This window comes from Apostichopus japonicus, chromosome 8 (assembly GCF_037975245.1).
Source record: "Apostichopus japonicus isolate 1M-3 chromosome 8, ASM3797524v1, whole genome shotgun sequence".
NCBI lineage: Eukaryota > Metazoa > Echinodermata > Holothuroidea > Aspidochirotida > Stichopodidae > Apostichopus > Apostichopus japonicus.
The window spans coordinates 9,177,343-9,249,431 of NC_092568.1; the positions used below are offsets into that span (position 1 = coordinate 9,177,343).

At 38.3% G+C, this 72,089-nt stretch overlaps 4 protein-coding genes and 1 non-coding gene across 13 annotated transcripts in view; 3 read left to right on the forward strand and 2 right to left on the reverse strand.

Annotated features, from left to right (window-relative positions):
* Positions 1–2,922: 2,922 nt before the first annotated feature.
* On the reverse strand, positions 2,923–41,101 carry LOC139970457 (protein sel-1 homolog 1-like). 2 transcript variants are annotated; one of them, XM_071976186.1, is made up of 20 exons: positions 40,953–41,101; positions 39,058–39,138; positions 36,596–37,512; positions 36,130–36,553; positions 35,049–35,096; positions 33,882–33,945; positions 33,218–33,380; positions 30,863–30,976; positions 28,782–28,863; positions 27,617–27,771; positions 26,779–26,835; positions 26,129–26,197; positions 25,259–25,399; positions 24,246–24,333; positions 23,574–23,722; positions 22,506–22,671; positions 21,600–21,674; positions 20,959–21,131; positions 10,235–10,357; positions 2,923–9,505 (listed from the first exon to the last, which is right to left on the reverse strand). In XM_071976186.1, exons 2-20 carry the CDS (start codon positions 39,119–39,121, stop codon positions 9,365–9,367), a joined length of 3,213 nt encoding a protein of 1,070 aa, XP_071832287.1. In that variant the 5' UTR covers positions 39,122–39,138; positions 40,953–41,101; the 3' UTR covers positions 2,923–9,364. The 2 variants fall into 2 exon arrangements, with proteins under 2 accessions (XP_071832287.1, XP_071832286.1); XM_071976185.1 differs by having other exon boundaries at positions 36,130–37,512.
* Positions 41,102–41,269: 168 nt separating this feature from the next.
* On the forward strand, positions 41,270–41,342 carry Trnav-aac (transfer RNA valine (anticodon AAC)). Its single transcript has one exon. It is a non-coding gene; the product is annotated as a tRNA-Val (tRNA).
* Positions 41,343–46,570: 5,228 nt separating this feature from the next.
* LOC139971350 (uncharacterized) lies at positions 46,571–50,676 on the forward strand. Its single transcript, XM_071977711.1, has 3 exons — positions 46,571–46,782; positions 47,576–48,462; positions 48,802–50,676. Exons 2-3 carry the CDS (start codon positions 47,614–47,616, stop codon positions 49,006–49,008), a joined length of 1,056 nt encoding a protein of 351 aa, XP_071833812.1. The 5' UTR covers positions 46,571–46,782; positions 47,576–47,613; the 3' UTR covers positions 49,009–50,676.
* A 4,618-nt stretch (positions 50,677–55,294) lies between these two features.
* LOC139970450 (uncharacterized) lies at positions 55,295–58,736 on the forward strand. The gene is made up of 2 exons (XM_071976177.1): positions 55,295–57,385; positions 58,728–58,736. Exons 1-2 carry the CDS (start codon positions 55,295–55,297, stop codon positions 58,734–58,736), a joined length of 2,100 nt encoding a protein of 699 aa, XP_071832278.1.
* Positions 58,737–61,507: 2,771 nt separating this feature from the next.
* LOC139971276 (uncharacterized) overlaps positions 61,508–72,089 on the reverse strand; it is a 30,703-nt gene continuing 20,121 nt past the window's right edge. For all 8 annotated transcript variants that reach the window (XM_071977591.1, XM_071977589.1, XM_071977590.1 and 5 more), the window contains 6 exons: positions 71,982–72,053; positions 71,073–71,126; positions 68,823–69,016; positions 64,655–66,198; positions 63,565–63,703; positions 61,508–63,038 (listed from right to left, as the gene is read on the reverse strand). In XM_071977591.1, coding sequence (XP_071833692.1) covers positions 62,815–63,038; positions 63,565–63,703; positions 64,655–66,198; positions 68,823–69,016; positions 71,073–71,126; positions 71,982–72,053 — 2,227 coding nt within the window. In that variant the 3' untranslated portion in view covers positions 61,508–62,814. The remainder of the gene's footprint in view (positions 63,039–63,564; positions 63,704–64,654; positions 66,199–68,822; positions 69,017–71,072; positions 71,127–71,981; positions 72,054–72,089) is intronic.

Below are 72,089 nucleotides of genomic sequence, written 5' to 3' on the forward strand. Positions count from 1 at the left end.
TACTTTGTATATTGTCCTTGTTAGAAAGTTACTTGTTACGTTCTCATTATATCCTCTATAGGGATTGAATTTAGTTGGTATATTGTCCTTTGGTTTGTTATTCCTTTCATTCTCCATTTAGCACAGCGTGCTTTTTTCTGTTCGTTTATTTGTCTGTAATTCTGTTTGATTTTGTTAAGCACTTTCAGTTTTTTTTCTTCAATACCGACGGAATGCGTTTGAGCAAAATAAAATGCTTAACTTGAGACATCAGATAAAATCTTGTTAAAACATAATAAAATGATGTTAACGCTCCAAGCCACACATTATAAGTAAATACAGCTGTTGATGCCTGTGAGATTAGCACTGTTGCTGCTCTTGATACCTTATCTTTTTTCCTCCATATTTAGGGGTAATGTTTGACGATCTAGGGCGTTTTGGGAATGAATTCGGAGGAAACAGTGTCTTCTTCTTTTCGAGTCAATGTTACACTGCAACGATAATTAGCGTGTATATTGCTTCTGATCATCTGGCGCAGCGGTGCCAGGGAGCTATGGCCAGAATTCGCGTTCCCCCTTACCCTAAATTTGTGAGAAAAAAAAAACATCAGAAGTGCATATTTTCATAAGTTAGAAGTGCCCCTTTGTAATAAGAAGGACCCACTTTTGTTAAATTAATTTTTTGTTGAAAATTAAAACAAATGTAATTAAAAAGTGGCATATTATTGACAAACTTAAGTAGAAAAAATTGAATTATGAAGTTCCCATTTTGCTGACAATTCATTCGAAGACTTGGAAATTTTTGGTACAACATAGACATGCATGAATTCATTTTGTCGAATAGACTTGGAAGTAAACAAAAGGGGTTTTACCTTTCAAATCAAGTTCACAACCGTTCCACTGCTCCTTCGGTATTGGTGCCACAGACGGAAGCAGGTCACTTCGCCCAACAACCATTTCGCCCAACTGCCATTTCGCCCAACCTTACCATTTCGCCCAACCTTACCATTTCGCCCAACCAGCCTGGTCATTTCGCCCAACCAGCCTGGTCATTTTTCCCAACCAGCCTGGTCATTTCGCTCAACCTTGATTAAATATGATACTTCAAAAGGAAACGTTCGGGAATTGTTAACGTTACAGGATACGAACCGAATATTAAGGAAACTTGAGGATGGATCAGTGTGTTAGGGGTTAGGTTTGACAGTAAACGTTCGAATGTTAATGAATATTAAGGAAACTTGAAGTCCTTTACTTTGTATAACTTTAGTAAGGAAACGATCGGGAATTGTCAAATCAAATTGAACTAGTGAAATAGAAACAGTGATATTATTCCACACCGATTCCCCTTTGTTTGTATGATAATATAACTTCCATTGTATGCGTAACCGCCTAAAGTAGTGTAATACTACAACCCAAAATAAATCAAATTGAACTAGTAAAATAGAAACAGTGATATTATTCCACACCGATTCCCTTTGTTTGTATAATAATATAACTTCCATTGTATGCGTAACCGCCTAAAGTATAGTGTAATACTACAACCCAAAATAAATCAAATTGAACTAGTAAAATAGAAACGGTGATATTATTCCACACCGATTCCCTTTGTTTGTATGATAATATAACTTCCATTGTATGCAGTGGCGTAGGAAGGTACATTTGAGTGGGGGGCTGAAGACTGATGGCCGGCCTGGGGGACACCCCTCCCCTTTGGAAATTTTTTGCATTTCCAGGTGGCCTCAGATGCAATTTGGTGCAATATAGCACACTTCAACACCCACTCCATTTTGTAAATAATTTTGCATTTTCACCTGGCCTTAGATGCAATTTGGTGCTCCAAATGAGATTTTTTTCTCATTTGGAAATGAAAAAGGGGTTTTCTGACTTGCGAAGCGGGGGGGGGGGGGGGGGGGCGGAATGATACTTCCGCCCCCATATTTTTCACTGGGGGGCTGGCGCCCCCCAGCCCCCCGGTTCCTACGCCCTTGATTGTATGCGTAACCGCCTAAAGTAGTGTAATACTACAACCCAAAATAAATCAAATTGAACCAGTAAAATAGAAACGGTGATATTATTCCACACCGATTCCCTTTGTTTGTATAATAATATAACTTCCATTGTATGCGTAACCGCCTAAAGTAGTGTATTCCTCCCATTATACCCGAAATAACTGCTGACTCCGATCGATATCGAGCGGACCTCACTTTATGTACCTACCACGAAGCAACATAACCCAAAATAAATCAAATTGAACTAGTGAAATAGAAAAAGTAATATTATTCTGACTGAATATTAGTAAAAAAAAGGTTGGGCGAAATGACCATGCTGGTTGGGCGAAATGACCAGGCTGGTTGGGCGAAATGACCATGCTGGTTGGGCGAAATGACCAGGCTGGTTGGGCGAAATGACCAGGCTGGTTGGGCGAAATAACCAGGCTGGTTGGGCGATATGGTTGTTCGGCGAAGTGACCAGAAAGCCCACAGACTGACCCCCTTTACCGCCGCCTCTGATGTAAACCTTTTTTTTTAACCTTACAAAACATTCCTCTACGTCAGAGATGATGGTATTATACAAGCTGGCCAGTGAAAGTTTCGTCAAGATTTGTATATGGCTATGAACCAAAAACATCAGACAAATATTATATCATATCCATTTTTGTTTTGTTTTTCATTTTATTTCCAATACATAACTCGATCGACTCCCGGCGTAGTGTGTGTGGGTGAGAGACGTTGATATCAAGATATATATCTCTATATTTAGTTACTAACTTTCGCCTCCAGATGATAATATTCTCTTGATAAAATCAACCTCCCCCCCCTCTCCACCCCCTCGTCCTTCCATCTCAAGCCAGAAAGTCACAGGGAAACTTTCTTGAACGGTCTTTATTTGAAATCTTTCAAACGAACGTAAACGAAAGACAAAAGTAAAGAAAAACACGAGACTATTTGAATGTATTAAATATATTATTAATTTTGTCAATGCATTGAAGAACTTCTTCATGTAAAAACCAACTAATTGAACTTATTCAACAGGAATAAACACATAATCAGCTGGTAATTAAAAATTGCACCACCCGAAGTGAAATAATACAAGAGATAACCAATGGAGACACTCCTGAAATGTTCTCTCTGTACATTATAATGCATTGACCGGTTAGATAGAAGACAAAGAAAAGAATGATTTTATTTCACATTTTCTTGGTAGATATTTATATTAACATATAAGCATCTTTTTACTTCGAATATTTTCTGACATACTTACTACTCATTAAACCATCTCAAGATCAGATAACTTGACACTTCTATTGCCCTCACCCCCCTCCCCTCCCCACCACTCCATTCCCAAAATAAAGAACTTCTTGCAAACTCTTGTCACCATAAACTCTATCTTCCCTCCTCCCTCTCCTTCCTACCCCTTCCCTCCTCCCCCTCTTTCCCACCCCTCCCCTTCCCTCCAACCTATCCTTCCTACCCCTAACCTGCTCTCTCTCCTTCCTACCCCCCACCCACCCTTCTCACAACAGATAAATTGACTATGCATGCAAAAAATAAAACTTGAGTGAATTGCCAGCAAATTATTTATGTATTTTTGACTATTTTGAATTCAGCACCTTTCCCTACCAGAACAAATGTTAAAGCAGTGTTTTTGACTATATGGCTATGTGATGTATTAATGATTTTTCATCCCCAATAAAGATCAATAGAGATCCGATGGCTGGATACGCAGATGTCCATGTACAGTCTTAATCTGTCAGTTTAGACCAGATGAATTTAAAGCGAAGAATGAAAAGGCAAATAAAATAGGTACTGTTGTAAAGAGTGGTACTTTGATAATGACATTATATGAAATAAATATGAGAATACAAAGATTGTTAATCATATCTAATATTGGTTAAAAAAACCCTCAAAACTCATTGACAATCAATGTCCCACATTCTTACTTTACTTTACCATATTTTAATTAAATTTTGTAAAGAAATATTTATAATATCTCACAATTTGTTGCTGCAGAGGAATACCATCAAAGAGAAAGTTTACACATTACCAAGGTTACCACATCACTCTTGTCAAATCAAAGAGAAAGTTTACACATTACCAAGGTAACCACATCACTCTTGTCAAATCAGAGAGAAAGTTTACACATTACCATGGTTACCACATCACTCTTATCAAATCAAAGAGAAAGTTTACACATTACCAAGGTAACCACATCACTCTAGTTAAATCAGAGAGAAAGTTTACACATTACCATGGTTACCACATCACTCTTGTCAAATCAAAGAGAAAGTTTACACATTACCAAGGTAACCACATCATTCTTGTCACTTCAAAGAGAAAGTTTACACATTACCAAGGTTACCACATCACTCTTGTCAAATCAGAGAGAAAGTTTACACATTACCATGGTTACCACATCATTCTTGTCAAATCAAAGAGAAAGTTTACACATTACCAAGGTAACCACATCACTCTTGTCAAATCAGAGAGAAAGTTTACACATTACCAAGGTAACCACATCACTCTTGTCAAATCAGAGAGAGAGTTTACACATTACCATGGTTACCACATCACTCTTGTCAAAAAAAAGAGAAAGTTTACACATTACCAAGGTAACCACATCACTCTTGTCAAATCAGAGAGAGAGTTTACACATTACCATGGTTACCACATCACTCTTGTCAAATCAAAGAGAAAGTTTACACATTACCAAGGTAACCACATCACTCTTGTCAAATCAAAGAGAAAGTTTACACATTACCAAGGTAACCACATCATTCTTGTCAAATCAAAGAGAAAGTTTACACATTACCAAGGTAACCACATCATTCTTGTCAAATCAAAGAGAAAGTTTACACATTACCAAGGTAACCACATCACTCTTGTCAAATCAAAGAGAATGTTTACACATTACCAAGGTAACCACATCACTCTTGTCAAATCAGAGAGTTTACACATTACCATGGTTACCACATCATTCTTGTCAAATCAAAGAGAAAGTTTACACATTACCAAGGTAACCACATCACTCTTGTCAAATCAAAGAGAAAGTTTACACATTACCAATGTTACCACATCATTCTCGTCAAATCAAAGAGAAAGTTTACACATTACCAAGGTAACCACATCACTCTCGTCAAATCAAAGAGAAAGTTTACACATTACCAAGGTAACCACATCATTCTTGTCAAATTCAAACTCAACTGGCAGCTTCATGCAAAACAGATACTAAATTAGTTTCCTATGGGTTACAACACTACTGTACTTCACTTAACATGCCATTGGAAATCTGAATCAATTGTAATGTTGATGTCGATGCAATTTTGATCAGAAAACTATAATCCTGTGATTCAATCATACATGACAGGTTGAAGAGTATGATCACAAATTATTTCTTCCCGTCAGATATTTATTCACAACCTTATTATACTCAGCATGATCGAACCTTTGTCAAATGACTGGTAATATAGAGGACTTTGCTCTTATAGTCAACAAATCATTTATATCATACATAACACATAAAATGATTAGTTGATTAATCAATCCATGGATCAATCAATTGACCAATCAATGGATCAATTATTCCATGTATCTTCAATGGATCAATCTATGGATCAATTAATTAATCAATAGATCAATTAATGCATTTATCTATCAATGCATCAATCAATCAATGGATTAATCAATACTGTTGAATAATCTTCTCAAACTCATTTTGCACCAGTGTCAGAAAGAATAGACCTGTTTGAGTGGCAGCTCTTTGCTTACAGTGGTAGAAGAACAAGACCAAATGTGGCGAGGAAATGAGAAAAATTTATGAGAAAAGCACAGAGAAAAGATAAAAGGTTTAGACGTTTTTCACAAGGGAAAAAACTAAACCATAAAGCATGAAAATTGAGAGATCCAGTTTAGTATTATCAAGTAAACTATGTTTATGTGATTTAAAAAGTTAAAAGAAGAGTGAAAGGGTGAAGCAAAGAAGTCAGCATTCTTACATGTCAACATTTCTTAAGATAATACAAGTCAAATGTGAGTAAAATAGAGATTCCAGCGACACTTGAGGGATACATCAGCGACACTTGAGGGATACATCAGCGACACTTGAGGGATACATCAGCGACACTTGAGGGATACATCAGCGACACTCGAGGGATACATCAGCAACACTTGAGGGATACATCAGCGACACTCGAGGGATACATCAGCGACACTCGAGGGATATATCAGCGACACTTGAAGGATACACCAGCGACACTCGAGGGATATATCAGCGACACTCGAGGGATACACCAGCGACACTCGATGGATACATCAGCGACACTCGATGGATACATCAGCGACACTCGGGGGATACATCAGCGACACTCTAGGGATATATCAGCGACACTCGAGGGATATATCAGCGACACTCGAGGGATACACCAGCAACACTCGATGGATACATCAGCGACACTCGATGGATATATCAGCGACACTCGAGGGATACACCAGCGACACTTGATAGATATATCAGCGACATTTGAGGGATACATCAGGGACACTTGAGGGATACACCAGCGAAACTTGAGGGATACATCAGCAACACTTGATGGATACATCAGCGACACTTGATGGATACACCAGTGACACTTGAGGGATATCTCAGCGACACTTGAGGGATACATCAGCGACACTTGATGGATACGTCAGCGACACTTGATGGATATGTCAGCGACACTCGAGGGATATATCAGCGATGCTTTGAGGGATATATCAGTAAAAGACAAATGTGACAGTTATAAAGGGTATTCCAATAATTCAAGGAATATCCTCTCGACAGGCAATTTGAGAAACTTACAGGGATATCCCGATGACAGAAAATATGTATGACTCAAATGGATATTTCAAAACAAAAATAGTTTTAACTTTGGAGTCCTTCTCCAAATTTGGCTTCAATGTCTTAACTGCAGAAGAAATTTGTCTATAAAATTGAAATACTGCACATACATCTCTCCAACAACATTACAACATTTTAAACAAATTTAATAATCATAAATTATAATGTACCAATTTCTCGTTCTCTTTGTTCTGTTTAAGAACAATTATTTTCCTTCAAGTTTCCTACCATTTAATTCAACATTCTCATGAAACATGCTGCTGAATTGAGTGTTTACTTACATTTAACAAATGATACAACTGTTAATTAAGTTAATCCTTCCTGAACCTGTTACAATAGTAAACACAGATTCTTCTTGTAAACCTTTAAAATGTTAGGAAAAGGTATCTTACCTAATAAATTCCCTTATGTATCATTTGTGGGCAAGTGAGCAATTTAATCAAATATACTTTATCCTTTTCTGATCTCTTTTTACGACATCGATTGTGATTCTAACACGGCACTTATGTGATTTCGATTGACATAGCGAATACACAAAATTCCCCTCTGAGGAGTACAAGAGTCATATTCCTTGAGGACAGTGATTTGAGTACCATAATAATTTCAACTTTCCTTTGCTCCTTCTATTCTTTTATTTCTCTTCACAATTTCCTAATTGGGAATTTTTGTCACATTATTTTACTTATGCAAAACTTTTGACACGGATCTGCGTTTTACTTTTCCAACGTTAAAATGACTTATTGGACCCCCAAGGCTATTGTTTAGCTCCTTCCACATATCACAGTATAATCATAACTTTACACAAGTTTTTACTTTAAACCTTTCTTTCGTTGCTTCAAGTTATAAAAACATAGTGGAAGACTCCCGTAAGTATTTAGAGGAAAGGTAACATTGGAGAACACATTCACCTTTTAATACATAGTGCTAAAAATTGGCTTTGTCAAGTTTGACGAGGAACAAGAAAACCTTCATTAGGGGACAATATCTACAGCAAGAGCACTCAGGCAAACTTTCTATTTGCAGAATTAAAACATTTATGTTGTTGGACAACCAATTTTGCAATATTCAAACAATCTTAACCGTCATGAGGATTGTCTGCCGTTCAAAAGATTATTTCTCTTTACAAATCACACACACACACAAATCTGACCTGTAGCCAGAGGTAGCGAGCAGAAGAGGAGGAGGATATTGTCTGTGAAACACTTGTCCTTTCCAAAATGTTTGCTCCCTTCCGTGCTGCATACATACAGACTGTATGCAGCAACACATTTGTCTATGTGTTCTGTCTGCCTTCTAGATTTATCCCCCCCCCCATGGTGGAGAGATATTTTTAATGGTCTATTTCTGACAGTCCCTGAGGTATTCATATATTCTCCCGATACTCTTAAACAACCATCAGTCAAAACCACTCCAGATTCAATTGACTGGTGAGGCCAGCTTTCTAGTAACCGTACAAGGTCATTTCTCCTTCAAACTCAGACTCTTTTGGAAAGATGGCTGTAGTTTGGCATTTGGTTCTCTATTAAACAAGTGTTATTGACCATGACACAGGCAACAGGCAGCAGTCGTCTCTAATGGTAATATAAGTTAACTCAGGCTGGATTGTTTACTAAAAAGGCCATTAAATGCCAGAATCCATCAAAATTGAATTTTTCTCGCCACCCAAGAGGGACATCTGAATGTCTGAACATGTTCCCTGTACACTATACTAGTATCAAAGAAACTATATATAACTTTTTTTCTGTAAGCAACAAGATCAATTATTACTGTATTTTTTTTCTCCACTTCTGGATTAACTGACGCAGAACGGTTACCAATATTTTTTACGGTGTAATAGTAAATCAGGACAGCCTATGAGGTCAAAAGAAGTCATTAAGTTGGGCAAAAACTGATAAACTTTCAAACTTTAAATTGTAAAATGTAACATCACCATGGGGAACAACATTTAAAATACTGCGCCTCATATTGCCATGGCATTGATTACCTTAAGTAACCAATCAAAGCTGCCTTACTGCAATGCTGTATAATATTACCTTGAACATGATGCTACCTTCAACATCGATGTAAACTTTAAGTGAGATGCCTGCATCCTTGTGACCCTGACTGAAATGTCAAATATGATTCAGATGTCATGAATATGCATATTTTCTAGCTGAACATGTACGATAACGCCCAATAATCTTCGTAAGTCTGAACACGACATGATAGGTTACTGCACAGTTAGTCAGTTTCTTCACAGAAACTTAACATGTTCCATCGCATTTGCCTGTCCTTCACCCGTAACTAGAGGAAATTAAAAACCCACTGACCAATCAAATATTATGATTCAGATGTCATGAATAAATATATTTTCTAGCTGAGATGTACGATACCCCTCCATAAGCTTGGAAAAACTTGTTAAAAAGTGAATCACGTCTGCATGGACGATTTGTGGAAGATACGTGTGGTCCAACTCTACACAACAGAAACCAGAATCATATTGGAACGCCGACCAATCACTGGCTTGCTTCTGTTCAAATGAAGTTCCTTCTGGCTAAGACGTACACACCCAGCATGATGTTGATTCCAATTAGCGCTGTTATGATGTACATGTCCCAAAATTCACCAAAATAAGACTCAAACATCGTTGGAACGTGCCTCCAAAAATCCGAATTCTGTAGAATGAGAAAGTTGAATTTTCAAGCGAATAGGCTTTATTATTGAGGGTGATGGTGGTGGAGAGAGGCAAAGAAGATGGTGCAAGCATGGGGGCATCTCTACTGTTGGAGCAGTCCATCCTAAATACCTTTTATTTTCCATCATATATATATATACAGTGTGGTTTCTTTATATTAGGATTTCCCCTTTGTCTTTCCATCTGGTGGTTCAATTTAATAGCCCAAAATTCCATCACCAATGGTTCATTCTTTTCATATTTTTTATCCATCACGAAAGACTATGAAACAATGCTGTTGTCTGATCTGTTGGTTAATTAGTGAACTCACTGAGGTATAAATGGAATCATGATCAAAAATATCACTACCCACATATGAATCAGAGTGTACTTGACCAACTACCAAACACTGTTTGGTAATGTTTCCATTCTGACATAAAAGGACCAAAATGAGAATAAACAGTAGGTCACAAAAAGTGACTGCATATGTATTTTGCAGAGTTACTTTCCAAGTACAAGAGAAATATATATCTTCTACATATACCTCGGAAAAAGTTGAAAACCCATGTTAGTCAAGAGGAGCCATGTATTTCATTGTGTTTTCAAAGTTTAGCATTTCAGAGATTAAATTAGTAAAAAAAAAAAAAAAACATCTTCGAGATGAAAGTTTATTTTTACGAACGAAGGGCAAACGCCGCATTATGAATCAGTCACATGACGTCGTTCTTACCTCTTGTGCATATTCCATTGCAAAGAAAACGCCCAATTTAGCCAGGGCAAACATGACAGGAATGTAAGCGTCGGGCGATGTTTCCGCTGCCATGTCATAAAATCTCTTGGCAAGATGAATATCCTTGGACGAAGAAATAATAAATACAATATGATCAAATCAATATGGTCAAATAAAAAGAAGCCGTCACAACGTCGGCAATATTTAAAGAGGACGAGCAGAAATGTTTTCTATTAATAAAATCATTGGAAACTATTATTCTACACAAAGAATAAATCATTTCTTGATTATTTTTTACCCCTTCCCTTTCGTTTTTTTGTGGCCTGTCTTCAATGCAAGGGTTTGAATCATCTTTATGAATGACATGAGTTTGAAGTCACTGTCAGCAAGCCTTATATTCATTCACACCCTCACATATTTTAATATCAGAGTGATGTCACTGAGACTAGGATTGTTAATTAATGCCATATCTATGCAGTCAAAGGCCAATCTTTTATATTTTTATTTTACAGGCTGCTTAAGTATCATGATTCTCTGTAGATACAGAAATATGTAGATTAGTGTAAGATTACCTGTGAGCAATTTACTTTCAACAAAATAACATGTCTGTCAGATTATTCCAGTGTTTCACAGATGCTATTAAACAGAATTGCCAAAAGTGGCATGTGCTATAAATTATACAATAGTCTCAACCCTGGCATGTTATTTACAGACTTGTGGATTGTCTCAGAGATAACCACCATTGTCAATGTGCCATACTGTAAAAACAGTCACAAGTCACAACCCTACAGAACATGGATGTTCTATCATCTGGACTAGTGGGGTGTCGTCTCACAATCGTTTATATGCAAACTGCAAAATATGCAGCCGTTAGTCACCTACTATCATATCATTTATCAGACTGGTAAATGGTCTCACAGATACTAGGGGCCTGTTTCACTAAACTCGACTTACGCACACAGGATTAAGTGCTCTGCGGACTCCACTAAGACGTGTCTTAGTAAAGTACTGTTTGGATCTCGGTTTCACAAAACTGTTCTTCACTAAGACGTGTCTTAAGATACGTAAGTATTATAGTTTGTTTACATGAAGGAGGCTGTCACTTTTGACTACGAAAAGTTTTAACAGTTCATCTGATAAATGGTCTTGACAATTGGGATAATGGGAAAGGTAAATACCAAGTAAAATGCTTTATATAATCACAATAGTTGGCCAATAGTTATGTATTTTTTATGCCAAAAAGAATGAGGTACTACGTAAAATATGAAAACAGTCACAATGCTACCTATTGAAATTAACATATTTTAGCAGACTAGGAGGTGTCTAACAGATCCAATGGTTGTCAATAGGCTCACAGACTCAATGTCACCTAAGGAACCTAACATATTTTTGTTATCAGACTAATTTGAGTGGGGGGGGGGGAGGAGATGTCAGACAGATACTTAAGGCTATCAATATGCCATCAATTGGTGTAGTATAGTCACAACCTACCATATATTATCAGATTAATTAACAAAGTGTCCCACAGATTGACATGCAGGTTTCCTGCTCTTGTAAGGATGAGCACTAATAGGGAACCCACAGATCCTCTCACAAGTACATTCTAATCCTTTTCCATTAATTTCTTCTACATCTATATAACACACAGTATCTATTGCAGTACTGTATATAGCTCAGGTACAAAATGACACACTTAAAACGATACAGCAATCTTAGCACAATTTGTAATAAACGGCTCATGGTACAGTAGTTGAAGGTTTCAGGCGGTGATATTAGACAAGACTAGTCGCTACTTGAAACCCAACACTGAATAATGGAAATAACTGGGTTATGTGTACACTTTCCACACTTAATCTTAAATTGCACCACAGTACAGTAGGCCTATGTTCATGTTATATAATTTGAAAACCTTCGTTCAACATCATACAGCTTAATTCAATTCTTTCTCACACAATCTGTCTCGCTCCGACGAAAGACATGTGATCAAAGCACACACACTGCAACTATAGTCTATGAGTGAATTTACAACCAAAGCTTAGGTACAGTATCCTAACAGCCAACTTTATATACACAGTAAGTACTGCTACTTAACTACAGTATATATACCACAGTACCAACCAACTGTAACTGCTGTACAGTATTACTAATACCAAACTGAAAGCATGATATATATACATTCAAAACTTGCTTTTAATAGAAAGGTCAGCTCGAGTCTCAAGTACACCCTAGAGCTGTAGTAAGCAAATTAGCAAGACTTGACTTATATTCTAGGGCGATTCTTCTATTTCTGTTTTAAAGTACCATCATCGAATAAGTCCAGGAGTACCATCTAACACAATGTAATTTTTTTCATTTCAGCCAAGAATACCTTTAATATTCAGTTTCTACTTGGTATCCAGCGATAAGGTGAACAACAATTTCACCCGAATTCGAAACGTGTCTAAATATAGCACGAGTGCTACAAACTTCATGAATATATGTTAGGAGTGTTAGCTCAGTGGTTTAACGCCGGTGCCTTTCAATCATAAGGTCCCGAGTTCGAGTCACTCCAAGATAAATGTATGTCGTCCAGTTACAGAGTTGTTGACAATTCATAATCATGGACATTAAATATGAATCTAAGAGATTGACTTCGGTCAGCTTGCGGCTTTGATAAGCCAATGATGGCTTCTTCGCGAGTTCCTGCTTGCAGGAGGATCTAAAATATATACACATATGTTAACTTGTTTAAACTTTCCACAAGTACTCTGGCTGACCACAGCATCATGTCCAGACGTTTTAAATCTTAGACATTTTTAGGGAGGATAATATTACACAAACAATATTTATTTGAGATTTGATTACCTTCTTTTTAAAGCAGCTGGTTACAATATGTTTGGTTACCAAACATGTCAGAACCACATTTTCTCTGACATAGACTTGAGTATTTCATGGAATTTTTTCGAACCACTGCAAAGCAACTTTCTTCTTGCTCGAATGGTAATTTTAGTGGGTACTTGACCCAAATAACCACTTACATACGAACGATTAAAGCTATAGTGCACATATCATAATTTTTTACGGTGTAATAATACATGGCTATATAGTGCTGTATGAAACAATACTGACATGACAGTGCTGTAGACCTAAATATGCTTTTTCTTTGTTCTAAAATCAACCATGGACTTTCTTGATTAACTATAATAAAAACATAATTATAAAAAAAAACCCATCTCTCATGACAACATTAATGCAGAGAACAAGAGAAAGCCAATTTTATACTTAGATTTTGATTTCTATGTGACAGAAACAGTCTTTCTAACTTTTTCGTTAACCTACTCAATATTCAACGTCACAACTTTACCCTACAGTACTTTGCACTAACCAAGTTTGTGACAAAGGAATGTTTCTGCATTTAAGTTACCATGGTGACACAGGATCTACCTGGCCTTGGCAAAGGATTAAAAGGTATGCTGTATTGGGCCCAAATATGCTAGATTTTCAAATATGGTCACCTTCAGTCAAAATTCTTAAACTGTCTTTTTATTACAACCTTCAAAGAAATTTTCCTAACTGGGACATTCATTCATCTTGTGTGTTCCTTAACAATGTCTGAGAACAATTTGGAGAGTAAAGACCTCCAGGAATGTACTTTTTGATAACTTCTTTGAAATTGTCCCGACTGGCTGTGAAATGCAAACAGCCACGCATTTTAGAATGTAAAAGGTAACATCATTTTGTGAATCTGCATCTATCTGTTTGTGCATATACATGACATTGTCACATATTCATGCCCTAATATTAAAGACTATTTATGGGGCAAAAAATAAATAAATGGTTGGAAGGGAATAATTTGAGTTGATACTCAACTTCTCTGTTTCAGAAACTTTTTGCATATCAGTAATTATCACACCGGCAAAGAACAAATGTTTTTTGAAATTTTTCCACATAGTTTCTTTGCGAGGGATGGAGAGAACCAAAAGACATCCTCCTATCTTCCATTTCTATTGAGGCTGAGAAGAATACAGCCTTTTGAGAGCTAAGTTAAACAGAAAAGACCACTACCATGAATAGTATGATGGCCACTGAGATGACATTTTCAGCCCTGGTAAATTGAAACTGGAATACTTTTTCTGCAAGATCTTAGGAAAAGGCAAAAAGGCAGATTTACAAGTTGTTATTTACGTAATTAACATAATGAAAAAAAAAGAAGAAACAAGACTGGCCTAGACTGTCACAACTAAATGTGAGCCTTCAAATCTATATCATATTACCAGAGGATACACAATATGTCCTATTTCCATAAGTCTCTTTGCCAATGTATTTACTGGTGGACCTTTTCATCAAATAAACTAAAAACCAGGATTTCCCTTCAACTTTAGCCTACATTCTTTCCTAAATGATCTCCATTCGCGGCAGGTGATAGAGGCATGTAGAGGCGTAATCGAGTAGGAAAAAAAACACGCAACAGGAAGAAATCTTTTACATCGTCCCGTTCTGCCCTATTCGAAAAGACAACATTTCCGAAAAGGCTATACACATCGACGACGACGACGATTTTACACCACATTTCTCATCCACGACAGAAGTTGTCATCGGAGATGATAATCGATAGAATGGACAGATAATGCAGATTAGTTTGAAGAGGAGAAACCTGAGAGACAGAGTTGAAAAAAAAAAAAAACACAAACTGTTTCCTTTATAAGCAGTGCACTGAATAGGATCCACAAATCTACCCTTGAATGGGCTACTAAAAAGAGCTGATAATTCTCCTCTTTGAGAATATTACCGACTTCATCTGTCTCTACCATCAATATCATTAGAGGTCCATACAGGTAAATGCAAGGTACTACTTGAGTGTTACACTACTTGAGCTGTATGTACACACATCTACTGTAGATAAACACTGCCTCTCCTTGACAGGCCAGATCGAATTGAACGCCGTATTATGAAAGCTGATCAATTTTACCTCGTTTCCTGTTTCCTGTTTGCTTAAATATCTATTATTGTTTCGTTTGTTGTTTACTTAGTTTTTACAGAGGCAGGGAAAGGGGGGAGAATGGCAACTTATAGAAACCAAGATTTTAAAAGGAAAACTTCAGTTTTCATTCTACATAGGTCATTTATAATGGAAAGCAACTTTGTTTTTCACAATAACTGTGCCTGTTGATCTACCAAAATACGGACAAAATCAAATGACTGCCTATTTGGCATTCATCTCAGCTGTATGATATCCCTGCCCGTTACTGGATCCCAATGGCCACAACATACATTAATCATACAACAGCCAGCACCAACGACCACACGTAATCATTTCTGAACAGCCACCATTTTCTCATACCTAATGAAAGATGATTTTTGAATGATATATTTGCAAGGTCAGTGGTCATTTCCCAATACCACTGATTAGAAAAACAGCTTACATTAGGGTGGTTCAAAACAACAAACAAACATGAAAAATTCTCCCATCAACAAAAAAATAATTACAAAATACAGTATTTAAAGTGATGTAGCACACCAGTTTGTGATTTCTTGAGAACACAAACTATCACATTCACTTCCATCAAGTGGAAAGCCAATTTGTTTTGTTTTTTTTATTATTTAAAAAAAAATTATAGCATGTATGATATTTAAGTACTGAACTCTTCAATTTTACTCAAATCGTATGTGGGAGGAATCTAGAGGATCGACTGTTATTATCACTTACAATTTACAGTCCTTCTTAAAACGTATTTTTGTATTGCTCATACAATATATATATATGGAGCTACAAAGCCTTCATATCAACATCACACATTGACTTATAATATGTAAGTCAAGATTGACCAACCAGCTTCGGCTTCACTCTCAACTGGGACGGAAACAACTCTGTGGAGCCGGAACCATATTTCAAGATCGGGAAAATGCCGGAATTCCGGCTGTAGCCGGAAATCTGGAATCCCTGTTGTATATACAACTAGATGATCAACACCCTGGCTAGGAATTATCCATAGAAAATGTTCCTGTTTGTGAATGATATATGTGTATCCATGTGAAATGCACAACTAAGCCTAATTACAATTACGCTTAAATTAAAATTAAGCCTAATTAATTATGATAATAGTACATCTAAACCAATCAGACGTCTGCAAATAATAACAAATCCAGATTTAATCTGTACCAAACTTTATACAAGCTACTACATTCAGTTCAAATGATTTAACCTTCTCTTCGTTGAACTAATGTGTTGAGTAATTATTTATCTGTCTGTCTGTCAGTCAGTCTGCGTGTGTGTATGGTTCTTCCTTGGTGTACTATAAAAGAGATGAACAATTCATCGGCCTACAACTTGTCTTTACTTGGTCAGACTTGATCAATTATTTCAGCGGATGGTTTTTGTTTTTCACTCCAAGACAGTTACATGAATGACAATCTTCGAGGAAAAAAACTCCTAGAAAGCAATCACAGAGTATCAGAGAAAGGAATTGTTATCAACCGCAACATGCCACTTTAAATTGCAGTGATTTGACAAACTGATCAATTCCACTAAAGCCATAATTTTTTCTTCGATATTTTTGTCTTTAATACTATTCCATTGCTTTTCTTCTCCTGTCTTTCAGATATCCTTCAAAACCTGTCCTCAGCTAGACAATATATCACAACTTTGAGTAAATAAAATGTCAACTCCAGTCAATTCATGGCCCAGAGGGCTAAAAAATGCCATGTTTGTTAAGTAATGACGACTTAATCATTTCTTGTACAGTGTTTGTGTGTGTGTTTGTGTGTGTGTTTGCCTGCGTCTATCAGTGACAGTCGCTGTACATCATCCCGAGGGTGTGAAAACATTTAACAAGAGTCGTGAGATTTACTGCCATCTTATAGATTTCGATTTCAAGCTTGATGAGAAAAGGGACAGATTTGTGCGTTGCTTAATAACAATTATTGCAAATAACGTGAATTGAAAAAAGGTGGCTTGCACTATTCTCCAAAAAAAAAGTAATTATTGACTCTTACACGGATGCGTAAATAAATAGAAGAGGCAAAATTCGGTACCGAAAACCTACGGTTTGGTTAAACTCTTCAATATTTCATAGTGATGTCTCCTGTCATACATATATCTTACGGCTCACATCACTAACCTACTTTCAATCATTCCACGTGGGTGGTACAGAATTTCAAGACCAAGCAAACCCAATTGTCAAAGTATGGAATGTACGATAGTATGGCCTACGGCTTCCACTTTATTTCGGGAACCAATGCAATTAAAGAACAGAATGTGGAGCATTTCGAAAAGCCAGGATCGATCACATCACCAGATCCTACTCTTTGAAGTCCTTCCCCCTCCCCCCCAAAAAAGTCTACATTTTTTCCTGTTTAGAAAATTATATTCAATGAAAATGAGAACACATTATTCTTTTCCTCATATTTTTTATTGACCCCAGGACCTGTTACATCCCCTCTATCTTGTTTGGACTGGACAAATGGAGAATTTGGCTCTTGCATTTTTGTTGGTCGACCGGATCTTGAAACCATTGCCTCAACTTTCAGTTTTCACCCAGTCAAATGTCACCCATTTTATTTATCCACTGAATCAGAAAACGCTGTTGTTTTCTTCTAATACTAAGGTAGACTTCCGACTGATAATTGGTTTAACAATTAAGATGGAGAAGGTTGTGGCACAATGGTTCATTGGCAATCTATTCCGATTAATGAACAACAAATAACAGCTTAAGTTACAAAAAGTTGCTTCAATCTCATCATTTTGTAACACGGCAATACCTGATGGTATTATTCACTCACATTTCTTTTTCGCAGAGGACTGTTTTGAAACAGCGCAATAGACAATTTGCTATCAGCTCCAATGTTATTTCCATACTCACTTGTTGGCACCAACAGCTGCCTACTGCTATCTATGTCAGGAACATTCAAATTGAATAATATCAGTTATTTTCAAAAGCAAAAGTTTGAAATGTGCAATTTTCCGGTCAGTTTTCTTTTGTTGGTTTGATAATCATCAAGGACAAAGGAAGACAAATCTTGAGTCATCAGTGATCATTGCCAATATTATACAGAACAGGTAGCACTATAAACACTTTACTCAAGGCAGAGTCCTATACACTGATGATACAACACCATACCATGCCACACGATGTGGTACCATGTCATATCACATCATACCATGTGGTACCATGTTCTATCACATCAAACCATGCCACACTATATGGTACCATGTTATATCAAATCATACCATGCCACACCATGTGGAACCATGTCATATCACATCATACCATGCCACACCACATGGTACCATGCCAAACCAGGTGGTACCATGTCACACCACGTGGTACCATGTCACACCATGTGGTACCGTGTCACACCATGTGGTACCGTGTCACACCATGTGGTACTATGCCACACCATGTGGTACTGTTTCACACCATGAGATACCGTGTTATACCATGTGGTACCATGCCATAACATGTGGTATCGATATCATAAGAACAAGATCTATCCAAATGCACTTCAAATTGTACTTCATTCCTATCTGTTGTATTTGTGATACACTCTAGTGTTCAGACATGGGGAAGACTTGAACCCTAAAATCAATAATTCAAATTCCAAAGAATGTGTTGTTGTGTGTTACTGCCTCATCAACATTACAATCATGTATAAAAGATTCACTTAAGATTACACAACATTTTATTACACAGATCTAACTACCCAGCTAACATATTTTTTGCTTCTCAGAAAGTATGTTTAGTTGACAATATCAAATTTAGTAAACAGTTCAAATACAGTTTAATTATAAAGGCTTGAAGGAGAGAACCTATTCAAACAAATAACCAGGATTTTCAATTCTTCTCTCTATTATATCTTGATGAAAACATGAACCCTCCTTACTTTCCTTTCCCACATTTTCAAAACTAAAACAGTTTTTTTTTAACTTGTCAACTTTCACCTTTGCTAAGATGGGGCATTAAGTTCCTTGAAATTCTAAACCACTTCAGTGCTTTACAAGATAAACCCAAAAAAAACTGCACAAAAAAAAGAAGAAAAAAAAGAAGAAGATTGAAATAAAGATAGACACAGTGGAAACTTGTTAAAAATAGACATGGAATAATCTGACATTTTTAGCTCCGGAAGGGAAACCAAATCGTGGCAGTACTGACAAGGGCAAAGAGAGGACAGAGAGAGGGCAGAGAGGGGGGGGGGCAAAGAAAGGGCAAAGAGGGACACTGTCACAGAGAAATGTTATCTTTGTACTAAAACAGAACATTTTCTGCTGCTCCTGTTTTATAGCTACTTTTCATGCCAAATTCTGTTTAAATTGCTTTTTATAATAGATAGATTTTAAGGTGTATATCATCCAACGGGACTCAGTTTAAGTGTCTGTCTGTTTGGCTGTTAACTTCACTCACAATATTACACTGAATGGACCCACCCGCAAATGGATGCACAATACCATAATTTAGTTCTATGGGCAGCTCAAAACTAAGAAGGAAAAAAAAAGGTTACCTAAAAGAAAATCTGTCAAATAACAAACTCTTTAAAAAACTTTGAATCTTGAGCAAGCTAAACAGTCAACCAAAATAATGAATACGAATCCTTATTATTAAGAAATTGATAAATTGTCAGTTTAAGATAATACGAAAATAAACACTTTGAATCACCAATGACATTCCTTAGACCCAATGATGCAAATTCAGCTTATGAGAAAAGAAAACGATCACCTGCATCAGATACGGTCTTTGTAAAATAAATGCAAGGCTAAGGCTCACCTTTTCTTCCCTCCACCACCCACCTATGCCCGAGATATTTATGAAGCAAATTCTCTCGGGCCCCGTTTGGAAGCTGAACAGTCGCACTGGTTTACTTGACTTTTCTTACTACCCCCTCAGTCCCCCACCCCCCTTCCCCCTCCATGAATGAAGAAAGTATTACTCTCCAATGAATATTCAAACATGGACACCACATACATCTGTGTGCGAATCCAGCTCGTGATTAGTTGCAAAACAGCCGTATGACTGACGAATTAATTAAAAATATAGTAACGGATGACATTGAGTCATTTTGCAATTTCGTAACAATATCTTTTTAACATCTGCACAGGGAAGACAGAAACAGAAAAAAAAAAATAGTGCAAGTCACGACACAAACAAAGAAGAGCTAAATATCGTGTATCTGTGGTACAAATCTCCTTATTAACAAGTTGCCCTATGGCAGGCAAAGACCTTTTTTTTTTTAAGCGACAAACATCCTAGAGTGGAACTAGAAATGTTCATGTGATTTGTGGAAGGCAATACGAAAGCTCTACTTTGGCTTGTTATTGCATTAAAGTCGATCCCAAAATATTTAAATCTTAAGCCTTCGGTGTAATGCATTATGCAAAAATGATAAATTATTGTTTGTAATACAAGATATCACGCTCTTCTTTTTCTTGAAGGTAGGAGGAAGGAAGGGAGAGAGGGAGGAAACAGACATTTCTTCTTCGTCTTCTTCGTATTGGAGAGGGATTACATCGGCTAAGACATTAATCAAGCTAGAGAATATTAACCGATCCGAAAGAGAACAAAAACAGAAGAAGAAAAACATTCTGACAGAAAGAGAACAATTTTAGAGCTGTATGAGATATTTACAAATTTAAATTGACTGATGATTTTAGGTTCTGTAAACTAGTGACGTGATTAATCATTCTGGATATTTCAGCTGAAAAATTAAGTAAAAAAAAGAAGATAAATATTAAACTTCAGGAAACTAGGCCTTACCTTTTTCATGCCTAATCCTCTTTCATGCATGTAGCCCAGATTAAACATAGCCTGCGCACTGTGCTGTTGTTCAAATGCCAGTCGGTAATGGAGGGCAGCCGTCTCGTAATCAACGGAAGTGCCGTAGCCGTAGTAATGATAGTCGCCCAACTTGACTCTGGCATTGGTGTAACCTAAAAAGAAAAAACAAATATGAGGAGTGGACCGGCGGATGTAATTTAGCTTGAAAAACACTGAAATCGGCACATTTAGTTTTTATCAATTAAAGCAATACTATAGAACTTTTTGAATTGGAACAAATACGTTCCACATCATCATGTGGCTACAAACTAAATCCCAAATGGATCTCACTTAAAATTGAAATAAATTGTGTTTCCATATCATCATGTCACTACAAAAATAATTCCCAACTTCAGCTCCCTTAAATTTAAAAGAAATATGTTTCCACATTATCATGTCATTACAAACTAAATCCCACATGGATGTCACTTAACTTTAATATTTGTTGTTAATAAAAGTCTATTTACTTCAAACAAAAGCACAGATTTTTTATTGATTTTTTTCTTCAGTCGGTACTTGCTTAGGTTTGCATGTCATATATTGTTTAACTGTAAACCCCCCAAAAGAAAATTATGACCAACCTTGGGCTGCTGCCCTCTGCCAATGTAGTAAGGCACGTTGGTAGGTTTCATTGAGGCCGAACATAGACGACTCTCCTGTATGAGGGAATGAAGAAGAAATTTGTAAAACAAGAAACAGCTAAAGCCAGTGTCACTTCTGAGGAATTCACTGGCATAAATACTGAATTGACTGGCATTAATACTGAATTGACTGGCATTAATACTGAATTGACTGGCATTAATACTGAATTGACTGGCATTAATAATGAATTGACTGGCATTAATAATGAATTGACTGGCATTAATAATGAATTGACTGGCATAAATACTGAATTTACTGGCATTAATAAAGAATTGACTGGCATTAATACTGAATTGACTGGCATTAATAATGAATTGACTGGCATTAATACTGAATTGACTGGCATTAATAATGAAATTGACTGGCATTAATATTGAATTCACTGGCATTACTGCTAGATTGACTGGAATTAATAATGAATTTACTGGCATTACTGCTGAATTGACTGGCATTAATACTGAATTCACTGGCATTAATACTGTTTGATGAATTCAGCTGTGGTGAAACATGGTTCCGCTTTCGTCTTAATCATTGAAAATTGCTTTGAATTGTGCGACTGTCATCCAGAGGTGGGGGTGGGGGGGGGAGGAGGAGTATCAAAAGTCTTTATAACTTGTTGTTACTCTATTACTAATCACAATGATTTTTAACAGTTGTACTTTTTTGAAATACAAAAACATTAATTAATGAAAGGAGAGAAGATGTCTTACCTCATCTTTAGTTTCCTAACTCATTTTCTGTTTTTAATCAAATACCCCCCAACTTTGATACATAGTTACATTGTGAATAGATAGTGTAGCCCGGGTTTACATAAAGCTTTCAATTAAGGAGAAGCAATGCGTTACCTTGATCAAGGATAAACGCCACATTACTCTGGGCTACCTCGTAGCCCAGCTCTGCTGCAAATGTGTACTGCATCAACGCAGACTGGATGTCACCCATCTTATAAGCGCTGTGGGCATTCATCAACATCATGGACCACGTGCCTCTCTCTGCAACATTCTTGAAAAGCTGCAAGAAGAATATAAAGAATGTCATGTTGAGGCAAGAAAGTAGGTGAAAAAAAAGTTTGAAATTGCTGGGAGTTTTGGTAAAACCACTCTAACAGTATCGACCTTAAGGTTAATCATGAATCCATCTTGTGGTAACTCTGGTCAATACCAAGAAAGTCCATTAGCTTGACTAATCAAGTTTCATTCCAAATCATAGAGAAGGTGTCAATAGTTTGAAAATATGTATTTTGTATAGGACTAAATTCTATTCCACATGGTGTCTATTTAAGTACAAATTTTTAACATTTAACTTCATCCTTCAATTATCAGTTCATTAACTTTAACCTCTTGAAAAATCTAGAAGGGATCAAGAAATCTCTTGGATCAATGTAATCATATTTTTCGGTATTAGGGCCAAAACAAGGGCCACACTGTGAATGGTCCATACTTTTTTTTTTTGTGTTAGGTGACTTACCATAGCTCAAATGCTGTTTTTTTTAAATAAATATTTTAGTGTGTGTGTGTCCAATATAAAGAATGAAGAAACATCCCTCAATTATTTCATTCTAACACTTTCCTGTTGCATTTTCAAATTTTGCACAACAACATACAACAGTCTCCCTTACTCCATCCAGGCTGACCACCACGACTTTCAGTTGGATTCCACTCATTAAAATAGATTGTGCCTTTAACACATACCACATCAGGGCCAATATTGGTGAATTATATTTCTACACAAATTGTCCGGAGTTTCATCAAACTTTCATCAAAATGTGTAAACTTTAAGTGTTCAAGTAGCGATAAAACATATTTCAGAAGTTAGATATATATACTGTACTAGGTAGAGTTAGAGTTAAAATGCAAACATGATTGAAAAATTGCCGGGTTAAATGTCTTAAGTCGTGCTGATTTATATCACACCTCTGTGGCCGTGTGGCAGGATCTCATCACACCTGTTCCGGTGGCATGCATCTGAGCGAGGTTGTAGAAGCCGAGAATGTGACCAGATTGTGACGCCAGGTTAAAATACTTCACCGCCATCTTGTAATCCCTCCGCACACCAAGACCGCCTATTGGTTTAACGGGTATATATATACATTCATTTGTGCGACTTATTAATCTTTACACATTTAAAGTTTATAAAGCAAAATTATTATTTTGCAACTGTTGAGAAAAGGGTGTCGAAGCTCATTTCGATACTGTGCATAAAAAAAACACAAACACAAACTTAAAAATTAAAAATCTTATAACTCTCACTCTGACAAGATTCATGATATCAATGGACTTCAAAAGGAAATTCAAACTGTATAAAGTGCAAATCCACCTAGTTGACATTTCATTTGAATCTCATGTCAGCTTTTTTAAATATTGTCTGTCGATCCCACAGACTTTAATGACATGCCAGAACTCTCTTCAGTTTTTCACTTACTTTTAACCATTTTCTGTCAATAAAACACAAATTGAAATGTTATGTTTGAACCTGCCGTTTGTACATTTGCATATTTTAAACAGTTTGGTTTTTAATGCTGATGCAAATCTAGTTTCCTGCTTTCAGAGATCAGAATTTATATATATATAAAAGCAAAGACGTACTATAGTACATGGTACCCAGCTGAAGTTGACCGTCCACCCAGCCTTGGTCAGCTGCTGCCTGGAAAAGCTGGAAGGCTTTAGTTAAATCCTGGAAGAAGAAGAGATTAATTAAATAATTCACATAACACAGCTCAAGTCATTAGAAACATTCAATAAACATGATGTTTTCTGGTCCTAAATTGATTTGCAAGAGGCAAACTTGTTTTGGCTTTTGATTAAAACTTCAATTTCATTAAATAATCCAGTCAATGGGACATTTAGATAGTCAAGTCCAATAGCTTTTCCCCCCCTTTTCGACTTAACAGCTGAATATCATTCCAAGTCGAATGTCACCCTTGTAGTACCTCAGAACAACTCACATGGGAAGGAATTAATGAATTCAATATAATATCCACTGGCATCCCTTAAAGTCTATCTCACACTGGGGTCCACAGTCCCCTAGAGGTTGTGAAACACTTTTGGGATCTATGAGGGCAAAGGGGTCCATCAAAACATGTGGGCTCGGTAAACATCAAACAAGTATGTCAACATAAAAATTACAGACAAATATATATGCTGTCGAAAAAGTCAGGGAAACACCTGCGAGTTCCCTTTTGTATTTCAGCCCCAATCATGATGGGCTTTAGGTCATTAATGTCCCTCATCATGTTTGTCCCTAACTAAACATTTCTTTCCATTTTCCATGGATTAACAACGATTGAGAACTTATGACCTAAGGCACCAGTGAGCATTTATTAAGTTTTGCAAGTTTGCAATGCCTACCGAGTCTTACTCAAGGACAGACTTCTGTTGATCAAACAATGACATATATCATACTAGATCATTTTTCAGAAAAGAAAAAATGATTGGTGACTTCTGGATTTTTTAACCTCACTCAGATACCATTTCACATTAGCAAATCTGAAATACAGAATGTTCTGTACATTTTTTCCGTCACTGTTTGAACTGATAATTGACTTATTCGATCTAATGGACTGTACTGTAAATGTCTGATTCTGGAGCAGCCACCGTACCTTTTCGATTCCTCTTCCATGAAGGTAGAGCATCCCCAGCCCACTCTGTCCGATGGGGTTATGCTGGTCAGCGGCCTTATTGAAGTATTTGAATGCTGTATTGTTATCTTGCTTCACCCATTCGTTTCCCTCGGCGTACATCTGAAAACGGATAAAAAAAATACCCTCTTTACAATCGTATTCCTGATAACCTTGCGAGAGCTCCAAAGATTTATCTTGATGTATGAATCAATATATAATGACCATCCTCACAATTTGCTGATTTACATTGAATGGCTTACTTATATTCTGGTTTGCAAAATCTTCATATTTAATTTTTTTATAGATGTTTGCATTGTCTGTTAATCGGCCAACTCAATGAAGATGATGATGATGATGGTAATGGTGATGGTGATGATGGTGGTGATGGTGATGATGGTGGTGATGATGGTGATGGTCGTGGTGGTGGTGATGTCAGCTCCTCGGTCTATGACTAGCTGTTAATGTCAGTTCATTGTTTGCAAAGACTTTCAACTTCATATACACAATAGTACAATAACAGACACTATCAAACACCCTTTATGTTTCTCATATTTGTAATGTATTGTCATATGTCTAACCATTGATGATCTACATCTGATTTCTGCATTGTTCTAAGAGGATCCCACCTAAAGGCTGGCCCTGTACTAAACTGGACAGAATCCAGAGACCTTGGTTAAATGACCTCTGACACCTACTTCAAGGGCAATTTCTCATAAACTGAAATTGATATTTGAAACATAACCTAGACTCAAGTGTCATTTGTTTTAAAATGGTCAAAATTCTTTTGTGTATGAATTAATTTGTTAATACGGCCAACGACCTTATATTTATATTTCTGACCGCACATACCTTTCCGAGGAAGGCTTGTGCTGTAGCATCCCCTGTCTCTGCTGCCTGAGTGAAATACTCAAACGCTCTCTGTAAATGGTAAACAATGGATGTTTAATGGTTAGCCGTCGGTCACAGATGCGGGTTCTCTTTCCACGGTTCGTGGGAAGTGATACTTCACGTCAACTTTAGCAATGATCATCTCTGAGCATTATTTGTCAAATATAGCTGAGTAATTCAACATACTTCAGATATATGTAGATCAGTGTATAGTGACATCAGAGAATATCTTAAACATATAAATATAAGGCAAAATTCTTGACAATATGCATATCTATATATAACAGCTCCAAAATATCCATTTATAACCTTTGAAAATCCATCTAAGTAGCACCAAACAATAAATTGTAAATGTCATGAATTTTAACTGAAATTATAGAATACAATATGATTAAGTGTCAACAGCAATGAAAAGGGGCTGAGGGCATAAGGTGGACTACAAGGAAAGGTACAGAAGTGGAACAGCACATAACAAAACAAAACAATAGAGTTACTGCTGGGAGTTTAACAAGGAGTGCCCATCAAACTTCATTCATCCATAAGGTAAACCCCCCTTCTCACGACCCCCCAAAAATTTAATAATTAACAATATAAACAGCTGAAAGACTCACTTGATGGTTCTGTTCTATGCCTCTTCCTCCTTGGTAATTTAATTGTCCAAGACCAACCTAAGGACCATAAAGATGTACAAGAAATTAACAGCAGCAGTTCACTATCAATAGTCCATACTTTCAGGTCATGTTACTATAGAAGATACCATTCCAACATGGTTTACCATGTCTAAAATGCAAAAAAAATTCTTCACACAGTATTGTGGGCATAGCTGAAGGAAGGAGCAACATACAAATGTGTTTTACCAAAGGAAAGCTTCATGATACTTTTGAACAAAACTTGGCTTATAAGGGTTTAGAGTAGAAGGAAACTTGAATAGAAGGAAACAGGCTTGCTGTAACATGTATCATTATTAAAGTTCTGTCCTATGTGGGTTAGCCAAAGGTAAATCTATATCACAGCAGCATGTTGATCTGTAACCATTCAAGAGTAAGGCAGCTGTTTACATTTTCAATACCACATTCAATTTCCCACAAGATTCTCTACAACACCTACTGTCATTTACTTGCATGGACCTCTTTGTAAAACTATATACTTTCTACCCAGCGTCCAATGTCTACTAAAGTACGCTTGTAATCACCCTCACTTTCTTATTGACTATAATAACTCAGCCCTGATGCTTGTATGCAATGTAGATTAGGTACAACAATGCTATGCAAGTGTATGAGGAAAAAATTCCGGCTAAAAATGAATGTTCGTACTGAAAATTTCACAGGCTTTCTGAAGATGTTTAATGATCTGTTGTGGTATCAAAGGCAGCAAACTAACGGCATAAGCCTATTTTCAGGCGCATTGATGCGAGAGAATGTTACGGTTTGATTTTATATTCCAGTCTACCTGTGCCTGCACATCTCCTTTATCCGCCAAGAACTGATAATACTGTAAAAGATCATCGTCGAGCTGTCCAGCGTTATTACCCTGATTCTCCTCCTCGTCGAATAATCTCACCCGATGGATGATCCCACCTCCAGACGGATTAACCTCGCTGGCAACTGAAGGAAGACCGAAGGAAGACCGTACAGAAAACAAGATGAATACATACTGCACAATATATATATATGTATAAAGATATATATATATATATATATATATATATATATATATAAATGAAAACGAAATGAGAAGGAAAATCCAGAACAGTGAAAAAACTTCCAGCCTCCACCGGGATTCGAACCCGGGCCGCCCACTTTGTAAGCAGACACCCTAACCAACTAGGCCATGGACGCTGATTGTATGTCCAGAGGTTCGAAACCGTTAAGGAAGGTCGTAATTTCACTGTAGGCGTTTGACACCTGTATCGAACAATACTAGTTCTGTTTTTGGTGACATATTTTGCCTTACTCTAGAGATCAAACAATATATATATATATACATATATTTATCTATAGGTATATATATATACATCTATATGTATATATATATATTTAAATCTTGTGTTTGAATAGCACAAAATGCTTGCAAAAAAGGTTAAGATAACAGTATGAAAATTTCACAATATCCTTAAAAGTTCCAAAGGAAACCACTCAAGCTACAAAATTACAATCGTGTGTGTGTGGGAATGGGGTGTTATTCTTGCTATCATTTAGTACTCATTTGTTTATTTTGTTATTTCTCCGTTCTCCGAACATTAAGTCTAGTGCTTTTCTCTGCACAGCATCTGATTTCCTGGTTTTCATGGCCAGGGCTAAAATAACTCTCTCCATATTCACCACTGACATGGTACCTTGAAATTTCATAATGCTAGTAAAATGCCAAAAGAAATAGGACTCAAAATTCCCAACTGAAAAGACTCTTTTTATTTTGTGTTTTGGAACTCTGCATTTATTTCATCTGAAAAATGCAGATGTTTTCAGCAAGGCAGAGGGCAATAAGAAGAAAACTTGAGTCAACTTTTCCTCCTTTTTAAGAACCTAAAGCCTTTCAGACATCGCAGAAATAAAAATTCTATTTTAATGCTACGACAGCAGGTAGGTGAGGAGTGATTAGTAAATGATATAGTTACCACTGCCAGCAACTTTCTTGTAGTGTGTCAGTGCGGTTTCGCAGCTCTGAGCTACTCCGATGCCTGCCCAGTAGCGGTATCCCTACAGAAACAGAACAAATTCTAGCAATAAAATTACAGAAGTGTATACAAACTTACAGATATAAATATATTTAGATTGGACATCTGAGCAAACTTTGTTAATATATACAGTAATTATTATGACCACCGCCACATCTTCAAAATCCTCTTGGTGTGGTTGTATCTCACAGTAAAATGGGCAATTATTTTTAGGGTTGAAGTAGATTTCAACCTTTGTTATTTTGAGCCTGACATTTTGATTCCAAAACAAAACCAGAGAAAAAAAAACCAGGTTAAATCGTTATTTATATAATGCTGTGTTTTCGTTTCTGTCTGCCCTAGCCAGTTGGGATAATTTTCCTTCTGCTAATACCTCTCTAAACTGTACTCCCATATCATGCTTCAATGCACTCGTATTGACATTACAAACAGTTCCTAACTCTGATCTTATATAAACATGATATTAATACTGCTCATACGGACACTACGAGTGCTCAGAGGCGGGACATGACAGTACAGTATACAAAGAATTGTCCCAACTGGGTGATCCGTCCTCTAAAGAAGGTCCTGGTAGAATTTCAAGGTCTCTAACCTTCATACAATTATCTTTTGGAGTTTGTTAGACATCTTCCCCACTCCTTATTTAGGTTTAGTTTCATGCATAATTGCCAAACAAAAGAGGCTACACAGAGCTACAAGGTATGTACAATATGCAGTAGGGCTCTGCACAACATCCTGTATTAAGTGTAAAGAATGAATGCATTAATGCAGTAATGAATTAATGCATGCTGGATCACAATTCTGCTTTATGGGTTAACGTATCATAATCTATCAAAACTCAAATCACCAACAATATTCAGCACTATACCCAAATACATATTAAATAAGTTGAAACACTTCATTGCTAGTCACTAACAGGGCTAAATCACACAATTTATTCCTACACTGTTACTGTACAGTCAGTGGAAGCCCAGCCGACAGAGCTGAAGGCGTCGGCCATATTAATTAATACAACATGTTTAATTCAGAGCTTGCATTTAGTGATCAAGTCAGTACCATTTAATCACACCTTGTGCTGATCGAGGTATCACATAATTACAAATTTGGGGATTCCAAATGCACATCAGAAGGGTACCTTCGTGTCAGAAACACGACCCGCGCTGATACATTCAGTGCAACATTTTGCAGGGACAGACAACATTAATGCATAAACCATTCTGTGTTTCACTCGGCTGAACTCCAGACATGCATATCACACCTGATTCTTATAATCAACCTATAAAAAGAACACTTTGGAGATGTCTGGGTGCACATGGGGAAAATGTAAATTTTGTGTGACAAACAAGATCCTCACCAATACCTTTGGTGTTAATTAGATGTACTTTTGTATGACTCAACTAAAGTTTACGCGCCTTTGCATTTCACACCTGATGCTCATCATCATATCAGAGAAATACATTGGTGATTCTGGGGGCACATGGGGAATAAATTTGTGCAAGAATCAAAAACCCTAGTCTACATCCTCTGTGTATATCAAAGATTGACAAAACCTCCAATTTACCAAAGACGTGAGTATTACATATTGGTATGTAGAAATTTAATACCATGGTCCATTTTTCTTCTTTTATTCATTCCACACAACCCAAGAATGCAAGACCCATTATCACCAGTTACAAACCTAAACCACTATTATTTAATCAGTGAAGATATTCTTTACACACCATACAAGGGAACACTAAACAAGGGAAAGAGCACTCTGTACATATAAGGCTTCATACAACTTGACTAATATGCAAAGGAATCCAAATTAGCACATTTAAAGTTTCAACGGCAGGACAAACTGATTTTAAGTAACGCTTATAATCATCAACCGTTGCACACTCAGACACCAGATTCATCTCTCTGTTAACATGTTATAAATCCTACTTCGCATATATTCCCTGTGAGAGAGATATTGACAAATCCAAAACGTAAAGATAAAATGCATAAATGTGACCTTTTTTTTCAGATTTCATTCTTACCAGTATCATCAGGGCAAAGTGGTCTCCCCCGAGAGCGGCAAACGTGTAGTAGACCAATGCCCGAGACTGACTGGAATTTCTACCGATTCCAGTTGCATGAAGGAAACCGAGACCCTGAGAGAAGAAACATGAATGTGAACGCCACAGGTATTGGACGACATGATCGGCTCGCTTACGGTGACGTTTAGTCAGTATTCATGTTGTACAGCAGCTGGGAGTTTCGTTAATGTGTTTTGTTTCACAACCTCTGTGTTATATAGTTTTTTAACCTCATACTTTTACGTTGAAATATTTTCAAACAAAGAAAAAAATTAATTATTTTCCCAAAAGACAGCAACTATATTTTTTACTATATTTTATCTAGCAATGGGTTGCATTAACAAAATGCTTCCTACCTTGTCAAAACATTGTCAACACACAAATGTACATTCTAAAATTTAGGTTGTTGCATTGATTTCACTATAACAGATGATGAAAAATCTCTAAAATCTTGATTTTTAAATTTCTGTGATCCATTTCTCAATGAAAAGAAATAATTCATAACATTAATTCCAAACTGGTCATAATCATTTGGGTGAATCTGGTTGAGGGTATCCATGGTTAGGTCATTTTAGAAATTTAAAAAAAACCAGACTGCTTTAAAGATGGAATATGATTCTCTTTTGATAAATAATGATCTTTATACTCCTCTTTAGAAGATATCAGTTGTGACTAACTGAAAATGTGTTATTCAGTGTCATTTAACTAAAATTAAAGTTGACTTTCTGACCTACAAGCAATGGGAGCGAAGAGTTACAAACTCTACATGATAACCTCTCAACCTACATATATCCCTCACCAGACTTCCTTGACCCTCCCACAAACTCTACATGATAACCTCTCAGCCCACATATATCCCTCACCAGACTTGTTTGACCCTCCCACAAACTCTACATGATAACCTCTCAGCCCACGTATATCCCTCACCAGACTTCCTTGACCCTCCCACAAACTCTACATGATAACCTCTCAGCCCACATATATCCCTCACCAGATTTCCTTGACCCTCCCACAAACTCTACATGATAACCTCTCAGCCCACATATATCTCTCACCAGACTTCCTTGACCCTCCCTCCCTCCCTCCCCCCTCCCTCCCCCCTCCCTCCCTCCCTCCCTCCCTCCCTCCCTCCCTCCCTCCCTCCCTCCCTCCCTCCCTCCCTCCCTCCCTCCCTCCCTCCCTCCCTCCCTCCCTCCCTCCCTCCCTCCCTCCCTCCCTCCCTCCCTCCCTCCCTCCCTCCCTCCCTCCCTCCCTCCCTCCCTCCCTCCCTCCCTCCCTCCCTCCCTCACTCCCTCACTCCACCCACCCCCCTCCCCCATTGACAGGCTTCAACAGAATGTATGAGTGTTACTTTCTTCAACTAAAGCCAAAATCTTTACTTCTTGTACTACAGTATGTACAATTCTGTATGAAATCCCTCACCAGGTTTGCCTATCAACTACAGTATGTGTATTTAATATATTGTGACAGCTTTGCCACAAATTTAAACCAAAAGCAACAAAAAAGGAAAGAAAACAAATGTAAACTGTACCCTTAATATTACACAAACAAATGCTAACCTCTGGGGCATCTTTTACACCACGACACAGTAAATTAGAGAGTTTAGAGAGTTTAAATCACAATAAAAACAAGAAAAGTTATTAGAAGATTTAAAAAAAGTTTTGTTTTCATTACACTTATATCTAGTTCCGGGAATGGTTTGTTTTCTTTCCTGTGCGTTAATACTCCAGGACGTGGTCGTTTTAACCAAACAGTTGACTCATTCTGTGCTTAAATTGTCTTCTATGATTACACTAATTTGTGAATGTGATATTTCTTTAACAAAAAGTCATATTTTATAAAGTATTGAGTATCCCCTTCCCCCTCCCTCCCTCCCTTCCTCATTCACAGGCATCAACAGAATGTACCAGTGTTACTTTATTCAGCTAAAGCCAATAGCAAAAGTGTCAAACAGCTTAAATTCTGGATCGTCGCAATATGGAATTTTCTTTAAGTTTTAGTCTCCAGCATACAAAAATTTCCACATTTTTATAATACTAGTTTTTCCTGGTTGACACATTGCAACTTTTTCAAATGCTTTTTCACTTTTGACAGTTTGGTGAACCAGGAATAAAAAAACACTGTAATGTCATGCACTTCTTAACTATGGGTTAAAGCAGAAAAATAAAATGAAGCAAACTGTATTCCTTACTGCACATGTCTACAAAAAGAGATAGGACTCATTTCTGACCACAAGTGCCATGTCGTTTCCGTCCGACGACCTACTTTAAACTGTACATTTCTTAATATCACTGTTATCAAATCTTGTCGACTTACAGTCTGTCCGCTCGGAGTACCGGCATCGCTTAGTCTGCTGAACATATCTATAGCACCGGAAATATTGATTGGAAGATGATCGCCATGAAGATATGCATATGCAACAAGTTCCATAGATTTGGTATGATTGACGTAGGCAGCATCTAAAAGTCTTTGATAACCCCTGATAGCAGAAAAAGAGAGAGAGAGTCAATAATCTGACCCCCAGGTTTTCCAAGACATTCTAAGAAGGGGGGCGGGGTGGGATAAACACAAGTTTGATAAACTTTTTCAATAACGGACAGTCCTTTGAGGGTGTCAGATGACCGTAAATGATACATGGAATAATTCAGAGTTAGCATTTTAGCATAGCAATAAGTTTTCAGTTTAATTTGTCAATACTATCTGCCGTGGACGATAAAGAAAAGAAAAGAAGTCCTAATACTTTGTTTACAGAAACGAGTACAAGTTGTGTTAACCAAGACTTCTGAAGGGTATAAACACTCGAAGGAACAGAAAGGAAGTTTGTAGTGAACAGCAAGTACAGTAGGTGGGCTGACAGACAGGGGCTGGGAAGGGATAGCGTTGCTGAAAGCTGTGTATATTAAAGGGAGTGAGGTACCAAACCTTGGGGGGGGGAGGGGATAAATTAATACAGGGAGTCTTAGTTTTCATCAGAACTTACCTCTTAACATCATCATCTAGAGTAGCATTTAGCAAAGGTTCAGCTTCTTCATAGATTAATTGACCTGTATGAGTAAGAGACAATGCCAATAGTTTGCTATTACAGTTTAATGATACCACAGTAGTATTCTAAGAATATATATATAAATCAGCACAATTCTATTCTTACTCAAAGTTTCATGGCTTAAACATGATTTCAAGAACAGAGTCTCTTGTATTTTATGACGTAACTTGAAAAACTGAAAACATTCAATGGGCAAAATATATATGTTTTTCCTTCAAACTTTGAAGGATTTTACACTCCACCAGAAGTCGTTTTGATGTCGGGCATAAACTTCAGGCTGTGGTATTTCAAATGTGAGACAAAGCCATGAAATTGATCTCAATTAACATTTTTCTAAGGCTATATAGAGCATTATGGTTTTATTCATATTCGTGTCAAAATGAAAAACTTTTAAAATCTCTTGAATAAAACATGTTTATTTACAGCTGCAGTACTTTTTCTTCTCAAAAACTACAGTTTCTAAGGAACTACACCATTGATGATTTTCATACCACAAACAAGACATGAACAATGTTGAATGATTTACCATGTCCTGCTATCCATTATTTCACAAACACAAAATGACACGCTACAGCGATGTACAGATTAATGAACACTGAGTCATTCATATTCATGTGATTGTTACTACAGCATTGGGTCATCTATAAAAATGTAAACCACTTTGGGTTTTCTCTGCAAACTTACGACTTGTGCCGATCTACGTGTCAGAGCGATAAACTTTGCTTTTGTAATATTTATAGTATATTTTTATATATATTTTTGATGATATATTTTTGTAATATTTACGACAGATTGTACAATAACCGATGTGTTGATCTTTGAAGATATCATCAGAGCCACATTGTACCCCAAAGCATACAGTACTTCCATAGCTGATGCACTTTAATGCCTGTGAACTTGCCCTATCTGGCATACAGTACATGTATTAAAGGGTTTTTTAGTTATTCACATCAAACTTGGAAGGCTAATCAGGGCTACTGAAACTGCACCTTGCTTGGGGTAGAATAAAGTAATAAATTATTCAAAAAGTGCATTACAAAAACATTGACTTGGTTGGGCCCTCAACACAATACAAGCAACTGCTTGAATTGGAAGACGACTTACCTTCTGTTTTCTCTACATTTTCTGTTCCTTGTTCTTCCGTCGATAACACTGCAAACAAAACAGAAAGAATATGAGGGATGACGTTATTCAGACAAATACAATGCAAAACATGGCTCAAATGGAGGTTGGCAAAAACTTAACAGGTCTGTAGCTGTTAGGAATCAAAAGTATCCTGGAAGGGACAGGCAAGTTGTAGGCTGAGCATGAATTAGTAAACACAACAACATCAAGGGCAGTAATGTGAAAAGTTCTTCTGCCCAGCTGATATGTACATCAGTGGTTTCATTGGTTCTGTGACCATAAGTTGCTAATATTTTAGGCACAAATTTATAGCCATTAACTATGCACTTGTTGTTTTGGGTTGCGTGGTGCAAAAATCTTCCTAAATAATTTTAAAAAAGTGAAAACAATTAAAAATGATAAATCTAATGCCACATTATGCTCACATTCTGAAGGGACAGGCAAGGGACAGGCACTAATGAAGGGACAGGCACTAATGCTCACATAATTTGGTTGCATATAAACCAAATCATGTTTAAAGTATTAACTGGAAAAGTTCTCCCAAGCAAATATACAATATCCATAGTACAGTAGCTTCTGGCTAGTATCTCAACAAAACATTGGATCCAATAATGGTCACTAATCTTAGGGCTGGACAGTTCAGTTAGTACCTCAGTTAGACCCGGGGACTTCTATTCCCAAGGTCACTGGTTGAAATCCTGTTCCTAGCTAATAATAACTTTATTTTAACCTTTTTTTATAGTTCGTTCTATACGTCATGTTACTGTTCTTTGACTGCTGTAGTGTATGTAATTTTTCCAAACCAAAATGTAATCATTAGGGAAGATATTTTTATGATACAAACTGTACATGACTTTATCATAATGAGCCTTAATTCAGTGTGGAATTACATAGTACAACTGATCTAAATATCCTGTCTTTTCAATGGATATAATTTACTCTATATTACTATCAACACTTTATATATTTTCACATCTCTCATTCCATGCCATAGGTGTGAACTGTAATACAGTGACTTATTAAGTGAAGGTACAGTAAAAACATGCATTATTAACTCTACCTGTGGGAGGTTGTTGGATAGGAGGCGGTTGTAAAACGGGAGGCTCAATCAGCTCGGGGATTTCAAGAATCTCATCATCTGCTGCATCATCTTCTTCCTCCACCTTATTTAATGTATTATGGTAGACGGTTGTTGTTTTGACCTTGTAACTGTCATCTGATGGTACCCTTTGGCCAGTCTGACCTGCCTGTTGGCCCGAGTTTGGCACGGCCTGACTTGCTGTTCCTGACTGACCGCTACCTTGGGAAGCCTGTTGCTGATGACTCTGAACAGGTGCCTGACCTGTCTGTTGTGCAGAATTGGGAGTCGCCCGATGAACAGGCTGATGATGGCCTTGTTGGCGCACTGGTTGGCCGGCATGGTGCAATTGTTGACCACTGGTATGCACTGCCTGTCCTCCCATTTGACCAGCAGATTGGTCAACCTGTTGACCTGCTTGGCCGACTGGTTGCCCAGCTTGGACAACCTGTTGACCTGTTTGGCCGACCGGTCGACCGGCTTGGTTGCCCTGCTGGCCTACCTGACCAGCCTGTTGTGCTGCTTGTTCAGTCTGTTGAGTAGTCTGGGTTCTCTGATGGGATGGTTGACCCGGCTGACTTTGTGCATGAAATTGCTGCCTTTGTTGCGCTTGTCTCATTTTCGCTTCACGCTGTAGTTCTTCTAAGGTTTCCTTCGGGGAGGGCTGCTTGGGTAAATTTGCTTTTAAATGAGACCCAGCAGCTGGCGCTGCTTGTCTGGCAGGCAAACTTGCTCCATTCAAATTTTGTTGATTACCAGACACCGGTAGTCTTTGGCCATTTTGATCTTGAGAGGCACCACTTCTGATCTGATCCGCTTGGAGCACTCTTTCAGAATATGATTCGGAAACATGTTGGGCCTCGTTCACCGTGTTCTCTTCCAAAACGTGATTTTTAACGGGATCATTTGGTAAATTTAATTTTTCACTCTTAGTCCTTTCAGAAAATACTTTTTGCTCATCATCTAGCCTTTTTTGGTCTTGAGAGGACGGTAAAGATGACGATTCTGCTGTCTCTTCGCTCCTTAAATTTTGGCTTTTTAAAGCAGTTTGATGCGTATGAGTCGGTTGGTTTATAGAATGAACTTCTTTCACAATCTGCTTATGGCTACTTTCATGTACTTCAAGTTTTTGAGGTGGTTCAGTAAGCTTTAATCCAGGACCTCTTGCCTCCTCTGACAGAGGACCTGTTTGGACACTCTGTAACTTTGCTGATTCAAGGTTAGGATTTTGTGGATTACTTTTACTTTCAACTTCCTTAGCGGAGTTTTGTATGGAAGAGTCTGCTTGTTGTTGTCCCTCATTGCTTGGAGGTACGGTACGTCCTTTAACGACGTGTGGATCTTCCGCTGACACACTCCTACCTGCTGCAGAATTAAAGTTCAAAATATGAAACGTAAACAGATATGGTATAAATCAATAAAAGACTACAAACCAAACAGAAGAACAGGACTGCTCCTCACAAACTACTGTACAGTCAAAGAGATAAACTCTTCCTACTTAGAGAGGTTACAACAGCGGTTGGAATATTTACTAATAGACATTATAAGAGATGGTTTTATGTACTCAGTGGGGCGGGGAGGATTTCATCAAAAATGTATCATGGAGACTGGGTGCTTCAATAACTAGGCCACGTTTTGAAAGGTCCGAAGTTTTGAAATGTCCGTAGTTCCGAAACGACCAACTTTCTGTTCGGCAAAACAAAGTCAGCTTTTTTGGTTGTCCTTCTCTACATCAAATTCAGATTGCAATGTGACTAAATCACTCCCAAATACAGTTTTCTTTCTTTATAAAATACATAAATGCATGTTTTGGATGACAGAGCTGTGATTGACATTAATTAAGTGGCAACTTTCAATAACTTACCACTACAGGGATATGATAAAGTTGAAATCAATCAATCAATCAATAAAAAAGATTTTTACCTGATATAAACTTTCCATGTCAAAATTTATAACTCACATTGCAAAATGAAGCAAAAAGTGGCGGTGAGATTTCTAAATGACCACTTTGATGTCATAGTTTTGGCTCTAGTTATTTTCACTTTGCATCAAACCTTTTCAAGAGACCTTTATTATGACATAAGTCATGATTGTTACAGTTAAGGTAGTTCCTATTTAGCATTGCTGACCTCTATTTATAAGACCAACGTAAAGGTTTGTTTACATATGCTGTTAGTGGCTGCTCACTTCTATTGAGTATGTGGTTACTTCACAACAACACGAGACATAACATTAAAGACAAACTTACAAAATCAGAATTTAACGTGTCGTCTGTCTTCTGTAGAAAGATAAGTTGACAATACTTCACCTAATCTTCCTTATAGAAAAGTGAAGCTTAAAGGTAGTCTGTATAGGCCCCAAATTATAGTACACTATAATTGCTTTCAAGAAGTTTTCAAAAAGTACTATCCTTCAGGTCTTTACTTGCCAAATCATTCTCAGACATTTTTAAAGAACACACAAGATGACTGAATGTCCCAGTGAGAAAAATTTCCTCCAAGGTTGTAATAAAAACAGTTTAAAAATTTTGACAAAAGGTGACTATATTTGAATATGTAGCATATTTGGGGGCAATACAACATACTTTAAATGGTCACTCATCAGTATGACCCTCAAATGTGCTAGAACTTCAGATAATTGTCACCAATGATCAAACTTCAACAAACATTTTACCGCCACTCTAACATAGCTATCCGCAATGAGAAGCTTAATTGCCTGTATTTATTCACTGCCCCTGAATGTCCATGAAAAAGTACAAGGGGCATTCTAATACCAAAATTTCCTAGAAATCAAGTCTACAAATTCTGTAAACAAACAAACAAACAACCATATTAATTAAGTTACAGTCTTCATATCAAGTGAAAATAACCATGATTATTCATCTGAAGTTTTGATCTTTGAAATTCTTACCAATGACAGCTAGCATCACAAATGATGTAACTGTCCAAGCCCCAAGTTTGGTTTTTTCTTTCATTCTGTCGCACTATCTACCTGTTGAACCAATTTGAGAAACAGAACATGTTCATGGTTACTGATTTGCTGAAAATTTCAGCGATATCATTCAGCTTACATTCCTAGTAAAGAAAGCGTACAGAAATTTGTACCGTAATGCTTCCCTTAACTAAAGGAATACTTTCCTTGCATTGATAATTCAGTTACAATACAGACCATATGGCGGCATATGGAACTTTGCATCCTGTGCTATAAGCCTAGCCTAGACATGTAGAGTAGCTGCGCTGAATGGACTGATAGATACCGTAAGTTGCAATTTAGTTGCGATGTTTGACAGTCAAGCTGTGAGGTCCTCACTTTTGAAATCAAATCTTAATCTACATCAGCCTCAATGAAAATCATTAAAATTTATATGTCTACAATGAATGAAGCAACAACTTTGTATGTTCAGTTACAGTATGTCTCTTCATGAATTATTTCACCCATTAATGAGAACCGGGCTAAACCTGTCTACAGTAAACTTTAACACACTATGTGCAAAGTTTGCTGTAACCTTATCCTTACTTTGAGCATTTTGACTCGAGACCTGGGAGAAATCATGAAATACAGTGCCACTTTAAATTTGCAACTTTCCATTCACGTCAGGGTTAATTTGCAAAGCAGGGTTCATGTGAAAAGCAATGAAAACTGATTACTTTATTTTCAATATAACTGCACATGCCCAACCAATGCCCCTAAGAAATTATGCCAGTCAATCATATTCTTGTCTGTCAATAAACAATACCACTGTTATTCATCCATTTTGCTATTCCCATTTGAACACAGAACTTAGGCATATTGTTAGTAACAGTACACCTCAAACATTCTGATATAAGGCACACTGCTTCTCAACTTCAAATCTGGTACCAGTGTGGGTACTGTTCTAAATAATGTTCCCTTAAGTCACAAAGGAAGAGGAACCCCTCACATTTATCCTCAGCTCCCATGATCCACAATATTTTGTCCTCCTTTATTCTTTCAGATAAAATATTGGAACCACAGGTAGGCTAGACAGTTTGGGATGTGCGTTAGGGTTAAGAGGACTGGATTAAAAGTATTGCATGGGAGTGAGACATGAAGCAAATGCTCTTACTTAGCCTATTAACTATCCTTAAGCAGCTGATGAACAGATTTTAATAGTATCACTGAAATTGCACAGGCAGAGAACTGACATAATGATTTTTGTGGGGGGCAGAGCAATTGCAGAATACCCTGCAACTCGCAAATCGCCTGCAACTCCTTGCCTGCAACTCCCTGCCTGCAACTCGCAATACTCTGCAACTCGCACACTTCCGGCTTTCTGAGACCTGCAATACTTTGTTTACTAATTACTAGCGTTGTATACTGTACTTCTGGTCATAATCTGTGAGATTTTAGAGTTGCGGGATATTCTGCAATTAAGCAGGGAAGGGCATACTAGGCCTAAGCCTACTTTAAACTTAAAGTCTGGTAAAAGTTAGGCTATACTGTACCATTCTAGTCTTAGGAACCCATTTACTGTACCCTCACAATCCAGTACTTAGTGTCTAGCCTCACTTAAAATTAAATCAGACCTAGGCTAGCCTAACTTACTAATACTTTTACTAGTACTAACTTAGCCTAGTAAAGGCCTTAGACTAGAGTTAAACTAACTATGATAGGCCTGACGTAAGGCCTAGCACAGAAATTAGAGGAAACTGTGAAACATGATGAAGTGAAACGGAGGACTTGCTAATATCGACAGTTTTATTGCCTGAGTGAAGCATATGAATGATAGGGATTAGGTTAGGTCTACATATCCTAAGGCTACATAAACACTCCAATTTTCTACTTGCATTTATTGTACATCAAGGTCCAGCATACAGCAGTGCTCAGGTTTGGTAACAATAATTTTAGCAATTACGTTGAACTTAAAACCTTAAACTCAGGTTAAAGATTCCGGCTGTTGATTTCATACAGACTTTCATGTCACAAAAACCGATTTGTAGCAAGTAGAAATATCATCTATGCCATTTCTGTAAAACACTTTGTAATTGGAGTACTTCTCTGCAACGTCATACTATAAACCAATCACACCCATCTACGTTTCCAATGTTATTCTAGGTATATACCAAACAAATATATATTTAAAATATGACTCTTCCTCTCAGCTGATTCCGTGGTGTAGCGGTTATCACGTCTGCCTAACACGCAGACGGTCCCCGGTTCGATCCCGGGCGGAATCAAAGCTAATTCTTTTGCGGTCTTGAGTATTACTTTTTTGGTCTGCTCCATTACGTACATTTGCATAGTTTGTTTTACTCAGTAATGTTTTCTCTTTCTTTCAGTTTATTAACAATTTCATCGTACAAGACTTGAAATAAAATACACCCAGTTACAATGTTTTCTGAGATAGTAAGTACACTGAGAGAAAGAATTAAGACGTTGCTTCTTGTTGAACACACTGTTAATTAGTTGTTTGACTTGCTTTTATACGTTGAATTTGCTTTTCTATTTATTTTCACGATGTAAACCTTGTATATACATTTATCATTTTGTAAATATATTACTGTTTTGTTCAATTGTCAATAAACTGAAAGAAATTTAACAGTCCATCTGAAGCTGAAATATTTTGCTTGCTAGATATTTCATTTCAGTGTTCGTATCATTTTCATGTTGACTTTTTTTTTATAAAAAAGAGGGTAATTTCTAAATGCCATTCTTGCGATGATGAGCAGTGAAATTGTCGGTAAACTGAAACTAATGCTTTTCTGTTCAAGGGCTGCAAAGAATGTCGACAGGCTCAGATGGGACATTGGCGCTCTTTCGTATAGTACGGCCCAACGTATCATGGAATGCCAACAGGGTCTGGTCAGTGGCGTCACCAGACTTTTCAGTCTGGGGGGGCACAGGGGGGCACCAGCATTTTATGGGGGGCACTTAGGTGGATACGGATCGCCGTCCTGGGGGAGGGGTCTAAGGGGAGGGGGTTCCCCCTCCAGGCGCGGCAGAACGGGAAAATTATTGGGGGGGGGGGCTAATGTGTAGAGACTATCTAAGCGGAGCGCCACCATCGGTTGGCGCGGAGCGTACAAGAAATTTTTGGGTTTTTCAAACCCCCAGATGGCCGGAAACGGCAATTCCCGAGTGTTTAATGCTGCGAATACTTAGCCCTAAAATATGGGTCTCAAGCCTGCAATTTCTCAGATTGCACGTAAAAGTCTGTAAAAACATTGTAATTTGTATATTCGATGGTGTTTTAAGAGAGTAGCTATTACTCGTAGTGTACTCGCAAAGACGTTTTTGAGTGTAGTAAGGGGATGTTGGAGAACTGGCTGAAATGAAGCAAGTCCTTGGCCTAAGACGAAGTTGTGTTGCGCTTACCGGTACTCACACTCACTTCTTCCACTTTTCACGGGGCGTGAAGACGCGGTTGGGGTGACAATGTGGTCTATAGCCAGGGGACGGGCCGAGGGTCCCCCCAGCATTTACTAAAATTATTACACCTATATAGTATACGTGTGTTTCGGACAGATCGACAAGTATGCATTGAAAAATGGGCAGATGCACGTTTCGGAGCCTTGGTAAATATTGGGGGGGGGCTTATCATGCATTTGCTCCCTCAACTTTTTCATTGGGGGCTGAGCCCCCCAAGCCCCCCGGTGCCGCCGCCACTACCCCCTCCCCTTTGGAAAATTTTCGCTTACGGAGGATGGGCTAGATGCAAAATGCTGCCACATTTGATGCTAAATTCGATCTGAAGATATCTCCAGAAATTGCTATTTTTGAGGTAATGATTTTAACAAGGGGCAGAATTTTGCAGAGGATATGAACCACATGCTGTCGATATTATGCCTAACCCTATATCAATAGAACCTACATTTGTTGAATTAATGTGTGCATGACCCCCGACTCCTTTCTTGTCTTTCTCGTTTTCGCCCATTATCTATTAATATGTAACAGGTTCCAGCATCGTTATTGGCTCCTATCAGGGATCTCACCATGCAATCCAAAGTTTGATCACACATCGAGTATGGCTCAGTATGCAGGTGTGAACATTCGCCATTTGTTCCTACAAGCATCTCACCTCAAATGACCTCTGCACCCCCTACACAACAGGGTTAATATATGAGTCCACAAATATAGGCAAGTATGGTGCCTGCGGACCCTCACATTCTCACATTTCGTCAGCTCCTAACCTGTCAACCTCAGACCAAGGCAACATATTGCAGTACCCTCCCTTCTCACAGTCATGTAGCTCGCGAAGCGGACGTGTATATCCGCTGGTATGGCGTGAGCACTGACACATTCAATGTAAATATCGACACCTGTTGTGATGGCGCAGGTCACGACTTCGATACCCGACGTTCAAGGATAAACTTTTTCATTTTTTCGTAGCTCATTTGAAGAAAATACGAATTACTTTGCTTCTTTTTCCTTATGAAAAACCAACTCAGATGATGGGAGTTGAATATAACAAAATATATATATATTTTTTTACCAACCCAAATCTCAGATGGGGGGGCACTCGGGGGGCACTGGGTTTTCCAGGGGGGCACGTGCCCCCCTGGCCCCCCCCCTTGGCGACGCCACTGGGTCTGGTACGTAATGGCTGTTGATGGGTAGGTAATACCGAATGACACTTTCATTACTATGATCAGTTAAATAACAATTCGTCGCTATTTCGGGAGTGGATCTATAGATATTATAAAAGAATGCGGCTCTGGGGTCCTTGAGGCCGACTCCCCCAGTTAGTGGAGATAAACACTTTTGATTGTGTTTTTGTGATATTAAACACCGCGGGGGGGGGGGGAGTGCACACCTGCACACCTATCAGGGATCCGCGTCTGGTCATGATAGGCAAAGTTATGGAAGACTTGTGTATTATTCGTTCCCTAGAGAAATGATTAAAAGTAGGCATTTCAGCGGCCATGGGCCCATGCCCATCTAGCAAATGTACCAACTACTATATAGATTTGGGTGCAAGTGTGCCTGACGGCGACTCGATCAATTCCTTATCAAAATTACCTGCAAGAAGTGGCAGTGTGATTGCTGAATAACTGCGGCGAAATGACATAATAGCAAGGGCGTAGGAACCGGGGGGGCTGGGGGGGCGCCAGCCCCCCAGTGAAAAATGTGGAGGGGCGGAAGTATCATTCCGCCCCCCCGGTTCGCAGGTCAGAAAACCCCTTTTTCATTTCCAAATGAGAAAAAAAATCTCATTTGGAGCACCAAATTGCATCTAAGGCCAGTTGAAAATACAAAATTAAGTTTACAAAATGGAGTGGGTGTTGAAGTGTGCTATACTGCACCAAATTGCATCTGAGGCCACCTGGAAATGCAAAAAATTCCAAAGGGGAGGGAGATACCCCCTCCCCTTAGACCCCTCCCCCAGGCCGGCCATTAGTCTTCAGCCCCCCCCCCCCACTCAAAAGTACCTTCCTACGCCACTGCATAATAGGGTGGACCCTTCATTTGACATGAACGTATCTCCTATCCCACTGTGAAAATGGAGGGGGGGGGGGAATGGGGAATGATTCTGCCCGCGCGGCCCTCGCCTTTTTGAATGCACTCCACAACGCAATGGTAAATCATTCAGCCTCAGTGAAACATTGTTTTTCAAGAAACGCGTGCAAGGGGATACATTTTTCGATTATATACCTCAAGTAATCCATCGAAGTTTCGATCGAAATTTAAGCAAGAAGATGTCCATGAAACACGGACGTTTTGACAGATTACATGAAAAGTTCGTCCTAAATGTCCTAAATGTCAAAATATCAATAAAGTGTCGATATCAAATTTGATACGGTCAAGATTCGAAAATTTCCAAAGTTCAAATTCATTTCACGTTCTTAATCGAACGCTTGGACAAGAAGTCGAGAATTTAAAGTGAACTTTCTTACTTTTGGAGTAACAAATTGAAATTTCGTTAAAAAAAAGTCGTAATTTCGAAAACGTGATCGAAATTTTGAGATGCAATATTTGAAAAGATCAAGAAAGTAGCCGATACTCTTTCAGTAAAATAAATCAATGTTGTTACTTTTGTTTTTGTTATATGGAAACTTTCTCGAAATACTGAAGAGGTAAGATACAATCAATATATTTGAGTAATTGGTCTAAAATTTGACACCAAAAAACGATCCAGTCCAATTGCCGAATTTTCAAAATGATTGTAGAATTTTTGAGATAAAATACTCAACGTTTTCAGCAATTATTTGAAAAAGATAGTTGAAAATTTCAGACAAACCAGTCGATATTTCGAGATTCAAAGTTGGAAGTCCAAGAAACATAACATGAAATATGACTTGTCGAATATCTTGATTAGAAATTCGAAATTTTTATATGGAAAGTAGAAAAGTAGGAACTTTGAAAAGAAAACTGTTGTAATATTGAAGAAAAATCGAATCGACAGTGCATTGTGTTTTAATCGATCACAGGCATTATCATAATGCATAGACACCACACTTAACCCCCACCCCCACATACTACGACTACGACCCCCCACCCCACCAACGTCTCCCGCTAATCTCGCTGGGTAATTAAATGTCACAGTGAATTTGTTCCTTAAAGTGGATTTCAATCTTTCACATATATGAACAAAAGTGTTCGGCAACAGAGTCTTCTGGGATCTAAAGAATGCCACGAAAAAGAACTGGACCGATGATTTATACAAGATGCGATGCAGTCTGATCTCATGGCTTAATGACCATATACATGTTTGTGTTGGGAAATGACAGATATCTATATAGATGGATGTGATGTATAACTCTATTTGCGATTTCCAATGGGTAATGTAGCCGATCACGTGATCAAATACTGACTAATGAAATTTGTAGATGCAAAAGTCCAAGCTCTGGGAAACAGTGGGAATATTGAATTAGTCGAAACTTCGAAACAGCAGCTATAGTCTATATATATTATTTGTTTTATTACATATATTTTTAATGTCTTTAATAGGCTACCGTAGAACTGTTTACGGTTATTGTGTGAAAGTGCGGCAGCTCTGTTGGACGGATCATTGTAAATAATTATATTGCCCATACATGAGGGCCATACATGTAGCCAGTATATCGATGAATCATTTCTACGTATAGTGCTTGGTGTGCACCCAGAGGAGGTTGAGCCGGAGCACAGGTGGCATGTACCCCACAATTTTGTGGAAAGTTTGTGGTCCCCCAGATTTAACCCTAGTAAGCTTAGGCCGCCCACTGAGCTGGCCTGCCTGCGCCATGTTCAGTTTGGGCTTTGATTTCTGCATATAGTGTTTAGAAGAGTTGTGTGCCTCCTCTCTATAATTCAATACCAATCGAACAATGAAACACCCACGAGTCACCCCGATCGATCATAAAGGGGGCACTGGGCCACCGCTGCTACGAAGACCGTGGTAGTCCCAATTAGCATACAACATGTACCTCTCTGTGGAAATCTCCAGATCAATACTGTCAGTGTTGTCGTAAAATAGACCTCAATTTGTTTCTCGTACGATATACCATTCACACTGACATACCACAAGAAATCTTACATCTTGATTCAGGCTTTGGTATTTACGTATATATACTAGATCAAATTTAGTTAATTTGACGCTGAAGTTTTCGTAAGGCTTTCTTGTTTCATCAAGGTACCCGTACGTGTTATTACAACAAGTTGATTAAACATCAGAAGTACTTGGCATTATAGACGAAACAGGTAAATATTTCAAGAATTAGAAATTAGAAAAAAAGAAAGAAATTAGATGGTATAAGTACAATTATTACCGTGTTTGTTTGTGTATATGAGATCTTCAAATATTGCAGAGTGTTTGAATTACTTTTGTTTCGTTTGACAGAGGAGTTTGCCAAATGTGAAACCACTCATCTGAAATGTAATTCGTTGGAATTATCACAATATAGAGTATCCTATACCGTAGTTTTATTCTCAAATGTTTGGGAATTTATGAATATTATTGCATATACGGTAGCATTCAAGTTAGTTTAAACATAATTGTGTAGATGCCCTGTGACAGTCTACAAAATGATTACTATTTCGAGGAACTATATAGTTCTGTAGTTTACTCGAAAGGAATTATTGACAAATTTAAGTCTCTCAGAGTGAAAGGAAGCAATACAGGATATAGCCTATGTATGCATCATAAACGAAACTGTAGGATTCTGTAGAGGACCCCATTTTCCAACCCCACCACCTTTTTGCGGCGTTTCATCCAAATACTTCGATGTGGAATGAGTCGTAATTGCCTCGTTCCCCACACCAGGTTTAACTAGAGGGTCAATAAGAGGACCTGGAAAATAGGGAGGGGTGCAGGAAAATATATGAAGAGTTCAAAAAAGGTGGCTAGTAAAATTTTTGTCCCCGGTCTCCGACCTAGCTAGCTCTCGAAGCCTCCGGCCAATCCCCCACCCCCAACCCCCATCCAATAAGTGAAGTTGCTGACCGCGTATGCTACGCCCATCACTGTTCATAGAATTCATATCTACGTTTACAGGAAATCCGAGTATAATAAATTCTGCAGTGAGGAAGACCATGGGTGAGGAAATAGCCAAAGTGAAGGCTATGACAGCCAAGTATCCTAACATAAGTGACCATTACAACTACAGTGAGCAACTCATGAGAGACTCCGTAATGGCTCTACATGGCATTATTCTTCAAGATATTAAACTTGGTAAAAAAGAACTCTTGAAAGATTCCAAATTTCTACAAGGTAGGCTTTATGAGACACTAACGTACATCCTCTCTCGTCAAGGGAAAGATGTTGAGCAAGTAATACTGGAACACGGTCATCCAAAACTGAAATATCTGCGCAGTCGCACTATAATACAGCCAAAGGTCGATTTGATCTTAGCGAAGCGTAAGCCGGAGTTGATCTTCATAACAGCAGCAATGTTAAAAAAGGACAGTACCGGATATCAACCTGATATTAGAAGTGTTAAGACGGATATGGCCCGTTTGGCCTATCTGGTACTGGAGAGGGCCGTCAGGTGGGGCTTTTTCATTTGGACCGGTACCCTTGATGAGTTACGTCATTGGCAAATGTGTTATAACTATGACGAACTTTGTCAAGCAGAGGGTAACAAGACCAGTCATATCGTCTTACGGAGGGATGCGATGACCCTTCCCAGAGTGGGGCATCCCATACCGGCGTTCTACCAAGCCGAACTGTTATTGAACCGTATCGCACCGGAGTTTTGTATTCGGTTATATCGCATCACTCCAGAAATGACAATGTGGGAAGATAAAGACGATGACGTAAGCCGGTTGAAAGATTTCTATAAGATGCAGAGTCAGTTACACACCGGGTACGGTATGTGGGGCATCAACGAACAGATTCGAAACGTGAGAGGACAGGTGATGAAAGTACGAGACTATGTACATGTAAGTAGAGGCCTTATGTAAAGTACTATATGGATACACATCGTTCCACTTCATGGAATCATTTCATGGATTAAACCGAAACAGTATAAACCCCTATGAACTCAAGATATGCATGTGTGCGCGGACTGGGGTTATGTGCGTGGATGTATATGTGTCTATGCGTGTGTTTGTGTGCGTGAAGGATCGATGTATGTGTGCTAGATTCGTCTTTGCGTGCGTGATTCTCTATTGAACTTGTTCAACTTATCCAGTACCATACATTCCGGAGAATAAATCTTTTTTACATAATTGATAGTGGGTAGATATGTTAATGTGTTTGTTGTTTCATTCTTTCACCAGGCAAGTTTATTTGAACGTGCTCGCGCCTTGCTTATGATGGCGCGTGTCATGTTCACAGATCTTGTGGTTGTCAAGACGCTCGACAGCAAAGAAATCGAAGAAACAGACTACCTGAAATCGCACATGCTGGAACTAAAAAGCGCCATCGAAGATGGTCTCCATAGAAACAATCCTAGCAGTGAGGAGAGTAGCAGCGACGATGAATGACGTCACGAATGTGAAATGTGAGAATAAGAAGAAAAATCTTGCAACAATTATGCGTGTATACTTAATTAGATATGTGACCAATCTCCTCCGACCCAGAGGACGTGAAGCGAGGATGGGTGGTATGTGTGTGTGTGTGTGTGGGGGGGGGATCACCGCCATTTGATGGCTACCCAAGCATGACAGCAACCTATCGCGGCTTTAACAGTTATGAACTTGGGCGCTGTTCTCTACGGCATATATATATACATACAGTAGCGTAACTAGGCCGGTGCGTTCGCCGTGGTCCCAGTCCCGTGGGTAGTCATTGACATTAATCATTTTACCGAATCAATCATCCACTGATAAAATGGCTAGTACTGATATCAATCATGAAGCTAGTAAACCAAACGGACCCGTGTACTATTTAGGGACGCAGAGTTCCATATCCGGGCGGTTATAAGTGCCAAATATATCAAACGAATTGCTCCCCTCGGTACAAACCATGGTTGTCCTAGGGTGCGTATAATTTTTGCAATGGACTCTCCTTATTTCTATTGCTACAAGGGGGCCTTGTTACGCCACTACTTCAGGCCTTTTCACAATACCCCACCAGCCCCCCAACCCAACTCTATACCACTCCCCGTCGGATCCCACGATAAGTTATATGTTCCGATCATTACTGTAACATAAGAAGGCTTATAAAGTGGCTTTGTATTTTCCAGTGTTATTAGAAGTAAAGATGTTTTTTTTATTTTCCAAATATTTCTTTTTTCATTGCTTATTGTTATATCACATGTCATCTCGTCACTTCATGACACATTGCAATTATATTATGTAGGTGCTTTTATGTCAGGAATACGAAACCCTTAGCTCACCAACTGATCGGAATGTTGGCAGCTGTTGTCTATCACCATGGTTAATTAATCGACAGTCCGATACCTAAGTAACTACATCTTATGTTAGATAATTATCCAGTCATTGACCTTTCAACTTTTGTTTCAACGTTGAGAACAGCAACATGTATTTCTTGCGATCCGGAGACCGCGAGCTTTATGTGATTATTTCTATATCCTGTATTTTCTCTACTGTAATATGGCACCCAGTGATGCATTATGTTAATAATAATAATAAATACATTTTCAAGATCTAATGCATCACTACATCATTTTATCAATCCCGTAAACCACGCACACATACACACACACACGCACACGCACATTATATATGTATAACGAATGTAATGGTTTTTTTTTTACTGTTTGAATGGGTAAAGCTTTGTTAATATTACCGTCTCGTTGCAATCTGCCCGACGTTTCACTGAGTGACGTCACGCATTAAATTGTTATCAGACCCTATTTTACAGTAAACCTATCAATGTGTTTCTGACAGGATGTTTAGAACTCAACGCAAAAAAATGCAGTTTTCACTTACCCCGTGTGATCGAACAATCTGATATAAATTTTACCAGATTATTTCACTTTCTGTCAAAGCCGATATAATTGTAAATAAACAAACTTTATGATCAGAAAGTCAGTTTTCACATCTTGATTTATAATTGACATAATTTTGTTACTTAACTAACCAGGCTGTACATACACCCATAACTCCAGCGCATCATATTTCCATACGATAGTAATATACTATGGAAGTGCGGAGTAAAGTTCAGCATGGGTTACACAAGGGGGCCGAACATTACCTATGGGTGTTAGGAGGTTGATGCAATATTCATCAACCGTCAATTTCTCTCCTATATTTGCAATCGTTATGAGCAGTCTCAAAGCAAAAGTTATTTTTTAGGGGATTGGGATGGAGTGATTGGGGCAGGGGGTTGGTTTGTGGGTATAAGGGGGAAGCAATATGGGCAACAACTATCACTATTAACTAAAAGGGCTGCTTTTGACTACGGACAATTTTAACCGGGTCGATATCTTAAGCAACAGACAATTCTGTTCCATGACGTCGCAGGGGCGTCGGAGCCGGTACAATATTCACGGCGCTAAAAAAAAAGAAGTAGGACTAAGGGGAAAAACTGGCAAAAAATAAAGAACCAATATGAGACATACTTCAAAATTTCATACTTCATATTTCAGAAGATTAGTCGGGTGGCAGGGGTCTTGTTTTCAAGCTCGGGAAGTGCCATTTCCTGCAATCTGGGAGACATTCTTTCAAAATTTTCTCCATTACGCTATGCGCCATCCATGGTGGGGCGTAGCGCAGTTTGACCTACCAAACGTCCCCCGATAATTATGATAGATGGCGACACTCTGACCTTCCGTACCAATCCTAAATAGCTTCCGACGCCCCTGCGTCACTGGGTATCTTCATCTTGACTGTCCGTTGGGAAGATTCAGGATACTGTAAGATGATATAAAAGGATCGTCTTTTATGCTAAATCTCTGGATAGGTAATTGAAGGCTAACATTGATGATGACGTCACTTCCTCATTGCATATCTAAAGGTTGAGGTTAATCAACTCTTATATCAATTTTAATCATTCAGCCAAAACATCATGTTCTTATTAATAACATATAAACAACAGAGAGCATCGTTGGATGACATTGAGCACCATCTGTTCTTGACACATTTGTATATGCATTGTTAATATGTCATGTGAGGGCTATAAAATGTCTTATTTATCCTATTGAGTTTAGTGTTACATCTGATGGAACTGATCTTATAGTCGGTGGGTTAGACTACAAAGTCCAGTCACTTTAACTGATGAACGTCAACTGCTTAAGAGTTGAAGTTGAGAAGAAGAAATAGAAAAGGAAACAAAAATTAAATTCGATAAGGAAAATGGTCTAATAACAAGGAAGAGAATGAACCAAAATGTGACGCATGAATTATTCAGACAACCATTAGCGTGTGGATTGTGAACCACGAAGGTTCAACGTTACATTAAAAACAAAACATCCATCACAAAATCTCAAGCGTTCGAAGCATTTCCGTTTTATAGGAATGACTTTGCAGCACACTTTTCTGCACGAGTTTGACCAATTCTATATATAGCTCACTATAATCACGTGCCGGTAATTCACCTTCTACATGACCGACGGAGAAGGGGAGCTGAGGTGTGGATTTATCCGTCACTTTTTGTTTTGCCTTGTCTAAACATGTATAATAATTATCCAGGCTGCTGTAATCATTGAAAATTCGGGTCAACGTAACAAGTATGACTGCATCATTGGTATACCGACGTAAAAGCAATGTCCGGTTTCATTTCTACGAGGAAATTGACAGCTAGCTAACCGTCAAATTATCATTTTGTGTTTTGTCGTAGGCTTTCCAAAGTCAGTGAAAATGTTGGAATTTTCCTTAAAACTTTCTATAAATGGTCGAAAGTTTGAGGAAAACACCGAAATCTTGCAACAGTTTATTTTGACCTTTCGTTGTACCCTCATACATCCTCCTACTTTTTGAGTACCACCTAATTATATTACTATCCCGAGGTTTCAAGAAAAGTTGCTATTTTGAGGTTTAAACAGTCTGTTGAACTTTTAAAACGTTAACATTTCAAGGAATAAATCGAAATATTTGGGAGATATCAGTATTAAAATTTGTGTCATGAGTGTGTCATTTTGTCAGGTCATGATAACAAAGTGTTGCCAGGAGGTGCAAACACGGCTATTCCTTTAGCTATTCTTCTTCTTTTTTTACTTTGCATTCTTCATTCTTTTTTCCATGTTCAAGCTGATTTTACGCACTTGACACTAAAACAATGAAAGCACTTATTAGGTGCATGCTCAGAAATTCAACATGTTTGATCCACCATTATTTTGGAAAGCTCAACTTTATAACGGAAAATATGTAGTGCTATAAATAATAAGTCTATAAAAATCAATGCAAATGAGAATCGGTCTGTAATATTTTGATTTGTTCAAGCTATCACCTTTGTCTGTCAAAGAACTTTTAAGATGCTATTTCCATGCAGGGTGGAATAAAAATGTTCTTACCTTTTCTTTGGGAGGGGGGGGGGGTAGGTCGTTCATCTCTATCACATAGACACCTGATGATGGTTGGGTGTGCTTCTGATACCTTAACTAAGACTCTTCTCAGACGCGTAAGTAAAGATATTATTAGAGAATTATATTGTATACAAGCATTTACAGATGCCTGTAGCAGCGGCGAATTAGATATAGGAGGCTGAAATTTGATGGAAACAGCCAGATGCGAAGAAAGGAGCTTGTGAAGGAGGGGGCATTCCCGTCCTCCCTCCTTGTGCACGCCATTGGCGTTCAGTGCTGTTGCCAGATAATGGTACCGCTTGGAACCACATCGTGACCGGGTTTGCGTTACTTTTACCAAACAAACGTAATACAAAAACATAAATGGATCTATCCACTAACAAGTAACATGTTAACGTATTTAATTTATAGTCTTTTATTTTTCTCATTCCAATTAAAGGGGTTTTCTTATATAATCGTCCCTGGTCCTACCGAGGGGATACCATTACACGGTGCTTTTTCAGGGACCTTAAGTTTTATCGAAGAGGTAGTGTTTGATTTCCCAGATTGCGAAAAAAATGCTAGCAAAGTTGATTTTGCAGCAAATGATAATAATGGATTCAAATAAGACGCACATACGTACCTCAAGTAAGAGGATATTAAAGTCCATGTGCTCAATGTCTTTCGTCGTTATATTTACATCAATTGAATGCTTGATACGTGTTACCGGAAGCCGATTAAAACGCAAAACGTTCACTGCGAATTCTGGACTGCTCACAGAGCGTAAACATCTTGTCGTAAAGATTTTAATAATATGAAAGCAAATTCACCACTTGAATGGCATTAATCTCTCTTTATTGTTATAAACTTGTTTCGAAAAAGGAAGATGTGCATGGTTCTTCAATGAGTATCGATAAAGTCCATTAGTGTGTTACGTGGTCGACATACCGGGGACTACTTGGTATTCCATTAATGGCAGTTTTCTTCATCTATTCATTGTTCATCATAATGTAGTCCATTGACTGGTAAAACAAATAGAACAAAGAACAAGGAATCGGATAATATTCTTCCTAGATCAAACTAGTTTTTTCCTGAGACGTGTACAACAAACAGATAGACCGAAGAGTTGAAGACATCCCCGAAGATCATGTGTAGTATCTGTTCCCTTCGAGGGGAATGGTCATACACACCTCGCGATGGTGGTGGTGTGCATGCTGGGGAGGGGTGTTTCGTTTCGCTGCGTGCTGGTCGTCCTTTTGTGTGTTTTTTTTTTAATGTTTTAGTGGGTGGTTGGGGGTTTGTCTCTGCAGGTCGGTGGGCATATTTATTTTATAGGCTCGCTTGACCTGAGTTTCGTTTATCAGAATGGGATGATTCGGTAGTGCCGTTTGGCCGTGACGTTTTGGATCCCGCATGGCGGGTCACGTAAAAAGCACCTCATGATGGTCACACAGTCAGAGTCTCGATTCAAGGGGACTATGGTTGAGAGCGGATCAGATGTTCGGTAGTTTGGTTTTCGTGCCCAGGTTCTTTCGTGGGTGATTTTTCTTTAAAAAAAATATCCCCGGTATTCAATCATGGGAGAATGATCGACAGATAGATTTTGCTGTAACTTGATTACTCACTTAAATAATTAAATAATGAATAAAGCAGAATTTTAGTCTTGATGTTATAATAGAAAAACAACAACTTTGAGTCCAATACTTTGTTTCTGTAGATTTTCCAGTATTTTTCAAGATATGTATCGTTACATATACTTTTTTTCTGGAATATTCGTTTACTAGGCTAACTTGATGGTGACGTCGGCTCCTCATTGCAGTTCGCTTGCATCGAGCTGCCACAGTTAAAATGAGCAGTGTCGTATTTTTCACGTTTTCTGTGTGTTAACGAACCTTTCCTTCGTTCTGAAGTTATTCGTTGTCGTGTTGTGGGACTACTAACACTCTTCATACCATTTTCGAAGGTTTTTACGGAACGGGTGAGACATACAACTGTCAATTTAGGACACAGTGTTCTACGTTACTTATTTTTTGGCCAATAGTATAGGCCTTCTGCTATTGACATAGGATAGTAGGATGAACCCTAACAATACCAATATCGTGGGAGGTGCTCGAAGCCTACACTATAGCTCGGAGACACTTCACAATATTCGAAGGAGTATGCAGACCCACACAATAGAGTCACGGTTAGTGGACATATTGAAAGAACAATCGATTCTTCGCAAGCACAGAGGTACGCGGGCCGGTATACAGAATCGGATTAGAAACACTCAATCTCATAATTTCAGCTTTCCTTATGGACTGACAGCAAATGTAAACAGTATTCAGGGAAAGTTTTTACACCTGGAGCAAACTGTTACAAACATGCGAAATCTATGTTTCATTACATTGCAAGAGACGAAACTGCAATCACCGAATAAAGAGTGGCTAAATGAAATCCCACAGCACTGTGTGCCAGATGAAGCGTTACGCATGGCAAATTACTTTATGTTTCGCCATGACAGACAATTTTCGGCAAATGGCGGTGGATTGATAACGTATATCTCGAAAGACTGGGCAGTGAGCTATCCAAAGGTATGTTGTAGTATTTCAATCCCGGATATTGAGCTTCTTGCCGTGAGAGCCAGGCCACGATACCTCCCCAGCGACATGTCGAATGTAACGATCGTGAATGTATACACCAGGCCGTCATCAAATTTCTCATCTGCAGATAAAGAACTGAAATCAGCAATTACTAAGCTCCAGAAGGAAAACCCACGAACTCACTTCATAATTGCTGGAGATGTCAATCGAGAAAGCATCGCATGTATTGAGACAATGGGTTTCAAGAATCTGGTGAATTTTGCTACTTTTCCTTCGTCCAATTCTGTCCTGGACGCTGTGTATGTCACGGGTGACGTCTACCATGTAAAGAAATCCCACCCGATATCCACATCCGACCACAGCAGTGTCCTACTCATCCCGAAGTACACAGAGAAGCATCGTGCTAAGAAGCAACGACGAAGTAGATCACAGAAGGACTTGTCATTTGATAACGTCAGGAGCATGCAAGAGATGCTTCAAACGACCGACTGGAATGTATTTCGTGAAGACTGCGATGACCAAGACGAATTAACTGACGTCATTTCAAGTTACATTGGATTCGTCAGCGATGTATGCATACCAATGAAGCAAATAACACCTGCTGAGATGATGAAGCGAATCCCCCCAGACAACAAGATCAAACAACTGGAAAAGCAAAAACAGAAGGCCATCGAGGACAAAGACAACATCTCCAGGAACAGGATGCAGAGGGAAATCAATAAGCACGTAAACAATCTGCGAAGTGACACCTTTGGAGGAATAAAAGGAAACTCTCGTGCATTCTGGGATGTCGTCAAATCCATAAGAGACCCTACTAAAGATGACCAGCCTAGGCGGGTTGATGCAGATTTTGGGAAGGAACTATCCGACTATTTTGGACGGTTTAATGACTCAATAAGTAAAGATATACCGTTATACCTACCTGAGAAGAATGAAGGTTGTCATGAACTTGATGTCAATGTGGTAAGGAAACAGTTTGGGAAGGTCAAAAGGGGTGTTGCTTGTGGGTCAGATAAAATTCCGTGGTGGGTTTTTAAATTCTTTTCTTTTGAATTAGCTCCAATATACACATCACTCTTCCAAGAAAGCTTACAACATAGTCAGATCCCTAACCTGTGGAAAACAGCACTAACATCACCTGTACCAAAAGTGGCGAATCCCAAAGATGTGAATGATTTTAGACCAATTGACCTAGCAAGTATTGCTTTTAACAGCATGCAAAGGATCCTCCTGCCACGACTAACTGACAGTATCAATCAATTTGGGGACAAGCGTCAATTCGCCTACAGAAAAGGTGTATCATGTGTAGATGCTGTGCTGTTACTTATCCACGAGGTTGTGTCAGAATTAAATTGCAAGGAAACCACAATAGCAAAGGTGCTTTTCTTAGATTTCTCAAGTGCTTTCAATACCGTCCTACCAAATCAATTAATTACAGATCTGTCAGGTTTCATCACTGAACCATGGCTCCTACACTGGCTTGCTCAGTTCTTAACTGGGTGGTCAAGACACGTTAAATTGGAGAATGGGTTGTCTGATAGGTCAGAGATTAAAGTTGGAGTGCCTCAGGGTGGTCCATTGTCTGCTTTACTCTTCACATTATATACGGATGAAATCAAGTCTGGTGGTCATATCTCAATCACAAAATATGCCGATGACACTGCTATATTATGCAAAATATCCAAGAGTTCATGTGTCAATGATCAGCTGAACTATCAGCAATCAGTCAACGACGTGGTTTCAAAATGTGATAGAAAGAATTTGTTGCTAAATGCTAAGAAGTCGAAGGAAATGTGCTTTGCTAACATCAATATAAAACATCAAGGTCTTCTGTCTGCAAGATCACAAGGTGTCACCATACATGAATCTGAGGTAGAACGAACATCAAGAACTGAATACCTAGGAGTATGCATTGATGATAATCTAACGTTCACGTCGCATATCTCGAAAATCTTGAAAAAAGTGTATTATTTTGTTTCAAGTCTTGCCTATATTGTGTCATTCTTTAATGAAGGTGCAAGGAAAAATGTGTTCAGCTCCTTTATTCTGCCACATTTACTTTATGCTGTTCCTGTATGGTATCACTTTATATCATCTTCTGACAAGCATAGACTGATGAGATTCCTTAAGTATACTTCACGTATATTGAATGTAAGCCAGCTATTACTGAAGGATCAAGTAAACACAGCTGCAAAGAATGAATTTGTAAGGATGACAAATAAAATTAGAGATGACAAAGATCACCCACTACATGGGCCACTTAATTGTCTGTTGGTGAAAGCTACCAGGAATCTTAGGAACCCTCATATCTTGCCAAAATATAGAATTCAACTTTATAAGAACTCTTTCATCTACCGTGCTGCAATTTACATTCAATTTGGTATTTTGGAACCTTTCATTTAATTTTACTAATTGTTTCACCTAGTTCTAGTAATGTACATAGTTTTAACGCTTTCTTGTTGTGCAATCTTTTGAACATCTTATCTATCACAGTTTTCATATTCTTTAATTGTTTCACCTAGTTCTAGTAATGTACATAGTTTTAACGCTTTCTTGTTGTGCAATCTTTTGAACATCTTATCTATCATGGTTTTCATATTTATTTATTTTTGAGTTTGACATGTGTACTCCTTTTTATAAATATGCTATATTTATACTGGTTTCAATAAATGAATGAAATGAATAATGTTAATCCGTTATTTCTTAAGGTCAACCAGAATATGTTCGTTAAACTTCATATACGCAACAGAGCACCCTTGGATGGCATTCAACACCATTTGTCCTTAACAAATTGGTAATAAATTATAAACATGTCATTTGAGACCATATCATCTTAATGTCTCCCTTTGAGTTTTGTATTGCAACTGAGCAACTAGTCTGATTGGCTGTGTACTAAACTAAAAGGTCCAGTCACTTTAACTAGTGAACCTCAACTGTTTAAAGGGTCATTCCAAAAAACAAACAAAAAATAAGTAAATGTGCCATACAACCCTAGGTAGACCGAGAGCAGTGGTTTTTAACGGTCCACGGCATATTAAAGTTAATTTGGTTCCTGAAGTTATCAAAACACAATAAGGGGTATACTTTTTTGTGAATCTCAAACAAAGTTCATAAAATCACTACTGCTACTATCCGGTATGAGAATTGCTACAACACTGTTGCTTATAATGGGACCATATTGACACTGGTATACTTTGGTCTTTTTTATTTGTAGGTTGTGTAAATCTTTGCCAAGTTGAACACATTTATGTCAAACAATGAGCTTAATTAAGTTCCTTCAAACCCTTGTGACCGCATGACTGTTTGTATGTTAAGCTTGGCTCACCACAAATAACCCATTACAATAAAATTCATTCCACCGTCTGAGTGACTATAGAAAAAACGGCTTTTAAGGAATTCGATGGCGCTAGTTCGAAACAGGGTGTATTTTAATATGAAATAATCATATGGCTTTTAAAGGCATCCGTAGATTCACTTTTAGGAGAATAGCGCCTCATCAGGCCACGTATTCAGTGGACGGTGGCTGCAAGCATGCCGGTCGCAGAGATGTCACCACCTCTGGCCAAAGGCAAGGATTCACGCACGCCATCTAGTACGCTTCTGGTCGATTTGACCGACCCTCTGCGCATCCTCCCGGGTTCTTTTACGACAACAAGGGAGACATGGTACGGGATCCTAGGCCACAAAAAAGCACCATGCCACAACCTCAGGTATTATCGCCAGAGGCCTGTCTTGAACCCTAGCCACGATTTACACGACCGACAAGGAATGAGTCTTTCGTCACCCTCTTAACAGCATCGGCCACCACATCAGCTAGTAAATTATATGGTTGAATTAATATATCAAGACTTCAGCGTCGACTACTGAAAGAGAAAAAGAAATTTATAACGTGTATAACCAACCATTGATGGAGTCGAACTCAGTTTCATCGGGTTACCAGTCCACTGCTCTACCATCTGAGCCATTTCACAAGTTAACTTTTAACGAGCTTAAATTGGTAACATCGCTTGGATACAATCTATTGGTAACAGTGAATGACACTGCCTTCAACGAAATCTCTATTCATCCTGTTTTACTCTCATTAGAACAACGGATCTGAATATCTTTATTTACAAGAAGCTCACGCTCTTCTTTGTTTACATTGCAGCAAGCAGTAAGAATGTCGCTTCCTTCCAAGACGTAAATGTACAATAGGCTTATGCCACGATACTATCGATGACTTCGAAGCAAGCAGTATGAGAAAAACGGAATCCGTGAAATCTTCTTATTCACAAAAGGTCGCTTACGATTATGCTCGCAAGAGTGTTCTTGCTGTAAGTTGTCTTCCTTTACAACTATATTCTATGCAGACGATTTTGAACTTGGATTAAGCCTAACATTTCAACAAAAAATTTCAAGATCTTTTTGAATGAGGAAGGGACAATACTTATTAAGTCAAACACGTTAACTACATGTGGCAGTAAAGCATTATTGAAAAGTATAGGAGTAAGCCACTGACAGCCCACCACCCTCGCTTTTCTAACCGGGGATGGATTTGCTCATCCAGCTAGATCTTTGAATTTGCAAAATGAGTGAATATCAACTTAAGTTTCATATTCCTCATTTTGAGATAACGTGTGCCGTGGAACTTTCGGGTTTTCCTATAGTTTGATAAAAATACAAGATATTTCAAGAAGAAGAAAAAAACTAATCTCGCGGTTTCAATTTACAACATCGCACTTTCGATATAAACAGTCGAGGACTTTAGAGAAACAAGTCCAAGCCGAATATTGATAAATAGTTGTAGTCAAATTTCAAGAAAAAAAAAGGAGGGGAAAAAAGAGGAACTTTGGGAATAACAGTACATACTTTGAAGTAAATTAGCCAAATTTGGAGACACAAACGTAAACATTTTTGCGAAATTTATTTGAAATTTTGAGCAAGAAAATAGAAAATAAACCTAGCCCACTTCTGGTCGACCTCAACCGATCGACCCTGTTCGGATCCTCCCGAGTTCTTTTGTGACAACAAAGCTTGAGTGTCGGGTTCGCAAATACGCTCAATAATTCAAACATCATATTATATTGACATTCCAAAGATTAAATTTATTAATATATTTCACTTCTCACTAATTTCTTACATCACTGCACCAAGACAAACTTTGTTTGGTCTTTCTGCAACTTAATGTCCGTTGGTCAACAACGTATGTTTCATCGAGGGCCTTTTCTATGCATCCTTTTTAATCACACCCACTCTCCCCATTGCCAGCTCTTTCAAGAACCATGTTTTAGCATACACTGGTAGATGTATCATCACCACTATACACATGTATAGGACCCCTTTTTGTCCAAACGTTCCTTTCTAAAACGGTCCCACTGAAAAAGGAACCACAACACCTCCCCTACACCACCCCACCCCCTTCTATTAAAATAAAAGAAAGACAAAGTGAATGATTCTGTCTGAAACGCAACGGTCTCAGTAAAAGTGAATAAGGAGATATTGCCGCATTACGTGCACGCCTAGGTTTCATTATGACTTCAGTGAACTTGGAAACGAACATTCTAATGATTGACAGTGACACTGTGAATTATAAACATTATATTAATATGTCTGCATTGTCTGCAACTGGAAATTTCTATTAATTCGATTAGAAATTGTATCTTTTGTCAGCTTATAAAGACAGACTTGTCATTACAAAGTTGGGCTAGGGTGAATTTGAGAATGGACTGTCCTTTTTGAACCCATTTCTATTGCTGCACTGGGCCTTGTTGGTCCTTGCTATACGCCACTGCTTCAGGGCTTCTCACAACACCACACCAACCGACCCCATGGTATTTACTTTTCCAATTACTTTTAGTTTCTTTGTGTTCGTTGCTCGTTGATAAATGACATGCCTTTGTGTCCGACATGTGGTAGTATATATCCTACCACAAACTCGCTTCAAGCGCCTAAGTATATACTTTATTAACACATAGTAAAACACATGCACACAAGGAAAGGCTCAAGGCTCGAATATAAAACTTTGAGTACAAATTGTATTCACTACATAGTGCAGTCGTAAAAATGCAAATGTCCTAACACATATGTCTCCAGATTAACAAATGAGATTAGTTCTTTTACAGTCAACTGTTAAAATTTGAACGAGGCCACATATGACGTAATCCATAACCCTGATCTTCTTAGAAAAGAACATTCCTTTGTTTTACTTTAAATGACATCACGTGTTCGTGGCGCATATAGCAATTATAATACAAGTATTTCTGTACGTGCTTTCATATCAGGAATACGAATCCCCTTCCCACCAGAGTATAATATTTCTTAAAGCAGCATTTTGCGTTGGGTCGCTTTTTTTCCACCTTTTTAACATGTGCATCGATTTTTTTACATGTATCAATCATTAAACAGCAAACTAAGATACCATCCAAGTTTCACCCTACCAAGAGCGTTAATTAGCGAGTAAATAACGATTTATATCGATAACGAGTAAAAGTGTCCTCGACAAAATTTTCATATCTCCAAATCCACTAGTTTGAATTCTACCAATCAGTGAATAGGATGCTTATTCATGAGCATTTTGCGTTTGGTCGCCGTTTTCTACTTTTTTTTGACATGTCCATCGAGTTTTTTACATACATCAAATCACAAGACAGCAAATTAAGATATTAGCCAAGTTTTTCCCTGCCAAAAACGTTAATTGGCGAGTATTCCACATACAAAATTAAATCGCATTCAGTTCCCAAACCCACTAGTTTGAATTCAACCAATCAGAGATGCAGGTTTAGTTATGAGCCGTTGCTAAAAATAGATTCAAGACTTTGCGTTGGGAGTTGTTATGCAACTCCCTGGTACAACTGCCATATAGACTGTACACAAATCAAGCGTGGTGTTACATTACGTATCTGTCAATGACTTTCGTAGTGTTTAAGTATTCATATTATGAGCGAGGTTTATTGGGATCCCAACGGAAAATATCTTGGAGAACAACAAAGTTGAAAGTTGCAATTTTTTCGACTTTTATGCCACCATTTGAAGTAAAATATAAATAGATAAGCTAGTTATGTATGTCGTTATGGCATAGTGGAGTCAGTGAGTTTGAGAAATATCATAGTCGAGGACGCAAAATGCTGCTTTAATTTGAATCGAAAAGAATCAAATCACAAGGCTATGGCCTAAACGGCTTTGTAATTTATTCCTTTTTCAGTTAACTGTCATACACATTTTTTAAAGATTCGGATATACATTTGTTGCAATATATACAGTGCTTATACAGTTCGGTGGAAACAAAACCAAATGGAATTATTGTTTATCGATACTTCGATAAACTATATATTAATAAAGAGAGCGATATCGACGATATGGTGAAGACAGAAGAGGATATTGTTCTCTGCATTCTTGGTGGTCTGCATAATCAGATAAAATTTGATGAGATGGGTGGAGAGAATCAACTCTATACCAGAGTCAGATCCTTCTTCAATTGTCCTGGGACAACCTCTTCGACCTTTTTTCGCTGTGTAGATTGCGTTCGCAAGGTGCAGTAATGGTCTTCCTGCGTTCAGAAATAGAGACAGTTCAACTTTTCTTCGTTTTGTTCTCTTATGTATAAGCTAACAGTGAAATAGTACGGTTCCTAGATCCTCTTCAATATATAAGGTAACAATCACCTTTCAACGTCCACAAAAGTTACCCGACGTACCCCCCCCCCCCCTTGTGCCAATTCGATTATATCTTTACACTATAATTATATCACTATTCATAATTATTTTCAATTAATTAATAATTATTGTATTCACTCACACTCGGTGAGTATACATGAAAGCGAGTATACACACTACCTGTAAAAGTCTATTACATACAAGATTGTGGCCTACATCGCCCCACCTCCCCGCACCACCCCCCCCCCCCTCACCCTGTCTCACCCTCTCACACACACAAACGCATTCCCATAAATATAATTTGATTAAAATATACAGAGACATTAAAATTACTCTTTTTTAATCCAAGTTAGCCCTTAAAACTCATTTTGGATATTAATATATATTCTGTACGTCAAAGGAATAAACTGAGAAACTCACCGAATGTGATGCAAAGGACACTGATGTTCAGGAATATTAAAATTAAGCTCATCGCATTTTTGGCGAATGCAGAATCTGTTTCATAACCTGGTACCGTAACCATTAACATGTTGAGAAAGATGGCCGACAGCGATGCAAGCTGTAAATTAAAAACAAAAGTTAAAAACAGTTCTATTAAGCTCATCAGTCATGTATACTGACTGGTCCCAGAATTTTACCATACTAATACAAAAATTGCCAGAAGTTATCATAAAGTTCTCAATTTTAGCTGGTTTTCTCAGCATCTCAGAGGTCAAATACTCTGAGGGTGCATTGTAGTAAAACAAACAAACACAATTTAACCGAGAATGGAAGTTGTGTTTATTCGTTTTTTGTAAAAATGGTAAGATAAATGAATTTATCCTCGTATTATACAAAATGACTTCAGGGAGTATTTTAGTCGTAACATGGCATCGCCCAAGCAAGAAGAAAATAATCACTGTTGGTAGACTTTTCTATAGCTATTTTTAGTTTTCAAGACATTGTTTTCCCTTAAATTATGCTAAACTTCTGGAATAATCCTTTAAGGTGGAATTGATGATGACTTTTCGTCTCCTCGGTGCCGAGATGTAAATGTTAACGTTAATCCTTTGTTTTAGAATTTAGTCACGAAACGAACATATGTTCTTGGTACTCCACATGAGAGATAAGCAGAAACAGTCGACACAAGTTTTGTCCTGGACAAAGTCGTATTGCATTGTAAACAACTCTTATAAAGTCCTACGTTATACTCAGTGAGTTTTGTGTTGCATCTGAGGAACTGATATGTAATGGTCTGTGTTAGACTAAGTAGTCCAGTCACATTAATTGATGAGCCTGAGCTGTTTACGGGATCAGTTTGGAAAATAAATAGTAAGAGTGGTATAGAGTTCAACCCCGACTGATATATGCATGGCAGGTATTATTTACGGTCTATATTAATATTAACAATATTATTAGAGACAATTCATATAGAAATATTTGACAGACCCGTACAAAGGTACATGAAAATGATTTTTAAAATTTTTTTTTTTTACGAATGATCTAGTTTTACTAATGATCTACATTTTACCTGAAGATTTTGCTCAAATTTATCTCTCATGGGTGAGAAAGATGCGTGGAGAGTGAGGAAGATGACAGCGAGAAGCACCGTGATGAAGATGGAAAGAGAACTACCCCATCCAAATAGGATCAGAATGTACATCTGTGAAACTTTTCTGGTTAGTTCGACGATTTCCCAGTACCAATACTGATCTTTGTAGTTTTCGCAGAGAAATCTCAACCATTGTGGATACAAAGACGACGTCAGTGAAGTTTGATCGCCGACTGCGCTTGATTGCAGTTTTTGATGTTTCCTCAATAGGTAAAATAAGACTCCGGGAAAGGCTACGATATATACAGAGAAGAAGTAAGCAGCGATTTCGAAGTTCCGATGGGTTCTCGTGTTACAATTAATCGAAAAATCAGAGCGGAGAAGAGTAACATTGTGTCGCATATCGCTGTCTAGCGCAAACGACTGGCAAGCAGGACTATATAATGTAATGATAGAATAACAAGTAGATGGATAAGTGATATACAGCGTCAAAAGCGTTGCCAGCCAGAGTCGATCTTGTTTGAAGATGATTGGGGGCGGATGACCTGAACCAATGTTCGAAAACTGACGTTGGATGTACGTGGCACGTATCTTTCGAAAGCAAATCGCTATTGCGGGGACTAGTACAACGACAGAAGTCACAGTGACTCCTATCAGGAATTCAGAATAGGCGTTTAAAGTTACTTTCGGGAAGAAACAACTAGGTTTGATTAAAATTGTAGAAATGTTGAATTGCAAAAGCGCCAACCAATTTGAAATTCCCTTAAAAACTTCAGGCCAATAAATGACGTCTAACGAATCCCAAAATTCTCCCATCACTTGATAGAAACCAAGAACGATCTTTCCTCTTGCGAGTGCAACGTATACAATGGACCGTTCTTCTTCCAGCCGCTGACGATTGTACGTGTAGATCAGATAACCCAACAGACATGCGCAGAGGACTAAGACAAACACCACCTCTAAAGCGAAGACCCATATCTGAGGACACTCATGACAAAAGTTGAGTAACGAAAAGTAACGATCGACGCACTCTGTACACATAAACCCTCTGTAACCTCTATGACAATTACCTTCAATGGTATCATTCTTATTATCACATTTAAATGGTTGTCGACAGGGATGTACGTAAGGGAAAGAACCTGAATAGGAAGTAGTGTTTTCATTGTATGAATATTCATAGGTGTGTAGATTGTCTACAAACAACCTGTACTCTGTGATATTTGCAAAAGTCCAATTCCAATAGAATCCAGGTTCTATAGTGACAAAGTCGTTGGAACATCTCAGCCCTGCTTGCGGACAGAGCTCACAGCCACCGAATCGATCTCTTCGGAAATAGTTCTCCAAACAGAAACACGCTCGATATCCAGCGTGGGTACTCTTGTTGGTACCTTCGGGGCAGACCTGGCAGTCTAGAGCCCCGGTACCACCCCCATTAGCAACGAATGTACCATTGTTACATTTTTTACAAGGGATGATATTTGGTGTGCGTTGAAATTGTCCAACATCATCTTGGTAGAAACCACCTGGTGAAAAAAACGCCCTCATAGATTTTCTATTTTAATATGAAAATATTTTCGTACATGTTGAACACGCATTTTTTTTTTTTGATATAGTTTTTTATACATTTACCATCATATATTTATACTTCAAGGATCAGCTGACATTTAAATCTACTATACTCTTCAATAATGATATGAGAAAAATCAATCAAATGAGAATATTTCACTCCTATAATCATTTACAGGGGTAAATTTGAGGAATTTTAGACATTAATTTCGACATAATATCCGAGCATTTTAATGTATCTTTCGTTAAATGTTTGTCTCCTTGCCATTTTCTCCTCGATCTGCCTTTGTTGATCTTACGGCGCTATCATTACCATGACTACAATAATGTATTATGGTAGAGTTCTTTAGTTTCCTCCGTAAGGATAACAGGTGCGTATCCAGGGGGGGGGCGTTGGGGGCGCGCGCCCCCCGGGTAAGAAAAAGAGAAGAGAAAAAAAAAAGAGAAGAAAAAAGGAAAAAAGAGGGGAAAAAAGAGGAGAAGGAGAGGAAGGAAGGGAAAAGAAAAAGAAGAAAGAGAAAAAGGAGAGAAAGAGGGAGTAAAAGCAAAAACGCGAAGACACCGGGAAGAGAAAGAGGAACAGTGACATCATTACAGCGCTGAAGGGTAGCCAGTGACGGATCAATGATTTCGTAAAAGTGTGCCTCACCCTACCCCTTACACCGACAACTCCATTTTTTGACGTTTCCATTTTCCTCTCTCACTAATGATCTATATATATACTATATATGGTCTATCATAACGCGTGTGTAGAATTGTGCTATGAAACCAACTGTGGCTGGTCTCGAACTCGACCGTGTCGTCGGGGAACATGACGCACTTTGGGATGGGGACGACCGCCCGCCCCCCCCCCCCCCCATTCAGCATTTTTTAAATGATATCGCTAAGTAATTTCAAAATAGAAAGTGCTTAGAGGCAACTTACAAGGCCTGGGAAGTGTCATTTCCAGCGATCTGGGAGACATTTTCGGCCAAAATTTGCTTGTACGCTTCGCGCCAACCTATGGTGGCGCTACGCTTAGATAATTTGCCTACAGGCTTCGCCCCTCCCTTGGCAAATTCCTCGCTACGCGCCTGTTCGAATTTGTAACGCAAACAGCAGATATCACATCATATCAGTGAGCATGAAAATGGCGTTCCAGGATGAAAAGCCTCAAAACTGTCCGACTTGCCTGAAAAAATAACCAAAATTTTTCAAGCGCAAAGCGCGCGTTCAACGTGTTCATGTCAGTATCATATAAGCAAGCTTCGGTTATTACATCGCATGCCATCATGTACCGTACGGTCCGTTCAAATTGCGCAGTAAACCGCAGGATGCTAATGTAAACAACGACATGTCTCATGTAGATGTTTAAAAAGCATGGAGGTCCAATTATGTCAAAACTCTCTTTTACATTAGTAATGGCGAATTAGGGCCTGCACCCCCGCCGCGCAGTGGCGGAGCGTCCATATGGTCAGGGGGCGGATGCCCCCCCCCCCTGACGGACTCAAATGGACTGCTGACGCCTTTTTCAGCTCTTTACCACTTTTTCATTATTCTAGATTATTGACTTTTTTATTGCGCTCTCATCTACTTGTTGACATTTGTCACATTTTGTTGCTGTAATTTGGCGATGACACCTTATTCTTCGTTTATCTGCAAATTAGCCAGGCCCGGAAAGGGTCATTTCCTGCGATCTAGGGAGTATCTTTACTCAAAAATTTTCTGTACGCTACGCGCCAACCAGTGGTGGCGCTCCGCTTAGATAGTGTCGAAAGCGCCCCTTCAGACCATTCTCGCCACTCCTGACCAATACCCCTAGCTCCGCTACTGCCGCCGCGCCTCCTACGCCTATGTGTGTAGTGTTCGGTTTCGGAAATATCTGCTATTTTTTCATTTCCTTCAACCAAGTTTTATAATAGCCGTTATAACAGGTTTTAATATTTCTACACCAAGAATTTAACTGTGTCTGAATTTTCGAAAATTTCTGACCAACATTCTACATCACACTTCCCTCTACTCGTGCAATTTTGACCGGTCTGTTAGGGGTTGAAGGAAGTTTTTTCTATATTGGTTGTCCATAGATGAAGTTTTGTACAAGATTATGGGTATGTTTTCAAGTGAGTTTATTCACGAGAAATGTGAATTTTCAAATTCTGAACAAATATGGGGCTTAAAACCTTGAAAAATGGGGCTGACGGGTATTGTGGGCCGCAACGTAGAATCACCTACAAAAGCAAAGACCCACAGGAGATGCCGATCAGGTCGAACATGATGTGTGCCGGGTTGACAATCTTCAAAAAGGTTATGGATGGAAAAAAAAACTATTAGGAAATACTTGGTTCTCAGGCAAAAAAGTGTACATCTGGTTGGTCATTTCAAGCCCGAGAAGTGCCGTTTCCGGTGATCTGGGGGGTTTCAAAACAAGAAATTTTCTTGTACGCTGCGCGCCAACCGATGGTGGCGCTCCGCTTAGATAGTAATTCGCGCCCCCCGGGTTTGAAAATCCTGGATACGCGCCTGGATAAGGTGTTTTGGGGTGGGTTAGAGGGGGGGGGGGGAGGAGGGTTCGAAAGGAGGTTTTGTTGCATTTTCAACTCACCAATAGGACACGGAATACACGAGTCAGTTCCAGTAGCATCGTCATCGTAACTTCCCTGAGCACACGCTTCACAGGTGTACGTATTGAAAACGTCCCTGTTTGGTATACAGTAAAATCCTCTCTGCTCTAGGCTCCTGATTTGATGCGACCACAAAACTGTAATCTTTGTTTGAAATGTGGCATGGACGCAAGTGCTGGGTATACAATGGAATTAAATTTCAGGAATTCATTGTTATAGTTCCACCTAATGATGTGCAATATCGAATTACACAGGTATCATACAACATATCTCATGTACAAAGGTAGCATACGAGTATTAAAAGCCCCATTGACTGACGCACTGAAGGTAGCCTAAGCCCATTAAGAGCCCCATTGACTTACACACTGAATCACAAAAGTAAACGTGGTCTCTCAAGTCTAGATAGAAGTTCTCACTTGCTAAACGCTACCCAATACTGGATAACTGACAAGTTGGCCATTCATGGCATCATCAATTTTCCGCATCATGACCGTGAAGATTTTTCTGCTATGAGAGCCCGTGTGAAGTTCTCGTCACTTATAAACAAACTTCTTCACTCATGTTCAATGAGGGAACAACTCCCTGGTTCAATCACGTTCTCCTATTGCTTTTGGCACTGTTCTTACGTAAACAATAATCAATCTGAACAAGGATTTTTTGATTCTCTCTACTGTATTTGTCGATCATCTCACGGATTCAAACGCCATCTTTAAACTTGTTTTCTTACTCTCATTCACCTTTGACCCTTAATCACAACTTTTTTATATCTCAATTCCAAACCTAGCGCCCTCTACTCTCGTTTTTAAATCCTTCAGAACAGGCACTTTTCCTGAAAGGAGAAATCATGAACCCTGAAGTTTTGCAGTGACTTCCTAGTAGCGACTGATATTATTACACCGTCTGTGAAATTACTAATCAAAACAACCTTTCCCCGAATTTCCAGGAATTTCCTAATTATTTTTTTCACACCTATACTGTAATCAGCGGCCATTATGTTAATTTAAATCACATGACGCTCCAAAACTGATGGACGTCAGCGAGCCACAATTCCCCTCTCTGCATATGAATTGTACACTGTCTTGTTCTCGGAGATTGTTCGGAACTTGATGCAAAATGCCGGAGTGCCAAGCATTTAGTGGTAGTGTAAACTGGGAAGGGATGAGCAGGGAAGGGAAAACGATATCATGTTTTTCCTGACGAGAAAAGCAATTTCCAGAGAAAATAAAGAACGTACAAAATGTACAAAGGCACCAGGCTTGTCCCTCCGTCGCAGAACTGTTATTATACCATCAGAGTAACTGCCAGTGTCGGCCACAGATACGGTCTGTTTAACAAGCTCTAGGTCTCATTAAGGTGACATACTCCTATTAGAGTCTATATCCATCCGCACGACTATTCTCCTACTCTCAGGAAAAGTGCCAATAAGCAGCAGGAGAAACATCTTTCTTGACCTTTTATCAATCATGATCTATTTTTTTGTGGTTAGCATACTGAAGAGCATGAATGGAAGAACATGTGGTGGGTCAATTGAGGCAATTTTAGACCCCTTTAGGCTTCCCAGGAGCAGCGTACGGAAATTGTTTACTACTGAGTGAAGAGGTTTGTTTACAAGTGGCCATATATGCTTACAGAAATGAAAGCAGAGGTCCGCGTTCCATGTCGCGTTACACAATAGTTCAATGCGCTACTAAACGTTGACTGATAGTTTACGCGAAAAGTAGTACGTAGGCTATTCCTATGATCAGTTATCACAAGTATGTACGTTCAAGTTTAGCTCTGTGTTACAAGACGGTAATATTTACATGATGCTTCCTTCTGACAAAAGTTAAAATTGAGTGTACACGAATTTCTTAAGTAATTAAAAAAGTGTTGGAAAAAAGTAATGCAGATATTTATTTTCCCTATCGGACAAACATTGCACTTCTTTAGATGCTGAAGTGCTGTGTTTCAACTTTGAAGTTGTTACTTCTCGTATTCTAAACCTGCAGAAGCCTTTGCAAAGATTTTCGGTAGCGAAATGATGCTTGATAATTTTACAGCATGTCTGCAAATGTTTGTCCCAGGCTACATATTCCGTTCCTTGCTATAACAACACTGAGCATATTTTGTAGCTTTATGCAGTTAACCCATAGATGAATTTTAATCTTCATATCTTTGAAATTTATTATTCTGGAAATTTCTTAATGTGATTCATATGACATATACGTTAGTGCTTTGTTGATGAAACTTACACGTTTATGTTGTAAGGCATCATAGGGATATGAATACCATCGCAGGAAAGTGTTCTGTAAATCAATAAGTAAAATCAGAAAACGTGATAGAAAAATTACTCGAAGCTCATGAAACCACAATTAATTTATTCGCATAATATGTTTTAGTCACTTCCTTCCCAATCTACCCTACCCCAATCTTCACCCTACCCCACTTCCGGACAAATTTCTCTGCTCAAGTAAGATAGGAAATGAGTGAATGACATAAGCTAACAAATATAATAGAACCCAATAGATATAAAAAAATAAAAAAACAAGAGAAAGGTGTAAAATGGAAAATATTTGTAATCTCAATCTGCGTGATTCCTATTTTAAATATTAATTTACTTTTGAATCCACCTTTAATCACACCCCTACCCTCTAACTTCATAACTTGAGTTTGAATCGACTTAAAGAGATATATACTCTGGTAGCCGGAGTTGATGCTTAACAACAAAATGTTGGAAAGGTTTGACATCTTTGCACTCGCTTAGTCGCAATGGAAAATAATATTTCTACCAACAAAACTGTTGATGGATTTCGCAAAATTCACATGCATCGCATTTCGAGGACGAATGAGCAAGAATATTCAAATAGGAAAGTTAACAAGCTTTTAAAGAATATTTGGTGATGAAATCAAGAGAACTGTGATCCACCCCCAGCAGGATCATATAAGCCAGTCAGAAAAGGATACATTCCATTAACCATATCTATATATATATATACTGAGTTCGAGATGTCAACTTACAAATGTGGAATATTTGTTACTTAAAATGTTATACTGTTTGCCACCAGCATATCCATTTATTTTGTAATCATGCACAAACAGTGGAATTAATAAGTTTACAAACAGTTAACATCGTCGCTTCTATAAAATGTTGGGAAACTTACATTTGACCATTTGCTTTAATACCTTGGAGGAATTCCACGGAAAGACGTCCCGTCGGATTGTGTTCTGCTGCACTGTAATATGGAGAGCATATTTAGATGTATATATAT

What these genes read in the sequence shown, in the direction of transcription:
- LOC139970457 (XM_071976185.1), bottom strand. Translation starts at nt 39,121, where the DNA reads ATGAAAGAAAAAACCAAACTTGGGGCTTGGACAGTTACATCATTTGTG. An exon ending in ATGGAAGAGGAATCGAAAAG is followed by an intron (nt 24,334 to 25,258) that starts GTACGGTGGCTG and finishes TTCTTCTTCCAG; the next exon opens with GATTTAACTAAAGCCTTCCA. An exon ending in GGCGTTTATCCTTGATCAAG is followed by an intron (nt 21,675 to 22,505) that starts GTAACGCATTGC and finishes TCCCTCATACAG; the next exon opens with GAGAGTCGTCTATGTTCGGC.
- LOC139971350 (XM_071977711.1), top strand. Translation starts at nt 47,614, where the DNA reads ATGGGTGAGGAAATAGCCAAAGTGAAGGCTATGACAGCCAAGTATCCT. An exon ending in AAGTACGAGACTATGTACAT is followed by an intron (nt 48,463 to 48,801) that starts GTAAGTAGAGGC and finishes TTCTTTCACCAG; the next exon opens with GCAAGTTTATTTGAACGTGC.
- LOC139970450 (XM_071976177.1), top strand. Translation starts at nt 55,295, where the DNA reads ATGCGAAATCTATGTTTCATTACATTGCAAGAGACGAAACTGCAATCA.